This window comes from Eulemur rufifrons, chromosome 16, assembly GCF_041146395.1.
Source record: "Eulemur rufifrons isolate Redbay chromosome 16, OSU_ERuf_1, whole genome shotgun sequence".
Classification (NCBI taxonomy): Eukaryota; Metazoa; Chordata; class Mammalia; order Primates; family Lemuridae; genus Eulemur; species Eulemur rufifrons.
This window is the reverse complement of record NC_090998.1, coordinates 41,654,823-41,722,111: the sequence shown is the minus strand read 5'-3', so window position 1 is coordinate 41,722,111 and position 67,289 is coordinate 41,654,823. Positions and strand designations below refer to the sequence as shown.

The 67,289-nt window shown below is 50.7% G+C and overlaps 5 protein-coding genes and 1 pseudogene across 7 annotated transcripts; 3 read left to right on the top strand and 3 right to left on the bottom strand.

The window, feature by feature from the left end:
* Positions 1-9,888: 9,888 nt before the first annotated feature.
* Positions 9,889-16,275, top strand: SP7 (Sp7 transcription factor). The gene is made up of 2 exons (XM_069491459.1): positions 9,889-9,909; positions 15,001-16,275. The coding sequence occupies exons 1-2, from the start codon at positions 9,889-9,891 to the stop codon at positions 16,273-16,275; spliced, it is 1,296 nt and encodes a 431-aa protein (XP_069347560.1).
* Positions 16,276-21,904: 5,629 nt separating this feature from the next.
* On the top strand, positions 21,905-31,668 carry AAAS (aladin WD repeat nucleoporin). 2 transcript variants are annotated; one of them, XM_069489711.1, is made up of 16 exons: positions 21,931-22,173; positions 22,843-22,970; positions 25,221-25,276; positions 25,560-25,651; positions 25,809-25,855; positions 26,119-26,217; positions 26,531-26,674; positions 29,090-29,210; positions 29,887-30,011; positions 30,147-30,207; positions 30,350-30,440; positions 30,636-30,729; positions 30,817-30,884; positions 31,034-31,115; positions 31,210-31,294; positions 31,421-31,655. In XM_069489711.1, the coding sequence occupies exons 1-16, from the start codon at positions 22,051-22,053 to the stop codon at positions 31,646-31,648; spliced, it is 1,644 nt and encodes a 547-aa protein (XP_069345812.1). In that variant the 5' UTR covers positions 21,931-22,050; the 3' UTR covers positions 31,649-31,655. The 2 variants fall into 2 exon arrangements, with proteins under 2 accessions (XP_069345811.1, XP_069345812.1); XM_069489710.1 differs by lacking the exon at positions 26,119-26,217 and having other exon boundaries at positions 21,905-22,173; positions 31,421-31,668.
* A 621-nt stretch (positions 31,669-32,289) lies between these two features.
* On the bottom strand, positions 32,290-37,762 carry MYG1 (MYG1 exonuclease). Its single transcript, XM_069489366.1, has 7 exons — positions 37,490-37,762; positions 37,187-37,299; positions 34,764-34,923; positions 33,197-33,349; positions 32,948-33,070; positions 32,647-32,828; positions 32,290-32,519 (listed from the first exon to the last, which is right to left on the bottom strand). The coding sequence occupies exons 1-7, from the start codon at positions 37,697-37,699 to the stop codon at positions 32,336-32,338; spliced, it is 1,125 nt and encodes a 374-aa protein (XP_069345467.1). The 5' UTR covers positions 37,700-37,762; the 3' UTR covers positions 32,290-32,335.
* A 209-nt stretch (positions 37,763-37,971) lies between these two features.
* On the bottom strand, positions 37,972-41,356 carry PFDN5 (prefoldin subunit 5). Of its 2 annotated transcripts, XM_069489367.1 has the most exons (6): positions 41,255-41,356; positions 40,953-41,055; positions 40,621-40,652; positions 39,295-39,369; positions 39,062-39,167; positions 37,978-38,186 (listed from the first exon to the last, which is right to left on the bottom strand). In XM_069489367.1, the coding sequence occupies exons 1-6, from the start codon at positions 41,324-41,326 to the stop codon at positions 38,110-38,112; spliced, it is 465 nt and encodes a 154-aa protein (XP_069345468.1). In that variant the 5' UTR covers positions 41,327-41,356; the 3' UTR covers positions 37,978-38,109. The 2 variants fall into 2 exon arrangements, with proteins under 2 accessions (XP_069345469.1, XP_069345468.1); XM_069489368.1 differs by lacking the exons at positions 40,621-40,652; positions 40,953-41,055 and having other exon boundaries at positions 37,972-38,186.
* Positions 41,357-42,874: 1,518 nt separating this feature from the next.
* Positions 42,875-64,343, bottom strand: ESPL1 (extra spindle pole bodies like 1, separase). The gene is made up of 30 exons (XM_069490782.1): positions 64,263-64,343; positions 63,014-64,075; positions 62,265-62,369; positions 61,966-62,086; positions 59,362-59,498; positions 58,124-58,317; positions 56,867-57,106; positions 56,503-56,647; positions 56,254-56,392; positions 55,919-56,058; positions 54,503-54,637; positions 53,338-53,457; positions 52,384-52,555; positions 51,869-51,997; positions 51,583-51,739; positions 50,955-51,064; positions 49,101-50,089; positions 48,277-48,649; positions 47,919-48,080; positions 47,298-47,511; positions 47,009-47,199; positions 46,323-46,450; positions 46,067-46,189; positions 45,263-45,418; positions 44,988-45,158; positions 44,760-44,864; positions 44,476-44,591; positions 43,889-43,972; positions 43,587-43,751; positions 42,875-43,076 (listed from the first exon to the last, which is right to left on the bottom strand). Exons 1-30 carry the CDS (start codon positions 64,341-64,343, stop codon positions 42,875-42,877), a joined length of 6,366 nt encoding a protein of 2,121 aa, XP_069346883.1.
* Positions 64,344-66,724: 2,381 nt separating this feature from the next.
* Positions 66,725-66,835, top strand: LOC138397803 (small nucleolar RNA U13; annotated as a pseudogene).
* Positions 66,836-67,289: the final 454 nt, after the last annotated feature.

Sequence of the window (67,289 nt, the reverse complement as noted above, 5' to 3'; positions counted from 1 at the left end):
GGCAGAAGAGGATAAGGTTAAAGAATGGGCTGCCCTGGGGGCACAATCCCCACCCTCTTCTTCTCAGTCACCAGGGCTGAGAAAGAAGAGACCAGGAGAAGCATTGGTGGGGGGTAGGATATCACTGGTGTGGCCACAAATCCCCAGGCTCCCAGGCTCCCTCTCTGCCCCCAGGAGTTACTCTGGTGTTTTTCTTCCTCCCCTGAGTTCCCAGACCTCCCTGCAGCTGCACGTTCTTGCCCTTTCTTTGTTCCTTGGTTACCATGAGTGAGTCCACTGGACACCATATGCTTCTTCCTCAGAATTTGGAAGCAACTAGAAAGTGCTTTGAGGGTAGCACCTGAGGGGAAGCACCCCAGACTTCCTCTACCCCACTTCCCAGGATCCTGAAGAGAGGGGTCAGGCCTAAGAGCCATCCAGAAGTGGAATGGGGTGGTAGGTGTTGTCTGGTAGGGCACATTAGATGTCTCAGTCTGTCCCCTCTGCTAACCAAAGCTTTCCTGCTGTCCTACCCCAATATTCTTGGATTCCTAAAGTCTCTTTATTTGGCAAGGAAGACCCAGGGCCCAAGGACACTTTAGAGGGGTAAGGGGCTGGGTGGAGAGTGAGCGTAATCATCTATGAGTATGTTGACTTTGTATGTCTCCTTCTAAGACCTGGCCCCTGTGGTTCCTGTGTCGCCATGAATGCCCATGGGTGTATGACTGTGGCATGTGGTGTGTGCCTGTGTCAGCCTTTGTGTATCAGGGCAGGGGCTCTTGTGGTGTGCATATGTATTGGGAGGGGGTGATGGTGAGAGCCTGGCTCCCTCTCCTTCCTCCTCCATCCCTGCTCCCATCTGGCCTTGATCAGCTGGTCCCTGGGGAGGGAGCCGCGGTTTCAGATACAGGAAAATGTTCCAGGAAGCGGCCACTGTGCTGGGCCCTGCTCTGGCTCCCCCAGCGGAAATTGTTTAAGGAGGGAGGGAGGAAGGGAGTGTTGAGATAGGATTAGGGGTGGAGGGGGGTGGCTCTCAGCTCCCCTCTCCACAGGGTAAGGCAAGATAAGTTGATGGGAACCTAGATGCTGCTATCTAAATCATTTAATGCAGAAAAGTTGAGAGCCAACTTCCCTTCCCTATCTGGTTCTCTTTTCAATGAATTTTAAGGATTGGGATCTGGGTGGCTTCTGAGGGTCCCTCTTCTGGCGCTATCATGTGCACAAGCTGGGGACCAGGACACCTGGGTCTTGTCTGAAAGTGGTGTGGCTTGGTGGGGGGCAGGAGGCATAGGATTCAGCTCCCTCTTCTCCCCACTGAGGGGGCTTTGAAGCTTAGATCCAGGACTGGGAGGGCTGCCTAATTGGGATAATGGAGGTTAATGGGGCGCCCGGAGGGGGTGGCCGCGCTCCTAGATCAAAGAGGCCAGCTCTTCCCAACCACCGCAGCTGGAGGTCACAGCTGGAGGGGGAGGGGCAGGGGCTTTGGGCCAGCCAGCAGGGGGTGCTCTGGCCCCGGTAAGCCGGGTCTCTCGCGCCTCTGACGCGTTCTTCGCTTGGAACTGCTTCTACCTAGAGAGTGCTTCTGGGGAACTGAGGATACGAGAATGGGGGAGCCCTGAGATTCAGACCTCTGTTTGTGTGGGGTGAAGGAGAAGAGAAAGGGCATGAGAGACTGGCGGCCTGGGGTCAACCGGATGTCAGCACCATCGGGACCTCGGGCACTGCAGGGTCCAGAGGAGGAAGCCTGAGATTCAGTCTCGAGAAAGCCTGGGCTGAGGTGGCAGGACTCCTCTCCTAGGTTAAGGCCGTTGAGAAAGGACTGGGCAGGGCAGCTGGGGGCGCTGGCTGGGGCGGAGGCGAAAGGGGCACCCGGCGCTCCCCCGCCGCCTCCCCCCTTCCCCGGGCTGGCGCTCCCTCTCGGGCTCTAATCGGCGCGGCGGCCGCAGCGGGCAGAGTCAGCGCCGCCAGTCTCCGGGACGCGACTCCCAGCAATTGTGGTCGGGACCGCAGATATGCAGCTGCCTTCTGCCCGGGCGCCTGGCCCGGCCGGCCCCGCCCGCGCCCCGCCCCCAGGCCGGCCCGCCCCTGGCCCGCACTGGGACACTGAGGCACCGCAGGCAGGCGAGATCCCCGGCGGCCCTGAGTACAGCCTAGGCCACCAGAGACCGCCCAGCGTCCCCACACCTCAAGACCTGTCCGAATGACCCAGGGCACCTAGCTGGGCGCTGAGACCCCCAATCCTGCCTTAGCTTTAAGCGTGCACTTTGCCTCGAACCTCCACGCTATAAACAGACTGCTTTGAAATCTAAAGGGGGGTGTCCGATTGAGGGTGCCTGGGGAGGAGGTGGTGGTGGTGGTGGTGGTGGCTGAGTTCCAAGGACTCGCATTAACCCAGGCAGTGGGAAAAGGGAGGATGGGGAAGGGTGGCCTAGGCTGGCACAGAACTTATAGGGGATTCCATTGTTGGGGGGACGGGAGACAGAGGGGGCAGAGGCAGAAATGGGTGAAAAAGGAGAAGGGAAATAGTTCAGGAAGGATGGGGGGTCCTTCTGGTGTTCTGAGGGTCTGGGGGCCAGTTGCTCAGTCACTGCACTGGCCCTTCACTCTTGACCATATCCAGTGACTGTCAAGGGCCACCCTCAGAACTGAACAGATACCTCTAAAATGCCTGCATGTTCTGTGTGCAAGTGCACACACAAACACACACATCAAGGGAAGTCATCTGTGGCTGCTCACCCCTCACACCCTACGAGGCACCAAGTCCCCTCTACGCCACCTCCTAAATATCGTCCCTCTGTTTCCCTTCATTTACTTCTCATCCCCTCTGCTGTGAACCACATCTTCCCACCTCTTCCCTGGACTGCTGCAACAGACTCCTTGCCTCGGATTACGCTTCCTCCAAACTGTGACAATACTAATAGGCACCATTTATGGAGCAACTACTAAGTGCCAGACACTGTGCTAAGAATGCCACACGTGTTATTTCTAGTCCTTATAACAACCCTGGGAGGTTGTCGTATTATGTTTCCCCTTTCTACAGCAATCTTTGGCATCAGAGGTTAAATGGCCTGCTCAAGCTTGCATCGTAGTAAATGGCTGATTTGCCCAGAACTGCCTGGCTCTAAGCCCCTATTTGATTCTCTTTGCTGCAGCCAGCCTGGTCTTTCTAATATACAAATATTCCCAGGTGTTGCCCTTAGAATCAAGTCCAGACCCCTTGCACAGCTGATTAGACCTTCTCCATCAACCTCTACTCTCTGTACTCCAGTCCCACTCAATTTTCAGCATCTCAAAAGTGCTGTTAATCCCGCATACCTCTGGGCCTTTGCACATACTCTTTCCCCCTGCCTAAAACACTCTTCCTCTCTTCACCTAGCTAACTCCTATTCATCTTTCAGTTTCTTTCTTTCTTTCTTTCTTTTCTTTTTTTTTTTTTTTGAGACAGAGTCTCACTCTGTTGCCCAGGCTAGAGTGCCGTGATATCAGCCTAGCTCACAGCAACCTCAAACTCCTGGGCTCAGGCAATCCTCCTGCCTCGGCCTCCCAGAGTGCTAGTGTTACAGGCATGAGCCACCTCACCCGGCCCATCTTTCAGTTTCTTTAGCTATTTCTTCTTCCAGGAAGCTTTCCTTGAGTGCCCCAACACTGGCTTAGATTCTTTTTTTCTTTTTTTTTTTTTTTTTTGAGTCAGAGTCTCACTTTGTTGCCTGGGCTAGAGTGCCCTGGCGTCAGCCTAGCTCACGGCAACCTCAAACTCCTGGGCTCAAGCAATCTTCCTGCCTCAGCCTCCCGAGTAGCTGGGACTACAGGCATGTGCCACCATGCCCGGCTAATTTTTTCTATATATTTTTAGTTGTCCAGCTAATTTCTTTCTATTTTTTAGTAGAGACGGGGTCTCGCCCTTGCTCAGTCTGGTCTCAAACTCCTGACCTCGAGCGATCCTCCTGCCTCGGCCTCCCAGAGTGCTCAGGATTACAGGTGTGAGCCACCATGCCCGGCCAGATTCACTCTTTTGTCTCCTATAATATACAGGGCTTACTGTAGCAAGGTTTTTATGTGAGTTGCCGGTTGGTTTGTGAGGCAAAGGACTGGGTCTGTCTTGTTCATGGTTGCATGCCCAAGCCTAGCTCTCTGTGCTTGGCACAAAGTAGGCACTCTCTGAGCTTTTGTTGAGTGAAAGAATGTTCTATAGGTTCATTCCACATCTCAAAAATCTGTCTCCCAAGAAGAATGGGAGCAGTTCAGAAAAAGCAGGAGAGGTGTTTATTTAGGATTTTGAAAGACCATTCCCTGTGATATTCAGCCCCATTTCTAGGGATAGAATATGTGATCAGGACCCCAACACCTGAAGTTCTCCTTGTTAAAGATGCTTGTATATTTCATGGACCAGATTCCAAGGTATCTTCTTTTTTTTTTTTTTAACAAAGGGTCATTCTCTAGAGATGACCAGGGTCATAATTCAATGTTGACCCGTGAGAGACACCCACCGAGGGCAGGTTACCTTAGTCCAGGATCAGACCTCAGTCTTTTCCTTCCATTTTCCTCTTGGTCCACTGACATCCTGGTTCCTTCCTCCTCCTTCCATAGCATTTCTCTTTCTGATTCTGATCTGCCTCCCCTAGAACTGCTGTAGAGAAGAGGGAAGCCAGGGCTAGGACCAGGAGTCCTGCTTTGTAGCCATGGTGCTAGAAGAGGGGATGGGGATCGGGAGACCCTGGCAGAAAGGGAGTGAGGTTGAGATATGCCTGCACCTATAAGTGTGCATACATATTTGTTGGGGTAGGAAGCTCCTTTTCCGAGCTGTCCTGTTCAAAGGTTGCCAGCCACTTGAAAGCTTCCCTTCTTCCCTAACTGCATCCTCAGCTTCGCCTCCTAAAATTGTGTCCTTTTCCCCAAGCACCCTGAGCCTAGGCTCAAAATGCTGGGTCAAGGCACTGGGCAGTCTCCAAATCCTGAGGCCACGAGTAGGATGTTCCCTCAACCCAAGGAGCAAGTTTCCCTCATCACTAACCCCATTGCTCTTGGAAGACCCTACCAGATTAGCAGCTGTCCCTCAGTGTCTCTTATCTGTATCCCTACCATCTGTTTGCCCATATCTCCCTTTGTCTTTCTGTTTCCCTGTCTCTGGGTGGCTTCTTCTTTCCTGTCCCCTCTATGTCCTCTGTCACTGAAGTATCCACAGGAGATGAGGGATGGGCCTGGGTGCATGGGGCGGGGGGGTAGTGGCCAGACCAGGGGCCCGGGACGTGAGCGCAACTTTCCAAGCTTCTCTTCCAGGCCCCTGTGGTTGGGGAGCTCCACAGAGGGAGAGATGAGTCAGCAGCCTGCAGAGCAGTGGGGGCCTGGGTGGGGGTGGAGATGCCGGGGTTCCCCAGGGCCTGGGAGTTTGCTGGGGCCATCTGGGTTTGAACTCTGCTGGGTATGGGGAGTAAAGGATCAAAGGTACCCAAATGTACACTGGAGGTTCCTACACTAGTAAGAGCTGGAGATAGCAATTTGTAGGACTGCCAGTGCCCCCCATTTGACCCTTATCCCCAGGTTCTTGTAGGGAGAGGGCTTCCTAGGTGCCCTCTGGGAGACCTCAGGAATCTCCAGAGCTGTAAAGTTGTGATGATAGCCCTGTGTGTATGTATATGACATTTGCTGTAGATGTGTGTATTGATGTGAGTCTGTGTGAATCTATGTGGGGAGTATTGTAGGTCACTGTGAGTCTGTATGCATGTATACATACTGGTGTGTGCCCTTTTAGGACTGGGAGTTAGGATGTCTTGGGGTTAGCATTATCTGTGTAGTGTATGTGTCAGTGTGTGTCAATGTGGGTGCCTGCACAGTACGTGTATGTGTATGAATTACGTATGCAAGTGTGTGTACCTGAATGTGTGTCACACATCAGGTATATATTAGAGTATATGTCAATCTCTGTATTTCAGGGGCTCTATTTGCTACTCACTGGTGACTCTCTCTCTGATAGTCAAACCTTCTATAACAGCAATAATGACGGGTTAGGAGTCCCTTTGAATCAGGACTCTGAGAGATCCCGGCCTAGAAGGCTGGGTACAGGGCAGTGTGTGGAAGGAGGTATCCTCCCTCAGAAGTAGGGGGTAGAGGTCTCCCATTCTCCCCAGTTTTTACTCTCTTTTCACCCCCACTGATCTTTCCAAAAAGATCCAAAATCATTAGAGAGAACTGAGGCAGGTTCCAGATTTAACCCTGTCCAACCTAGAAAGCCCACCCTGATTCTCCTAGGGGAGGGAGGGAAGGGAGTAGTCCCTGTGGTTCAGCTCAGTGCTGGCATTGGGAGATCAGAAAGGCACCATCCCACCCCTTCCTTCAGGGGCATCCATCTCTAGGAGCTCAGCGTCTGGGTGGCCATGGGTGGAGGCAGAGGGGCCCCCAGGGGGGTGGGGGGTGGTGGATAGAAACCAGATGCCTAGGGGGTTTATACTGGAAGGACCAGAGCCGCAGCCTCTACCCGCCCCTGCCACATGGCGCCTCTGCCTGGGCTGCCCCACCCCCTCGGAGGCTGGGCTGAGGGAGGCCTGCGAGGGTGGAGGTAGGTCCTTGGTCAGGCTTCCAGTTGCTGCCCCCAGCCCATGAGGGCACTGGGAAGGGAGTGGGGAGCTGGACCTGGGAATACCAGGGCCTCAGCTGGGTTGCAGGACTACCTTTAAAAAGCATGGGATACTCTGGTTTCTCTTCAGATCGTATAAATAGCGTGGGGAAGAAGGCAGAACCCAGGGTCCTGAGGGCAGCCCCTCTGCCTGTCTTTGGCACAGACCTCTGATGAGGGGTGGGGCTCTGTGTCCAGGGGCTTTCCTACTAGGGCTGATACCTGGGGGAATTGGGGAGCTGGCCCATAAAACCTTTTGGGACGCTGCTTCTCCTTTTTCCTTCCCTAGGACTCTTTGGACCTGAGTACTTCTGCCCCTTCCCAGGTAGGATTAGGAATTAAAGCCTACAAGGGGAGTAGAGAAGGTTGACCCTTCCCTCAACTCCTCATCCCAACCCTGTCCCTCCTTTCATTTCTTCATCCTTCCTATTTTTCCTTTTCGGTCAATTTTCCCTTTCTTCCCCAATTTAGCTTGAGTCCCAACCCCCTCCTCACCTGCTCTTTCCTAGAGTCTAGGCTTTTCTGCTCTGCCTCAGTTTCCTGCCTGATCTAACTCATCTTGGGCTTTTCTGCTGGGCAATATAGGAATTTTTGTAAAGCCTCCCATCCTTCCTCGCAGCTTCTGAGTTGGGGGCCTCAGAAATCCATGTGGCACCTCAGGCTCAGACTCCTCCGCACCAGGGGGAGACTACAAGGTCACAGGGACACCCCACCACGGGCACTTCCTCTTGGGCAGACGGGTGGGGTGGCCCGTGTAATCATCGGACACAATTATGTGCTATTTATACTCCATCCCCGCCCCCCACCTGCCTGGCCGCTTAACCCTGCACCTCCTCCAGACCTGGCCATGCCTCAGGCTATTTTCCCTGTCCTTCGAAGCCATTGTCTCCCCATCTTTGTTCCTCTGGGCCAGTTTCTTTACTTTTTCAATTTTTTCCTGCTCTCTCTCTCTCTCTTTTTTTTTTTTTAAAGACACACCTCTGTTCTTCTGTTTTCTTCTTCCCTGTCTCTTTTTTAAACCCATAAAGTCTCTTCTGATTCTCTTGGGCTGTTCCATCTGCTCTGTGCATCTCCTGGTCATTCTGTGTTGCTTCTTTTGCTTCTTTCCATTTGTCTACCAGCCACTTGGTTCCCTGATCCATTCCCCCAAAGTTGGGCTCACAGGGTTGGTTCCTTGGGGGAAATCAAATCATGGGACTGGAATCTGGAACTCCTGGGTCCTACCTTGACATTTGCTCCTGCCTGCTGGTTAAACTGCTGTGTAACCCTCCCTGGACCTCCACCTGCCCTTCCAGCTCCCAATCTTTTCACTGGAGAGCTGGGAGAGCAAAAGGAGCAACGAAATGGGCACTCGGAAAGAGAAAGTGCGAGGACTGTTTTGGGAAGTCAGGGGGGTGGAAAGGACAGGGCTTTATTCCTCTGATGGGCAGAGCTCGGAGGGGAGAGGTATGTGCTAGGAAATAACTTGCAAAAGAACCCCAGAAGGCTGGGCCCGCCCCTCTGTGGGCCACTTGGTGGCCCAGTCTTCTCTCTCTCATCAGCTTACCCTGGGGCCCAGGTTTCAGTCAATAGACTTTCTGGGCTTCCCTCTCCCAATCTGGTTGACATTCCTTCTCTTCTTTCCCATTGTGATAGGAAGTCAAAGTTGGGAAGTCCTTATTCAGCTCTAACTTCAATTCTTTCTGCTGCAGAGGGAATTGATGCGCGGCAATGAGAAAGGGAACCAGGAGCTCCCAGGAAAGTATGATCACTCATGAGAAGAACTTTCTGTCAAAGGATGGAGATGAATCTCGTGGCCAAGAGGGGCCATGGGATGATTACTGGCAAGGAATGATGGAGGCTAGGGCATTTCTTTTTTGGGAGGTTAATCCAAAGGGGCTAGGTGTAGGCATGGATGAGTTGATCCATCTATGAAGTTGACCCTTCAACCCCTACCCTCACTCCTACCTGCTTTAAATTTTCTGATTATTGGAAGATCCATATTCTGCCCCACAAAGTGAGGTGGCCTAGGTATCACTTCCAAGCAGTGAAACTGAGGCATTGGGAGGAAGACTGAGGGACCCGCAAGCCTGTGTCAAGCCCACCCCCATTCTCCACCCCTTCCTCCAGGCCTTGCTCTGGAAACTACCTCAGTGACTTTAAAAGTTTAGGCAGCAGAAGCCTCCATCCCAGAGCACACCCCCCTCCCTCTCCACACAACACACACACACACACACACACACACACTGCTCTCCCGATCTAGAAGTGGTGGGTGATTGGAGAAGCAAGCATCTCCATGGTCAGCTGGGGGTGTGTGTGTGGTGTGTGTGCTGCCAGTGTGTTACCGTGTTCATTTGTGTGTGTTTGTCTGTGTTCATTCATGACAGTGGCTGCACCCGTGTGAGTAGTACTGTGTGTGTGTGCATGTGCATGCATCATCCCTGTATTTGTCCATGAGTGTGTATGTCAGTGTGTTCCAGTCTCTCTGTGTGAGTGTCGTCCCCAGCCCCCCATCCCCCCCCTGGATCTCTAATTAGTGGTTTGGGGTTTGTTCCTTTTCCCTCCTGTTCCTTCCCTCAGCAGCGGCGGGCGGCAGCAGCCTCAGCAGCAGCAGTGGAAGAAGCAGCAGCGCCCGAGCAGCAGCAAGGATTCTGGAGTCAGAGTAGGATTGTAGGATCAGAGCCTGAGTGGCAAGAGGAGCAGAGCTGGCCTGAGAGACGAGTGGATCCCTCCCAGCACCCTCAGGCCATCCATTGCCTGCACTCTCCCTGCCAGACCTCCAGAGAGGAGAGACCCCGGACAGCCAGCCCCAGGTTCCCCCAGGTACATGATACTGGGGAGCTCTGGGAGGGGTGCCCACAGATGCCTATGGGATTGCTGTGGGTGTGTAGGACACCTGGGTCCATTACCCCTTTAACCTTTCCCCTCAGCAGCTCCCAAGGAAGCCCTGACAACTTGCCCATGTTCCTATCCCCTCTTCCTGCTTCCCACCCCTTCCCTGGGTGCCCCTTTTTCTCCTCTCCCTCCCAGATCCCTTCTTTGGGAAGCTCAGCAAATGGAGCAGGAAATTTGGACCCTCTGCCTCCCTCTCTCGCCCTCCTCATTGGATCCGGAGCCTTCTCCGCTGGGAAAGCTGTAATTAGAGGGTGGATCCCTACAGACAGAGAGCAGCCCCCCCACCCCCCACCCCCCAGTCCCTTCTAACTTTAGATCTCTTCTCTCCCATTCTCCCATTCTCCCTCCCTCTCCCCTCTCCCTCTCTCTCCGGCTCGGCTCTCTCCATCTGCCTGGCTCCTTGGGACCCGTTCCCCAGCCTCAGGATGGCGTCCTCCCTGCTCGAGGTAACGGCCCCCTCCTCCCTTCAGGAAACCAGCCACAATCTTCATGGTCCTAATCCCTACCCCCCCAACTCACATAGACAGTAGCTGTGGTGCTTGTCACTTCCAGGGGTCCTTCTGATGAAGAGAGAAGAGTGGGGATCCGAGAAGTAGAGGCAGAGGGCAGGAGCAAAGGGAGGGGAGAATAGGGCAGGGGTCAGAGGGCAGTGCAAGGACGGGGAGAAGGGACTAGGTCAGAAGAAGGCTGGACCCCAGGGTCAGCGAAGCACACTGACTGTGAGGAGTGGAAAGGGATGGAGAAAGGAGGAGGGGGAGTGGAGGAGAGGGCTGGGAAGCAGATATACTGGCAGCAGAGACAGAGGCAGAGAGGACTGGCCACATGGGCATAGAGTAGCAATTGGGTACAGTTCTTTGGGGGGTCCCATCTCTCTCCTGGGACTCCTAGCCTCAGCAGGCTCTTGTCTGGTTTGCGTGGGAGACGAGGTAGGCTACAGCGAAGGGAGGAGGGCATGTGCATGTGGGGGGGCTGACCAGGGGAACTGAGCCCAGGCCTGAGAGGGAACCAAGGAGGAGGGACAGGGTCTGAGGCCGCCTGCCCAGCTCACAAATATTTAGCTTTCAGCCAAAGACAAACTCAGCTCTATTTTGGGAGTGGGAGGCTCCAGGGCGGACTGGGCCACTTCCCCTCCAGGCTGGGACCCCAGTATCCCTTGCCTCTGGCACTGGGGATGAAGGGAACTAGGGTACCATGGGGGTCAGGATTTGGGGTCTGGAGAAATCGCTGATTCTACCAGGGCTTCTGGGGGACCCACGGCATATAGTTGGAAAAGGAGGACTCGTAGCCACTCAGAGCCTGAGTTCTCCCTGCTTCTGTGGCTCTGACCCTGTTTCTCTGTTACCATCTCTGTCCTGCTTTCTGGGTCTCTCCACAGGGATTTGGGGTCAGAGAGCCCACCCTGAAGGTCAACCCTTTTCAGTAGCCTTGACTCTTCCCTATTCTTGGGTCCCCCAAAAGCCTCTACCTCTGTTCATGGTCCCGGGGTGATGAGACAAACAGAAAGCCAACTCATTCCACCTGTAGGAGAGGTGTGTGTGCGACAGAGCAGGAGTCTCCTAACACTTGTGTTCATTGGCCTATGTGTTAGGGTGCAGTCGAGTGTGCCTGCGAGCTGCCAGCTTTGTGAGAGTACAGGTGCGTGTGCGTGAGCTGGGCCATCCGAGAGCTGTTAGTGCAAGTGAGGAATGCTGTGAGTAGGGTCCTGAGGTAGTCGGTCTGTGGCTGAGTTTGAGGGAATGGCATGCCAGCCAATGGGATGTACTCCATGCCTCTTGTCACACTCTGTATCCAGCCAGGGGTCTCCAGGTATTGTACTCTACCTCCCCGCCGCAGTGGGGGCAGACTGTCATCCTGTCATCTCCCCAGGAGACTATTTTGAGCCATCCTTGGAACACTGTGGTCTTGAGGAAGCTGGAGGAACAAGATGCATGGAAATCCTGGGTCCACCCAGGGCAGGGGCAGTGTCAGTGGGCGTGGGCATCATGCCAGCATTGCCAGCGTGGCGCCGGTGCCTGCGGAGGGGCTGGCCCAGAGGCCTGCTAGAAAGACATGAGATTGGGGTAGTGCATGGCAAGAGGAGTGTGTCATAGAAGTGAGGCTTTCATGGCCCCCTCACTCCCTGTGAGCTGGAGATGCCCTCAACACAAAGGCAGTCCAGTTCCTCCAGTCCCTCCATCTCTTTACCTAGTTTTGGGGTACCTGGGCCCTCAACCTCCTCCCCACCTCCCCAGGAAACCCTCTGCTTGGTATGGCTGGGTCCTCTAAAAGTGGGAAGAACTTGGGGTTTGGAGAGGGAAGCTGCTGCTGTTTGAGGGGAGGCTCACCTGGGCCAAGTGAGGTGCAGGGGGACCAGCAGGAGGGAGGAGTGGTGGGGACAAGGTGGGAATGGAGTAGCGGGAAGCTGGGAGACCTAAGAGATGGGAGAAGGCTGGGAAAGTTGAGAATTGGAAACTGGGCCCTCGGTGTCAGATCTTAAGGCCAGTGAGCCCTCAGGTGTATGGCGGGCATCTCACTGGGAGGTCAGGGTAGGCATTGCACTGTGAGCTCCCTGGAAAGAGGGGATCCCCTTCCCCTGCTCTGCATCTGGGTGGGAGAGCTGGGACAGCTCCTATCTTGTTCTTTCCCTAAAGACTCCCCTTTAATACTTTAAGCCTGTGTCTTTTTTCTCTTTTTTATTTTTAAGGATGGTGGGTAGAGGTGGTGGTGGTGGGGGAAACAACTGGAAGGTGGGACTCGTGGGCCCTGGAAAGGTAATACATTTGGTCAGGGATGGGGGCACATACTTAACCAGGGCCCGCTCTCCCAGGTCTCAGGAGAGGGCAATCAGCAAGGGAGGAAACTGAGGCTGCGGTGAAACTTAGCCGTGTGGTGTGCCTAGCTCTTGGCCTCCAGAACGGTCTGAGTGGGTCTGGTGCCTGGCTTCTCCTTCCCTGCCCTCAGGGGCCCTGTGGACCTCCACTCCCCAGGGCTGGGGTCTCCTGTTGGCCTGGGGCTGGCTGCCTTCTTTCACCCCTCCTTCCCTCTCCACAGCTGGGTGGGGTCCCTGGGCTTGGCTGAGGCCCCTGTGGCCACAGTGTGAGGGCCGGGCGGGGGACAGCGTCGGCGTTTTTAAAAATAAACCGACCGCAGGGAAACCATCGGAGCCGGCTGGGCAGAGGGGGAGGGGGTGGTCAGGGGGGAGGAGAAGGGAGGAGTGGCCTGGTCTGGGGGTTTTCTGGGGCCCAGCACCACGGTGGTTTTCTCTTAGGTAGAAAGTCTTTCTTCTTCCTCCTCCTCTCCCTTCCCCCCTTTCCTCTCTGTTTTCCTTTGCTCTCCTAGCCCGGTCTCTTTTCCATCACCTCTCCTTCTTTGTTTATTCTGCTTTCCTCTCTCTCCCTCCCTTTTGTCTTTTCACCTTTCTGCTCCTTTGGGTCCCTGCCCATTTCTGCTTCTTAGTGCCAATTTTTCCTCTCTGGTCCTCCTTTCCTTGTTCCTATATGGGGCTTTCATGTCAATTCCTCAGGCCATGCAGGTCTTTTGTGCCCCTTGTCTCTGGGTGTCTGCCTCTTTCCTTCAAACTCCATGTTTCTACGCCTCCTTTCTGCCTCATTGGCTATCCTCCCTTCGCCCACCCTCTGCTTGGAAGATTGAGGCTCCAGAGAAATCCTGACTAGGAGGAAGCCTGGGTGTTTACTGTGGCCAGTTTGGAGAAAGCTTTTAGTGGGAGCTAAAAGCTCCCAATTTGGGAGCCATGGGTCAACAGGACCTTAGAGAGAGGTAACTGGGCAGGAGGAGTAACAGATTTTCACTAGGGGCGCAGTGCAGGAGTGGTGACTGCACACGCTCCTTGCCGCAACCTTAAGGCCCCAGACCTACCTCTAGGATTGGTATCACACACACACACCATGTGCTAGGAGCTACCAGGCAGGTCTGAGAACCCTGGATTCTTGGGTTGTTTTCTCAGCTTTGCTGGGAAAGCAGCAGGCATATCAGCTTTTGAGGACCCCAAATCAGGGAACTAGACAGGGTCAGCTTTTGAGGGCATCATTTTTTGGTGAGATTCTCAGTAATGAATGCATATCAATGCCAGCCAAGGATGCTGGAGGGCATCTTTTTTTTGGAGGTCCTGAGCCCAACCCAGGGAGGGATATCATGAGCTCCTGAGGGGTGGAGAACTTGAGGGTGGTTGGCCTGGTAGCAGCAGCATGGTGGGCATTAAGGAGACACCTTTGCATTTCTTTTTTTTAATTTTTTTTTGAGACAGAGTCTCACTCTGTTGCCCTGGCTAGAGTGCCGTGGCATCAGCCTAGCTCACAGCAATCTCAAACTCCTGGGCTCAAGCAATCCTCCTGCCTCAGCCTCCCGAGTGGCTGGGACTACAGGCATGTGCCACCATGCCTGGCTAATTTTTTATATGTATATTTTTAGTTGTCCAGCTAATTTCTTTCTATTTTTTTAGTAGAGATGGGGTCTATACTCTTGCTGAGGCTGGTCTCAAGCTCCTGAGCTCAAACGATCCCCCCCCCCGCCCCCGTCCCTTGGCCTCCCAGAGTGCTAGGATTATAGGCATGAGCCACCACGCCAGCTGACCTTTGCATTTCTAAAAGACCGCCATGCCCTACATCCCTATGTCTTCCTTCACTCACTGTGCTAGAAGAGTGAAGAGAGGCCAGCTAGGTGGGCTACATGGTGGGGACACTAAGGCATGGATGGGTGTGGCTGTAGCCAGTATCTTAGCCACCCTAATTCCCTGCCTTGTTGGGCTCTTCCAGCCCTCCCAAAGGGGTACGAGTTGGCACCACAAAGCAGGAGGTGCCCACTGCCCGCTTGAAAGACATTCTTGCCTCAGCCACAGTTCTGGCTTGGCGGCAGCCCTGTTCCCTCTCAATGTCCCAGTGTCTCCACGTCGCTTCCTCTTGCTCCCCAGCCCCAGAGTCCCTGCCAAGTGATTCCTCACCAGGGACGTGAGGACTTGACCTCAGGGAGACCAGGCCACTGCTTTAGGAGCTGAAGCAAAGACAAGAAGCAGAATATGGGGTGAAGCCAGGAAAATCTGGAATGGGGGCAAATACTGTCCTTAGTACTTTGCCTTCTGCCTATGCTGCTCTTTGAGCCTCATGTTTCCTCTCCAAGTCCCTGACCATGGCCTCTGTTTGCTCCAAACTCACTTTCAGGGGTCAGGATCCCTAATTCTCACCTCACCCCACTGCTGCGTCTGTCTCTTGCTCTTCAGCCGTTTAAAAAGAGCCTCCGGTTCCTTGGAGGCCCTTTGCACACCCTGAGGAACTCCACAGTGAGCTCCGCTTCCTGCCTCTGGGTTCAAGTATTAGGCTGCATTCCTGGTCCTCTGCTCTCCTTCCATGATTTCACCTTAGCTCTGCCCTGACGCCCAGTCCCCACTGGCCCACCTCTTTTACCTCTAATTCCCCATCCTCTTCAACTATTGCCTGACCACTCTGTTCCATTCTTGACGTCTCTAGGTCTCAGTCCTAGAATTTTGCCCTTCGTTCTGCACCTCTCCTCCTCTCTCCCTAAGCAGTGCTTCCCTCTCTCCACAGGAGGAAGTCCACTATGGCTCCAGTCCCCTGGCCATGCTGACAGCAGCGTGCAGCAAATTCGGTGGCTCCAGCCCTCTTCGGGACTCAACAACACTGGGCAAAGCAGGCACAAAGAAGCCATACTCTGTAGGCAGTGACCTTTCTGCCCCCAAAACCATGGGGGATGCCTACCCAGCCCCTTTTTCAAGCACCAATGGCCTCCTCTCACCTGCAGGCAGTCCTCCAGCACCCACCTCAGGCTATGCCAATGACTACCCTCCTTTTTCCCACTCATTTCCTGGACCCACGGGCACCCAGGACCCTGGGCTACTAGTGCCCAAGGGGCACAGCTCTTCTGACTGCCTGCCCAGTGTCTATACTTCTCTGGACATGGCACACCCCTACGGCTCCTGGTACAAGGCGGGCATCCATGCAGGCATTTCACCAGGCCCAGGCAATGCTCCTACTCCTTGGTGGGACATGCACCCTGGAGGCAACTGGCTAGGTGGTGGGCAGGGCCAGGGTGATGGGCTGCAAGGGACACTGCCCACAGGCCCTGCTCAGCCTCCACTGAACCCCCAGCTGCCTACCTACCCGTCCGACTTTGCTCCCCTTAATCCAGCCCCCTACCCAGCTCCCCACCTCCTGCAACCAGGGCCCCAGCATGTTCTGCCCCAAGATGTCTATAAACCCAAGGCAGTGGGCAATAGTGGGCAGCTGGAGGGGAGTGGTGGAGCCAAACCCCCACGGGGCACAGGCACTGGGGGCAGTGGTGGATATGGGGGCAGTGGGGCAGGGCGCTCCTCCTGCGACTGCCCCAATTGCCAGGAGCTGGAGCGACTGGGGGCAGCAGCGGCTGGGCTGCGGAAGAAGCCCATCCACAGCTGCCACATCCCTGGTTGCGGCAAGGTGTACGGCAAGGCCTCACACTTGAAGGCCCACTTGCGATGGCACACGGGTGAGAGGCCCTTCGTCTGCAACTGGCTCTTCTGCGGCAAGAGGTTCACTCGTTCCGACGAGCTGGAGCGCCACGTGCGCACTCACACCCGGGAGAAGAAGTTCACCTGCCTGCTCTGCTCCAAGCGCTTTACCCGAAGTGACCACCTGAGCAAACACCAGCGCACCCACGGAGAGCCAGGCCCTGGCCCCCCTCCCAGTGGCCCCAAGGAGCTGGGGGAGGGCCGCAGCGCGGGGGAAGAGGAGGCTAGTCAGACACCCCGTCCATCAGCCTCACCGGCACCCCCAGAGAAAGCCCCTGGAGGCAGCCCTGAGCAGAGCAACCTGCTGGAGATCTGAGTTGGGTGGAGGGTCTCCAGCCCCAGGGCTGCCTTGCTATCCTCTCTTGGCTCCGTGGACCACTGCTTGCCCCTCACTCCCTCTCCCCCATGCATGCTGTCCTTTGGGGCACGCTCCATCTCTCCCCTGGCCAGTCTGGGTCTGGATATCTCCTTGTATGCCTCCTCAGCTCACCTCTTCCCTTCACCATGGGCTTGGCTATCTGCAAACTGTCATCTCAGGCCCTCAACCGGTCCTGATGCCTGTACTCTGGCTTCCTAAGCTCTTTCCTGACCCCTGCTCACAGCTTGTCTCTGCCCGGCTTTTGCCACACCAACTTGCCTTCCTTCCATTTGGGTTCCCAATACTATTTCTACATCTCACTAACTCCTTACTTGCCAGGTGCCCTTTCTCCTTTCCAAGCGTATTTACTGCTATCCCTCAGCTTCCAGGCTCCAGTCTTCCCAACTCTTACTCCACTGCTTTCCATTCTCCAGAGCTTTTTTCCTTTATTCAAACACAGTGATGATGATGATGATGATGATGATAATTTATTGCCCCCTGGTGGCCTCTTCGTTAGAGACCAGAGTTAGGGGGAGATTGGGGTTAATGACCTGGCCAGGAGCAGGGTGCCAAGAGGGGGGCAGACCAGTGGGGATCTGATCCCAAAAATGGGGTGACCCCAGGGTCAGGGAGGCTGCCCCCAGGCCTCTATATTTAACTCCTATGTACTAGGAGTAATGAATAGTAATAATAATAATTCTATTTATCTAAGTTATGATGATGGGTCAGGTAGAGTGAGCTGGGGAGGGAAGGGGATCCATTTCTGCTAAGGAAATTCTAGCCTAATGCATCTCTGTATAGACAAAGTATTAGTGGAGATCTTGTTAATAGACTTTCTATTATCAGGGTCTCAGTTAATGGCGTTTCTCTTTTAATAGAGTTTCTATAAGTTGGGTTAGTTAACTAGATCTCTGTTAAAGAGTTGAGGGGGTATCTCTCAATTAGGGGATCCCTAATATCCCCAGCCCAAGCCAGAAGCTGTGAAACCTCAAGTCCTATGGAGGGGAGAAGGACTGGAATGTACACCAGCTCCCTTGACCCCAGAGCAGGTTCTTCCACTGCCCCTTCCCTCAGATACCATGACCCCATCAGGCTAATCCCCTGTTGCCATGGTTATGGAGAGCTTACAGCTGCCATCTTAGACATGCTTTTTGGGGAAGCCCACCTAACAGGAGGACACTGGTTTGGAGGTGCCCCTCCTGAAGAATGGGTCTGGAAGACTTTCTCTGGGATCAGATTGAAATAAATCAAGTATTTATTGAGTGCCTACTCTGTGCAAGGCACTGTACTAGGCCTGGTGCCTAGAAGCCATGAGAAAGAAGAATTTATAGAGCTAGGAGGACACCCCATGCTGATTTGGAGGGGCATCCATAGTCCCAACCTGGGACTTCCGATGCTCCCAACTCCACCTTCAGTGACTTTTAAAGCCGCTTAGTGCCTTTGAATGCCTTTCCTGTGACTTTGGATCCTCCTTTTCTGTCCCCTGCTCCCTCAAGGCCCCAAGTTAAAGGGTTAAAGCCGCTGGAGCTTGGGGAGAGGGTAACGTTGTGGAAGGGAAGGGATCATGCCCTTGTGGAGTCTTTTTTTTTTTAATTTAATAAATAAAAGTTTGATTTGAAAATTTGTTCTGGTGAGAAAAGGGGAAGAGAAAGGGCGAAGGGTGGGCCACAGGATTTTTCCTTAGCAAACTGAGGACTCTCCACGGACGAAAATTCTATTGTGCATGCACGTTTGCAAATTATGCTGGCGGTAAAGTACTTTGTTGGCCATGCTCTCCCGTGGCAAAGCCCTCAGGCGGAGTTCAGGTTTTGACCGTCCAGTGCTTTCTATAGACCTCGGAAGACGCAGTGGTTTTTTTCCCTGGCCCCTTCTCAGACTTTGCACCACCCAATCTCGCTCAGGGCAGGGACTCGGCCAGAGCGCGGGCACCGCGGTTGCAGAGCCGACTACTGCGGTGGCCCCAGCCGGGCCGTGCTGCGGCTCCCGGCGGGCGGACCCCGTCTGGCACGTAACCCGCCCCCTGCCCCGGGCCTGCAATCAGTCGTGCCCGCCACGGAGTTAGCGGAGGAACAAAAGCCACTCTGTGGCAGCCATCCTCAAGCCACAATAAGGCTTTGTGCGGCCCCGGCCCCCCAGGGCTCCCCCGCTGGGCTCAGGGGGCGCACAGGGGGCGCACAAGCCGCACCCCCAGGCCTGGGCCCGATTCCTGGCTGCGCCCTACGTCGGACGGGCCACCTCGCCGGGTTGGAAGAGGCGCTGGAGGCGCTGGAACGGGTGGGAGGGGATCCCGGGCAGCGAGCAGGCCGGACTCGGGTTACGAGCCCTCTCCCCAACCAGCCGCTACTCCCGCCCCCGCCAGGTGCGAAATATCCTGCCCTCTGGCTGGGCGCGCTGCTTCAAAGGCGCTTTGAAGAAATCCGAGTTCCCAGGACTTCTTTAGTGGGCTGGGGGCTGTGGCGGAAGAGACTGGGGAAGAGGCTGGGGAGGATGAGGGGCGGCAGGGTGGGGGGGCCCGGAGCTGCTCTGAGCGAGAAGGCGGCCCGGAGTGGACCCCCAGGATCTCGTCCCCACCCTGCTAGGAGGCTGCTCGGGACCCCCCAGGGTCTAGCCCTCTCGCCTCCGGGTCTCCGCCTGTCCGGTGCCAGCTCCCGCCCGCCGCAGCCTCGCGGTCCTCCCCTCCCCAGCCCCTCGGCCTCTTTCATCTTCTGTAGACTCCGCTTGGGGTTTTGCTGGTTTCTGGGAGATAAAAACCGCCTCAAATAGCGGCGGCGCGCTGCCAGGACAAACAGGGCCGGGCGGGCCATGTGCGCCTGGTTACCGGCCCCGGGCCTGGGCGCCGGGCTTCGGCGGGCCGAGCTCCAGGCACCTAGGCTCCGGCGATGACTCCCAGGGCGGCAGCGGGAGGGCGAGGTGCTTTTAGAAGTCTGAGGCAGCGGCCTGCGCGCTGCCCGGGTTCCCGACCCAGGTCGCAGGGAGCGGCCCTGCGGAGACTGCCCGCTCAGTGTTCGGCTCAGAGCCCTCTGTGCGGTGGGTCACAGTCACTGTGTGTCCAGGCCGCCGCGCCCCCTGGTGAAGTTGTTCGGGGAGCCTGCGAGGCCTGGACTTGGGCCTCCCCAGACCCCGCAAATTGTGAAAACCATTCAACAAACGTTAACTAAGCAGTATGGGGGAGAGGGGCAGTACTTGTGCCTGGCCAGGGCGGAGCAAGGGGCAGAATAGCACTGTTCCTTTTCTCCAGTTCATATTACAGGGTAAGAGGCAAGAACCTACCCTATAATTATAACGTAACCTGTTGGTAAAAATCGAGGCTTCATCGAAGGGTGATGGAAGTTGCAGGCAGGAGTGATTTCTTGGAGGTTATCCGGGGCTGGCTATTGTTACGACCAAAGTTCAAAAACACTTTGACATTGGGTCCTCAGTGCTGTCCACCAATCTGTCAGTCACTGACTCCCTCTTCTTTAAACCTGCCTGACTCCTCTACTCAGGGAGAACTTCCTCAACCAGATGCCCCAAACTATCCCTAGTTCATAATTTATGCTCTTTAAGCTTTCTGCAACTTCCCAGGTGACAGTGAACTAATCTAGCAAATTAAACTAGGCTATGAGAAAGGGTTAGTTTAGACCCTTGCTACTTAAAATGTGATCTGCGCAGTATCAACTGGGGGGTTCTTTGGAAATATGGCCTCTGAGTTCCACCCCAGCATCTTCATTTTTAACAAAATCCTCAGGTGATTCCTATGTCCCTGAACATTTGAGAAGCACTAGATTGGAGTAGATCTACCTACCTTCTCACGTGAGGGGCTTTTTCAGAAGACTTTCTGGAGCCCTTTGTTTTCTGACCTGGGAATAACTCTCTTGGGAGGAACTTTTCAGGTAAAAAGGAGAGGGGTACACACAGAATCCAAGAGTGCTAGAACTAGAATGCCTCCTGGATTCTTCAATGAGACTGGCAGCTCTTGGGAGTGGGAACTGCCTTATGCAGCTTCGAATTGAATTGCTTAACATTTGTTAAATGAATGGCCAGACTCATCATGCCTGTAATCCCAGCTCGTTGGGAGCCTGAGGAGGTGGGAGGATCCCTTGAGGCTGGGAGTTTGAGACCAGCCTGGGCAACATAAGGAGACCCCTGTCTCTACAAAAAATTTTAAAAAATTAGCCAGGCATGCTAGTGTGTGCCTGTAGTTCTAGTTACCTGGGAGGATCACTTGAGCCCAGGAGTTTGAGGCTGCAACAGAGATGACAGAGCTAGGCTGACAGAGCTAGACTCTATCTCTTAAAAAAAGAAAAAGTTGGTTAAATGAACAAACCAATGACCAAGACCACCTAGCTGATAGCAGAGTTATGTAATAACCTCTGACAGTTGTTTAGCACTTAATTTATTAAATAGTTTTACTTCCATTATTTTACATGCAAAATGTGAACTAATTAGGACACTTTACAAGTGAAGAAACAGGCTCATAGAATTCAATGGCTTTTTCAAAGTCACGCATCTGCAAGAAAAGAAGGCCCCCATTCTACCTTAGACTCCAATTCTAGTTCCATACTTTGGAGTTAGAATAAGATCAATCTCGGCTGGGTGCGATGGCTCACACCTGTAATCCTAGCACTCTGGGAGGCCGAGGCAGGAGTATCACTCGAGGTCAGGAGTTCCAGACCAGCCTGAGCAAGAGCAAGACCCCATTTCTACTAAAAAGAGAAAGAAATTAGCTGGACAACTAAAAATATATAGAGAAAAAAATAAGCCAGGCATGGTGGCACATGCCTGTAGTCCCAGCTACTCGGGAGGCTGAGGCAGGAGGATTGCTTAAGTCCAGGAGTTTGAGGTTGCTGTGAGCTAGGCTGACGCCACGACACTCTAGCCTGGGGAACACAGTGAGACTCTGTCTCAAAAAAAAAAAAAAAAGATCAATCTCACTTTTATTCCTAAGTCAGAATGCCTGGTGTGAGTATATCTAGGTCCAACCTCTCTGTGCCTCACTTTCCTCGTGGTGATATAACAGTACCCAGCTCATGAGGTTGTTAAAAAGATTACATAAGCGCTTATTGTAACAAGTGCTCAGGAAATGTTACCCCTTTCCAACTGTCCCCACCTCCCCTTCCAGGACACTTAACCCTGTAGGCCCGGGATTCCTGCCGGCATAGTCCTGCCCCTCCTGAGGTCTCCCCCCTGCCTTTTCTCCTCCCAGAGATTTTTCATCAGCTTTCCAGCCAGCTGCTATGACACAGCCTGTATTTTCCTCTGGAGGATTCACAGGCCTTGGGGGGGGTTAATTAGGTACTTCCCTGAATGTGGCTTATTTTGGCCTTTCCGAGAGCTGAGAGAGTGAGTGGGAGAAGGTGTTGGGGAATTCGGAGCCGGGAAAAACCGTAGTCTCACAGAAAAAACAAAACACAACACAACACAACACAACACAACACACACAACCCTCTCCGGCCAGCCCTTAACCAAAGGTTGGTCCCGCGGATGTGTCCGCGCTGCTCCCCCTCCGGCCGCCAGGAGGCGCGCGAGGAAGCTCCGGAAGTCTGTCCCGGGACTGCGTACGCGTCCTTCTTCCTCCTTAGTCTTCGCCTCACTAATTCTTCGCTTCACTTCCGTTCAGCTTCGCGTCGCCATTTGTCCCTTGCGGCTACCCGTCCGCATACGAATCTAGCCCGGGAACTAAGAGTCGCAGTGGGATCTGTGCTGTCACCGGCGAGGAGTTTGCTGACTTTAGACGTGCTCCGGACCAGCAAGATGTGCTCCCTGGCGTTGTTCCCTCCGCCACCGCCCAGGGGTCAAGTCACCCTATATGAGCACAATAATGAGCTGGTGACGGGCAACAGCTATGAGAGCCCGCCTCCCGACTTCCGGGGCCAGGTGGCGGGGGCGTGGAGGGAGGGGGACCTGCAGGCATGGCGGAGTCGTCAGGGAAAACTGGGGAAAGGAGGCTGCGTGGTGGGGGCGGGGTCGCAGTCTGGCGGACTGGAAACTGCGTGGCCAGGACAGCGAATATCAGGGCTGGAACGTATTGTACCGCTGGAATTGGAGTACAAGAGATGCTGAGGAGCTCTGGGGCGGGCCTAGAGAGGATGGAGAGAATGAGGGCGAATCTAGGGAGTGTGAGGCTGCAGGAGAACTATTAAAAAGTTGCGGGGAGAGAATGAGGGCGAATCTAGGGAGTGTGAGGCTGCAGGAGAACTATTAAAAAGTTGCGGTCAGTATCTGGGAGAACTGGGAAGGCACAATTCGGAACTTTTTTAGTGGTTTTCCTGGGAAGGAAAAGGAAGGCAATTGAGCATTTGCTGTGTAAGGAGACTCGGGTGCATTCTAAAAATGTTTTATTGTTTAACAATCACAGCAACCCTATGAAATACTGTTCTGGTTTTACAGATAAGGGACCTAAGACTTGTTTCCCATACTCACAAGTGCTACTTTGTGGAAAAGGGAAACAGGCTTCTGGAGTCATGGGTTGGAGGTGGCAGGAGTTCAGTAAGGATCTGTGGAGGAGACTGACTTACTGTCACACCCCTCACATCTTTTCTGCAGTGGATCAATCTTCCTGTCCTACACCTGACCAAGGATCCCCTAAAGACCGCTGGGAGGCTGGACCATGGCACAAGGACTGCCTTCATCCATCACCGGGAGCAAGTGTGGAAGAGGTGCATCAACATTTGGTGAGGCATAGCAAAGGATTTCCTGGTCCATGGTCTGCAGATCCTGGAGAAAATGAGGTCACCACCCCTCTGCCTTGGGCTGCTCTTCAAAAGGCTGGGTTTTTTTTCAGGTTCTGTCTTCATCAGAGGTGTATATCATAAATCGTTTCAAATTATCAGTCCTCACTGTGGAACTGAAGGTGTGCCACAGTAGTTCCATTTAATCTTTCTTGCCTTGCCTTCTGGTTTGAGTATGTGAACTTGCTCCCTGCCCCCACCTCATCATATCCTTACCACTTCTGAGCTTTTACCTGAAGCTTGGCAAGATTAGTTATAAGATGGCATTGAATAATCTCATACATAAGCCATTCACTTTTGCACCTGTAGGAGTGGAACCACACGACCAGGGTTCATTTTCTGGCTATGCCACTTTTTAGCTATGTGACTTTGGGCAAGTTACTTAATCACTCTGTCCCTCAGTTTCCTCAACTGTAATATGGAACCTATCTTACAAGGTTGTAGTGATGATTAAATGAGTTAATAGATGTAAAGTACTTAGAGAACAGTGCTTGGCACATACTAATCCCTTCAACGGTTAGCTACTATTATTTTTATTTTTGTTATTACCATTATCATCTGTAAGATCAATTCCTGGGAAGTAAGTCGCTGGGTTCAAAGGGTATATTCATCTGTAATTTGGGGAGCTGTTGCCAAAATAGTCCTTTGTTGAAATTGTACGTATGTATGGTCCCAACAGCAGTGTATGAGTGCCTGTTTCCCAACACATGTGCTATCAAACTTTGATATTTAGTATTGCAGTACACTTTAATTAGCATGTCTCTGTGTGAGAGTGAAGTTGAACATCAATTCATTGTCTGAAAAGGCCTTCATTCCCGGGCTCTTTCTTGCCTCCTACCTCTCCAGCTGCTGCTTCTCAGCCTTTATGGTGACTCCTCTTCCTGATGTTCCTTGAATGTTGGTGTTCCTGGGGTTGCATTTCCAACTGATGCACCAGACCTGGGTGTTCACTTGTTTGACAAGTACTCCTGCTTGGATATTCCACAGACTTCACACATTCAGCATGTTCAAATCTAATCTCTTCATTTCCCTTTCCAAACCTGCTTTTCCCCTGTTTTTCATTTCAAGGAATGATTGTATTTTTTATTCAGGAGTGAGTGGTTTTAGTGTAGGCTCTGGGGTAGATAGACAGTTGAATCCTGACTTTGCTACTTTCTACTTAGGTCACCTTGTTCATATTAATTAACCTCTTCACACCTCTGTTCTCTCATCTAAAAATGCAATGATAACAATACCTATTTTGTAGGGTTGTGATAATGGGTTAATTAGATTATATGAAGCACCTAGCCCAGGGCCTGGCACATTGTAAGCATATTAGCTGATACAACCTAGATGAGTTCAACATAGGTACTACAAAAAAAAAAAAAGGAAAAAATTATCACCTAGATGTTCTTTTGATACTACTCTTTTTCTTACTAATGTCTAGTTAGTCCTCAAACCTTGTTCTTGCTACTTCCTAAGTCTCTCAAATCTGTCTCCTTTTCTCCAACCCCACTGGTTCAGACCACATTCATCATTTTCTAGATTCCTGCAGTAACCTCTTAACTGATTTCTTTCTCTCTATTCTTGTCCTCCTCTAATCTACAGGCAGACTGATCTTTCTTTCCTTTTTTTTTTAATTGAGACAGGGTCTCACTCTGTTGCCCAGGCTGGAGTGTAGTAGCATGATCACAGTTCACTGCAACCCCAACATCTGGCTAATTTTTAAAAAAATTTTTTGTAGATACAGGGTCTTGCTTGTTGCCCAGGCTGGCCTCGAGCTCCTGGCCTCAAGCTGTTCTCTGGCCTTGGCCTCCCGAAGTGCTGGGATTATAGATGTGAGCCACCACACCGGGCCCAGATTGATCTTTCTAAAATACTAATGTGATCAGCTTATTCCTTTGCTTAAAACCCTTCCATGGCTTTTTATTTATTGTCTTAGAGCAAGTCCTGACTCCTTGACCTGCTCACAAAGCCCCAGAAGATTTCTGAGGCTTAGTTGACTCATCTGTAAATGGACAGAATGCCATTCAGAAGATTAGTATGATAAGTAAATGAAAGGGCAATAGATACATAGCGCACCTGGTACGTAGTTGGCACTTAAGAAATGTGAGTGCCTACATTTTTAATACATGTATATTTGAATGAATGAATGAAACTTATAGTGACTGAGTTATCAGAGTAATCTGACTCACAGCTTCCTGTCCTTGTCAGGCGTGATATGGGCGTTTTTGGGGTGCTGAATGAAATTGCAAACTCAGAGGAGGAAGGTAAGTATTTTCCCCTCATGCCTTCTCTAGTGGTTGGATCTCTCCTCCATAGTCTCCGTGAACTCACCTCAACACCTATTTGGCCCAGCCTCTTTCCCTTTAGCACTGTTTTTCCTGTCATCTTCTCTTCTCCCCTTCTACTTACCCAAATAACTCAGTGCGGGCGTCTTGCTGGGCAGAAGGACCTGGGGAGTGCTTGTCCTTGCTTGTCTTTCACCTAAGAGGGTGCCCAGTAAGAGCCCTGTGAAGGGTTTAATTGAGAGCTGCTTCCTCTACCTCACAGTGTTTGAGTGGGTGAAGACGGCATCCAGCTGGGCCCTGGCACTCTGTCGATGGGCCTCCTCCCTCCATGGGTCCCTGTTCCCCCATCTGTCTGTAAGTTTGGCCTTCTCCGTTGCCCCACTTACCCCTTCAGGGCAGGGTTGGGTGTGCTGACTGCATGGGGTGGGAGTGGTTCACTTCCTCTGAGGGAACATTGAGGGGATGCGCTCCCTGTGTCCAAGTGTGTCCTCTATCCACTTTGTTCTTACAGCTCAGGAGTGAAGATCTGATTGCTGAATTTGCCCAAGTCACAAATTGGTGAGTGCATAAGCTCTGGGGCTTTGTGGGAAGGCAGGCCTGACCTTGAAACAACTTCTGGGGAAAGATGTCAAAGCGGAAACTCCTCCTGCTCCTTTCCTGACTGCTCACCACATTCTTATTCCTCCTGCCCCACCCCACCCCCAAAAGGAATACAAGAAAAAGTAGAAAACAACTATCTCCTCAGGGGGAAGGAATCTGAGCCTCTGGGCTGGGGTATGGGTAGGTACAGGTTCTGAAGTTTCATGCTCACTCTGCCTTAGGTCCAGCTGCTGCTTGCGTGCCTTCGTGTGGCACCCCCACACCAACAAGTTTGCAGTAGCCCTGCTAGATGACTCAATCCGCGTGTACAATGCCAACAGGTGTGTGTGGGTGTACCAGGTGGGCTCTGACTTGTCAATCTCCCCTTCCCTCTCCAGCCTTGGTCCCGAGAGAGTCTTGCAGTTCCTGAGCCTGGTCCACAGGGCTTCTTCCAGAACTGGGGTCAGGCAAGCTCCGTAACTGGATATGTCCTCTTTCTGGACCTAATCTTTATCCTCTCCTTCTGTCCCATAATGTCCCTGAGCCCTGGATGGATCCGCTTTCTTCTCTGTGGCTTTCCATCCTTAACTGCTCTGTGGTCCCCTGAGCTTTAGTGTCCTGGCTTTGACTCAGTCCCCTACCCTTTCACTTCAGCACTATCGTACCCTCCCTGAAGCACCGGCTGCAGCGAAATGTGGCGGCTCTGGCCTGGAAGCCCCTCAGTGCCTCTGTCTTGGCTGTGGCCTGCCAGAGCTGCATTCTCATCTGGACCCTGGACCCTACCTCCTTATCTACCCGGTGAGTCCTGCCAGCCTGTCTTCCCTTGGCCTGAGGGTTGTAGCCATGCTGGCGTTAGTGGGTGGTGAGAATGTCTGGAAAGAGAAGTTCTTTGTCCTCATGAAACTTCCCAGGGCTATGGGAGAAGCTAATCTAAGGTCAAGGTGGGTTGCTGAGAATGCTGTCATCTAGAGAAAGGGACAGAATTTGGGGCTTTGGGGATTGTGGTGAGAATATACCTATGGATCATGGGGTGGAAAGATTGTCTTTTTCAGAAGATTGTCTAATAGAGTAAAGGAAGGGTGAAGGGAATGAGTCCACAAAAGATTAGAAACCAATGAAATTGGAAAAAGAACCCCATGAGAACTAACTAAAAATAAAACCAGAAACTTGTTCTTTAAATTATGAATAAAGGCCAGGTGTAGTGTCTCATGCCTGTAATCCTAGCACTTCGGGAGGCAAGGCAGAAGGATAACTTGAGGCCAGGAGTTCAAGACCAGCCTGAGCAACATAGCGAGACCCTCTCTCTACAAAAAATAGAAAAATTAGCCGGGCTTGGTGGTGTGCGCCTGTAGTCCCAGCTACTCGGGAGGCTGAGGCAGGAGCATTGCGTGAGCCTAGGAGTTTGGGGTTACAGTGAGCTATGATGAAGCCACTGCACTCTTGCCTGGATGACAGAGCGAGACCCTGTCTCAAAAGAAAAAAAAAAAAATTATGAATAAAGAAGAAAATCTTTGGGGCAGCCTAATTAAGGAAAAAAAGAAAACCAAAGTTTTTCAGAATTGGAAAGGAATAACCACAGATATGGAAGAAAACAGAATAATTAGAAAAGTAACACATTTAGGCCAGCAAATTTGAAAATCTAAAGGAAATATTTGATTTTCTAGCAAAATATAAGTTATCAAAGTGGATTATTGTAGAAATTGAAAAGTGTGAGCTCTACCATTAAAAAAAGATGCCAGGCTGAGATGGTTTTATGAGAGTTCAATCTAATTGTCAAAGAATAGATCTTTGACACAATAATAATGATAACATCTCTGTATTATTTGAACTATTCCAGATCATTGAAAAATTTGGAAAGCCTTCTGATTTTGTTCCTTTTAATAAAGTTTTTATTTTGGAATTTTAAATTTGTAGAAAAGTTCAAAGACAGTACAGAGTTTCAGTATATCCTTTACCGTTTCTTCCATTGTTAGCATCTTATATTATTACCATGTAATATTTGTAAAAACGAAGAAACTGACTTTGTACATTGTTACCAACTAAATTCCAGACTTAATTTAGATTTCACCAGTTCTTCTGTTAATGTCCTTCTTTCTGTTGCAGGATCCATCCTGATTTATTTTTATAAAGCTAATGTAACCATAATACCTAAACCTGACAACAGCTAGTACAAGAAGATATATGAACATAGATTTAAAAACCCTGAATAAAATATTAGTAGAGTCCAAAAACATTAAAAACAATCTGCCAGCTGGGTGCAGTGGCTCACTCCTGTAATCCTAGCACTCTGGGAGGCCGAAGTGGGAGGATCACTTGAGCTCAGGACTTCGAGACCACCCTGAGCAAGAGCGAGACCCCCATTTCTACTAAAAATAGAAAAAATTAGCCAGGCATGGTGGTACACGCCTATAGTCCCAGCTACTCGGGAGGCTGAAGCAGGAGGATCGCTTGGGCTCAGGAGTTTATTGTAAAGTTGGAAAGAATAAGTTGTACATCAGTGACCTAAGACCTCCTTAGAGCTAAAAGTGGTTATATTATAGTTAGGTGGAAAGGGGAGAGGGTGGCATTATTTCAGGTAGTAGCCTGTACCTACTGTAAGGCCATGTTTGTGGCTCTGGAAATGCAAAGCTGAAGAAGACACAGGAGGTGCTCTCAGGCGGTTCCCACCTAGCGATGGAGGTCAGTCCATGTGTGGCATCTTCATGATAAGCAGCAAAAAGTGTGGAGCACAGAGGTGGGAGACATTCTGACGAGGAAGGGCAGAAAGGCAGTTGTGGAGGGTAGGGAGTTCTGGGAGTGCTAGATAACTCAGAGGTTGGAAACTTGAAGTAAGGCCGTAGATTATCCCTGGATGGATGGCCGGGCTGGACGGCTTGTGGGGAGAGGGCATGACATCTTCCCAGCATACCACCTTCTAGCTTGACTGGTCTTCTTGAGGCCTGCAGTGAAAGCTTACTCCCTTTCACTCTGGCCTCGAGACTGCACGTGACCTGTTCTCTGTAGACCTGCTGCTAGTGACTTTACCCTTTCTTCTTTCACTTTTTTTCCCCTCTTTAACTTCCATGATCCTTATTCGTTTTCCTCCACCTGGATTTGGGCTCAGAGGGGCATTGGGATTGGAAAGTTTAGGCAGGGCAGGAGGAGGCAGGGAAATAGAATCATGGGGCTTTCTTGTCGTTTTCTGACTCCTTACCTTCCGTTTCTCCTTGGCAGACCCTCTTCTGGCTGTGCCCAAGTGCTGTCTCACCCTGGGCACACACCTGTCACCAGCTTGGCCTGGGCCCCCAGTGGGGGGCGGCTGCTCTCAGCTTCACCTGTGGATGCTGCCATCCTAGTGAGTTGGCCCCCACCCCTCAGCCTCGAGAAAAGCACATTCTTCAACTCATGGTGGAAGATATGGGGGAAGGAGAGTGATCACCGTCCATTTAGTCTTGAACCTATCCAGGAAAGGAGCTTTACCATCCAGACTACTCAGATTTAAAATTCTGCCTGCTGCAGTTGTAAACATAAACATAAACCATGCCCTCATGTTTTGTTTTGTTTTTTTTTTCTTTTAGACTTTATTTATTTAGTTTTTTGAGACAAAGTCTCGCTCTGTTGCCCTGGCTAGAGTACAGTGGTGCAATCATAGCTCACTGCAACCTCAAACTCTTGGGCTCAAGCGATCCTCCTGCCTCAGCCTCCCCAGTAGCTGGGACTACAGACATGCACTATCACGCCCAGCAAATTTTTCTGTTTTTTGTGTAGACAAGGTCTTGCTTTTGCTCAAGCTGGTCTCAAAGTCCTGAGCTCAAGTGATCATCCCACCTTGGTTTCCCAGAGGGCTAGGATCACGGCAGCCTGCCTCTTTTAGACTTTTAAAAACAGAACCAATGTACCTTTATTCTCAACCGTCCTGTTCCTGCTTTCTCTCCTTTTTGGTTTTTTGTATGTTAAAGAGGGCAGCCCACTGGTGAGATGATAGGATGCTTGAGTTTTCTGTCTCACACTCCTGCCCCGAACTCTCCTAGGTGTGGGATGTCTCAACAGAGACCTGTGTTCCCCTTCCCTGGTTTCGAGGAGGTGGGGTTACCAACCTGCTCTGGTCCCCAGATGGCAGCAAAGTTCTGGCTACCACTCCTTCAGCTGTCTTTCGGTGAGTGGGAGAAGGGTAGAGGGAGTCCGGCCCTAGAGAAAGGCACTTGGCTCCTGGAACCTCTGCCAAGGGGAGGTAGGTCCAAGTTTTGGAACCTAGAGGCCCTAAGCTGTCATTTGCTTCTCTCTGGCTCAGAGTCTGGGAGGCCCAGATGTGGACTTGTGAAAGATGGCCTACTCTGTCAGGGCGCTGTCAGGTAAGAGGGAACTGTGACTCACAGAAGCTGGGGAGATGATTCCAAGGGGCCCCTGATCCCTCAAGCCTGCCACCTCTACTTCTTTCCCTCCTACATTCCCCTATAGACCTCCCTTCTTCTGCCTTTTGCTCCTTGACCTCAGACTGGCTGCTGGAGCCCAGATGGAAACAGACTGCTGTTCACTGTTTTGGGGGAGCCACTGATTTACTCCTTGTCATTCCCAGAACGTTGTGGTGAGTTAGGGCAACACTTTAGGATGCAGACTATCTGGGGTGGTCAGAGCGGGGCAGCAGCCTTCTGTAAGATGCTACTCTGAGGGATAAGTATAGATGTTTAGACTTCAAGAGTGTTGATGCCTGTGATGAGCTGGTCAGGGACTAGTGAGAGGCCCACTTGCTGCACATGAGAATGTCTGCTCTTATCCACAGGTGAGGGAAAGGGGTGTGTTGGAGGTGCGAAGTCAGCAACAATTGTGGCAGATCTGTCTGAGACAACAGTACAGACACCAGATGGTGAGAAGAGGTGAGCTGAGTGGTTGAGGGAGCAGCAGTGAATGGAAGAGGGGAGGAACTACACTCAACTCTCCTAACCTCCTGTCCTCACCCACAGACTTGGGGGAGAGGCCCACTCCATGGTCTGGGACCCCAGCGGGGAACGTCTGGCTGTGCTCATGAAAGGTAAGAGGCAAGGATGAAGGGCTTTGTTCAGGCCACAGCCATCAGCCACGTTACTCAATTGCATGCCCTGGCCTGGAGTTAGTTCTCTGTCCCTGCCCTGGAACTCTGCCTTCCGAATATTTTCCTATTCCGGGAGCTGTTTCTTACAGGAAATCCAAGGGTACAGGATGGTAAACCAGTCATTCTCCTTTTCCGCACTCGAAACAGCCCTGTGTTTGAGCTTCTTCCTTGGTAAGTGCCGGGCAGGGCCCTAGAAGGTCTGGGCTCGTCACCAGCCTCCCTGTACCAAACCCACATCTACTACACTCACATTTTTTTCTCCTAGTGGCATTATCCAGGGGGAGCCAGGAGCCCAGGCCCAGCTCATCACTTTCCATCCTTCCTTCAACAAAGGGGCCCTGCTGAGTGTGGTGAGTATGCCAGGCTGCTGAATTTTGGGGGGTGGGGTGGGGAAGCTGAGGGTCTGGGCTTCTGTGTGGTTCTGCCAAGTGGCCTTTGGTCCCAGGCTCTGATACTTTTCTTTCCCCTCTCTGTAGTGCTGGTCCACAGGCCGAATTGCTCACATCCCTCTGTACTTTGTTAATGCCCAGTTTCCACGTTTTAGCCCAGTGCTTGGCCGGGCTCAAGAGCCCCCAGCTGGGGGTGGAAGCTCTACTCATGACCTGCCCCTCTTTACTGAGACATCCCTAACCTCTGCCCCTTGGGACTCTCTCCCAGGGCCCCCACCTGCTCGGCCCCATTCCTCTCATCCCCATACCCAATAATAAAAATGTCTTGTTTTCCACTCAATTACCATACTCTGACTTTTCCAAGGAGTTGCACTGGGGCATGGTTGGGGGGCAGCATAGACTTTGGGCTAAGGTCCTACTCTGTTACTTTTTAGCTACTTCTGTGAATTTGGTCAAGTTATATAACCCTAAGGACATGGATGGTTTTCAATGATTTGGAAAGCAAAGCTGAGAAGTTAGTGTGAAGGAAGGTAATACCTAGCATTGGGTTATACACTATTCCCAAGTTTGAGCCAGTTCTCAGAATGGTGTAGGGCAGTGGTCCCCAACCTTTTTGGCACCAAGGACCTTTTTTTTTTTTTTTTTGAGACAGAGTCTCACTCTGTTGCCTGGGCAAGTGCCGTGGAGGCTGGTCTCCAACTCCTGAGCTCAAGCTATCCTTCTGCCTTGGTCTCCCAGAGCACTAGGATTATAGGCATGAGCCATCGAACCCAGCCAAGGACCATTTTCATGGAAGATAAGTTTTCCATACATGGGGGCGGGGGGTGGGGGGATGGTTTCAGGATGATTCAAACAGATTACATTTATCGTGTACTATATTCTTATTACATTGTAATATATACTTAAATAATTATACAACTCACTATAGGTTGGGGACCCCTGGTGTAGGGCAATAATGGGTCAAACACTAGGTCAGTATGAGATGGAAGAAATTTTACTGGACTAGGGGGTTTGTGGGAGGTGTGGGCGCTGGGCCAAGGTAGCACGGGCCATGTTCAAGGCACCCTCTCGGGTGTGGTGCCCACCAATGAAGCCGCTGGCATGGACGAAGATGCAGCCAGGGATCCCACTGACCTGGTCCAGGGCCTTGTCCCGAAAACCTCGCCAGGGCTCTGGCAAAGGCAGCCTACAAATGAGCAGAAAGAGGGAGTTGGTGGGAGCAAATGGAGGCCTAAGGAGCCAAGAGAAAGGGGGAGCAGAGTAGAGGTCAAGGTTAGCAGCCTTCTCTAACAGTCTTCTCCTTGGGGCCTCACCGGCTTTGGAATGAGTGGGGCTCCTTGGGCACACACTGTACCCGCCACTGTCCAGCCTGGTCAGTGTAGATAACAAAGGTGATGGCAACCGGGGGAGACAGCCCAGATTCCAAGTGGTAGAGGTGCTCCTTCCAGGGACATCCTCCTTTTGCCAGTTCCACTATCTCCCCACTTGGATCCACCTGAAAAGGAAGTGGAGCACAGCTAGAAGGTTTAGGGTAGAAGCAGGAGCCCCTGTTTCCCAGCAGCCTGTCAGCAGTCACTGATCCCCAAGCCACAATGCCTCCTCCTAGGCCTGTACCTGAAATCGCTGGGCCAGGGCCTCTTCCACCAAGGCCCGTGCTGGCAGCCAGCTATGTTGGTAGAAATCCAGTCTCTGCAGAAACTCCTCTTTAACCAGATCCATTGCACGCTTGAACCCTGCCTGGGAATGGCAGGAATCAGAACTATGGTGCTGGCCCAAACTTTGAATTTGCTAGGGCTTAGGAGGAACAAACACTCCCAAGGTTCTTACACGTCTCAGCGTCTCTTTCCCAGGGGCCCCCCTTACCTCAGTGTCTTGATCAGGCTGGTTCCAGGTAGGATTAAGCCGAGCAACCCGGGCACTCAAGGTAGTGGTCAGTGCATATCGAGGCTCCCCCTCCTCCCACTGAGAGATCCCATTGTCCACTGCGTCCACCTCCTCCACAAAGTTCTCGTACATCTAAGGCAGGGGAAATGCTCTTGAGGCTACCTGCCATTTGTGTAGTCTTACAGGTTTCAAAGTATGTTTGTACACTCTTTCATTTAATCTTCACAATAGCCGTGTGAGGATCGCAACATTAATAGGTTGAGGAAAGGAAGAATTGGGAGTTCAGTGGCTTGTTCAAGGTTAGAGAACTAATAGTGCTGGGACTGGAATTCAAATCACTTGATTTCTAATCCAGTGCTCACTCTAGTGCACAAAGCCAAGGCCAACATGTGGGGGCTACTGACTTTTGAACAAGGAAGGTCTCCAGTTGCTAGGGGGGCTCTGTGGGAGTGGATCCTGATGGGGAGTGGGGTGGGTAAATCTCCAGGTGGGCTGAGTAGTCTATTCAGTGACATCGTTAAGGAGGCACAGGAGGGCCTGGTCAAGCACAAAAGTCAAGTGCTGGACTAGACCTCAAGAGCTGGACGTGGGGTTATGGGTTCCAGGGAAGCCTGTAATGTGCCACATGACATCAGCAGTTGCTGCATCTCCTGAGCCTGAAGAAGTGGGAAGATAATGCCTCAGGACTCTCAGGGCAGAAATAATATGGGATGTGTTTTATGCAAAACTGCCCTATAAAATAGGGCTCCATAGGGATACACCTGTGGTATGTAAAAAAGTGCTACTCAGGGAGAGCTGAAAAAGTTGGGTCTGGGTGCCAACCTTATGCATCCAGAGTCAGTTGCTTAGAAACCCTTCAGCAGTGGAAGGGAAAATTGACCCAGGCAGTTGAAAAACCTTCCAAAAACTTTAGTCATGGCAGCATTAGATGGATAAGCTAAAACAGACCTGAACTCAATAGCCTACAAGCAGGAAATACAGCTGCCTAATCAGGTGTGACCTGTGCAGTGCACAGGAGAAGGGTTAAGTACGTGTCCTTTGATCTGATATGCATGCCAGGGTTATTAGTCTGTTCCCTCCCTAGTAGCAAGAAGCTGCTTGCAGAGGACCCTGCTGGAACCTGAAGATATTTTCATAATAAAACTCTTCCTAGCTGAGCTTCCCAACTCTTGGGCCACCAGTGAATTACCGTGGTCCCTAAGATATGCTCCCCTTAACCTTCAGGGCAGCCAGAAACTCTCAGCTCTGTTTCCCTAAAAGTGCTAAACAATCATATGTGTATCAAAAAGATTAGGAAATGCTGCTTTTATGGTTTTCAAAGCCCTTCCCCACATATTATGTCATCACTTCTCACAACCACCCCAGGATACAGGCAGGGAAGAGACCACCAATCCCTTCTGAGCCTGACTGAGGGAGAGGATGAGTGTTGGGCCCACTATAGGCCAGGAACCCTGATCTGAGGCCCAGTTCTCCGAGTGGCATGAGTGCCACTCCCAGCTGGCCTGGTGGAGACATACGTGAGACATCTCTGTCCTCAGGTCCCCACCTTATCATAGAGGGTGCCCACCATGCTGTCCTCTTCACTAGTGCCCAGCAACTGGGCCAGCAGCTTGTGCCCGAAGTGCAGATAGATGAGTCCCGCACTGCTCAGCTTGGTCTGCCACGGCTTCCCAGGGGACAGGGAGCTCATGGTCTCTGTGAAAGACCTGAGGAGCAGAGGGAGGCAGGGCTGAGGAGGAGGAGCTGGCCCAGTTAACCCACAGTGTGTGTGTACATATATGTGCATGTGTAGACCCTAGTGGAGGGGGGCAGGATGGGGAATATTGCCAGAGTTGGGAGGAGAAAGCCTGGCTGGGAAGGTTTTTGCTTTTCCTTGGGTCAACATGGCCCTCGACTAGAGCCTCCATTCATGCATTCATTCAACAGTGGTTAACTCATTTATCAGACATTAGGGATAAAAAAACCAAGAGCCTGTCCTTGTATTCAAATTCATCTGCTGGAGGCAGACAAACCACTACCAAGTAAGCGAGTACTCCAGCTAGGTATATAAGGAAAAGGAGGGAGGGGATGAGGCAAGGGTTCAAAAGGAGACCCTTCACACCAGTCCTGAGAGATGAATTAGTGGGTGTTCATCACACAAAGCATGAAGGAGCAAAAGCCTTCTGAGTAGAGGGAACAACATGTATGATGGCTAATAGACAAGTCTATTCGTGGAACTGCAAGAAAGGCAGCTCAGGTGTGGGGAGTGAGTGGCTAAAGATAAGGCTGGAAGGGCAGGCAGGCGCCAGACATGGCAGGTCTCATATGCCCTCCTTTAGAGTTAGGATTTTATCTGTAGGTACGGGGGGGGGGGGGGGGGGGGTGCGGAATTTTAAGCAGGCAGGTGCATGTCAAACACTGCACCAGCCAGCAAAGACAACAGATGCAAAAAGATTACCTGCAATGATCCAGGTGAGTTAAGAAGGCAGGAATTTGAGCAGTGGGACAGAAAATAGGAAAAGGTATGATAAATGTTAGAAGTTGAAACTACAGCCGTGATTTAAGTATTAAGTAAATATGAGTGTTTATAAAATATTCACAAGTTATAAAGACAAATGATATAGTAACCCCTCCAAAGTTCAAAAAGAAGCAAAACTAAATATACTGTTGATGGAAACAAATGTGCTAAACTATACATAAGAACAAGGGTATGATGAACACAAAAATTTAGGGTACTGCTTACTTCTGAGGAGAGGTAGGGGACAGGATAGGGAAGAAGCACACAGGTATAGATGCAACGGTAATGGCAGTGTTCAAGTTCTTAGGCTGGGAGATTGGTTCATGGGTATTCACTTTATGTTTGATATTGTAGAAATGTTATAGTCTTATGTTTCAAATAAGGTATAATTTTTAAGTGTATATAAATAAAACAATCTGAAAAAAGGAGTGGTCAGTAAAGCCAAGTCCCACAAAGAGGTTAAGGTGAGAGACGCTATGCCAGCTCCCTGGTTTGGTGCTGAGGATGCTGGTGCCTGAGCAGTTCCGGGGGAGTTTGGGAAAGAGTGGGCTGGAGGGGAATGAACTGGAAGGGAAGAGGTGGAGCCAGGGTCAGCTATTTTTTGAAAAGTAGCTGAGTCCTGAGGAGGAGAGATTAGGCTATAAATATTAGGAGAGTTTCCTCCTGATAACATTTACAAAGGTAACCTGTACACTTAAAAAAAAAAAAGAAACACAGACTTAAAACATAATCCCTCAGAGGTAATTACTTTTAATTGTGTAGTATAATTGAGGGTTTTGTTTTTTATTCACTCCTTTGTTTCTTTTCAAGATGGAAGATGCCTGAGCAGGGTTTTAAGCTGTAGAGAAGGAGAAGTAGAAACACTGGTGGTAGGATTGTGACACGAAGTTCCAAAGAAAAAAGTAATAGATTGGCTAAAAGGCAGAAGATTAACCTCCAACAGAAGGAAACAACTTTTCCTGAATTGGTAGGAGGAAGCTGAGAATGTCTGGGGGTGGGAAACTGAGGAAATACATGCAGGAAAAGCTCAATTTCCTTTAGGAGGAGGCAGGGATTTCTCAATGGAAGGGTGTAAATGAAGTAGACGACTACATACATTATAACTGTCACCGAGTGCCACAGTCACGTGGGCCCAGTGGTCAGGTGAGGCATTCATGAGGCACATGAATGGATTAATCCCAAATGGGCTAATAAGCCCATTAGCTGGGGTGATGACAGTGCTGGTGGGGGTAAAAACCTAAGCCAAGGAAAGAAGTGAGTCAGGAGGAGCCTGAGGGATGCACTGGGAATCAAGGGAAGTCCAAGGCCAGAGAGATGGGCGAGGAGCACACAGAGCTGAAAGGATGGCTGTAGTCCCAATGGGACACAGGAGTTTGATTTCAATGATGAGGCCCTTCGCTGACAGTGACCACGGCTGTGGATGGCTGAACTGGAGCACAGAGAAAGCTAAAGAAATAGTATCTGGAACTCACCTCTGGTGATGGTCATATCGGTGTCTCTGAGGGTCGTACTCGCCGCCCACATCCACCACGATGTCACACGAAGCCAGTTTTTCGGGATCCCGGGTCCGAACAATCTCTGCATCCTGTGGGGGCCATAGGTGACGCGTCTGCCAGGGGCCTGGCGGGTAGGGGATTAATGTTGGGTTTCCAGGGGATGCAGGGTGGGCAGGAGGGGTGCTCGGGCTGCGTCAGCTACCAGAGGAAGCCCGTTAAAGGAAGGCGGCCCGCCCCGGAGGCCCGCAGCCAGTCCCAGAGCCAGTTTCGCGGACGTACCCGGTACTCTGGGAGGAGGCGAAGCAATGCGCATGCCAGCGCCTCGTCGCAGTGGAAGGTGCCGTTGTGCGTCCCGATCCGGAGCGGTGCCATGAGGTTGCTGCGGGGTCGTTTGGGGGGCACGACGAACTCTGGGTTAAGCATGCGGTGCCACGTTCGGGGTAGCGGCGGCGGCGGCGTTAAAAGACAGCGAAAGCGGCAGCATCCCATGCAGCCCGCTCGTGGGAAGGCGGAAGCACCAACCCGGAAGGAGAAGCGCGCAGGCGACCGCACTTCCGCTTGTCCACCGTTCCCATGGCAACCGGCTCCGCAGACAGAGCACGCAGCCCCGCGCAGGATTTCTCCCCGGCTAACCAAATGGCTCCGGGGTGGAGCCTTCAAGAAGATCGGGCATCTCCTCTTGCTGATCAGGCTCTGGGGAGGGACCCAAACTCTCGACTACCCCTATCCCATTTCATCACCAGGCCCTTGCTTAAAGCAAGAAAACACCAATATTCTGCCCAGCTTGCATATTTATTGGCATTACAAGACCCTTCCCTTCCCCGACGCCAGGAAGGCACGCCCACAGAGTCCCAGGCCCCTGAAGCAGAGTTCCTCTGCCCCATTTCTGCAACAAACTCTCAGGCCTTAGCAGTAGTCTGAGCTGCCCCCAGGGCTGTGAGCTGCTGAATCTTCTGGCTCATCATTTCCATGACAGCTGTTGGTGGGGGGGGAAAAAAAAGACTCAGATACTGGTTAGAAGCTAACTGGAGAACCTAGAGTTAAGGAAAAGTGAAAGAGAAGTTTAAGGATAGGCAGACAACCAACTCCAGATTGCTAATAAAACTTAGCACAGTGATCCACTGTGGTGGTCACACACTAACACAAATTTAGAGTCCACAATGTGTGGGTCAATACGCTAACCACTGGGATATAAAAATGAACACAATATGGTATTAAATGAGTCAGACATAACCAGAAAATTACAACGTGGAAAGGTTTTTGCCTTTAGAACAGTGGTTCCCAACCCTGACTGTAACAGAATCATGTGGGGAGCTTTTTAAAAAACATTGACCCCATTCAAAGCAAGCCAAGGAGTAAAAGCAAAAAAAAAAAAAAAAAAGTAAAAAAATAAAAATAATTAACACTGACCTCTAAGACCACTCCCCTTCTCCCCACTTCGAGGTTGATTTAGTTGGTCTGAAGTGCAGCCAAACTTTCTTTCTAAACTTCCTGAGTGATTCTAATATGCAGTGAAGGTTGTAATTGCTAGCTAGTATTTAGTTAGTAGTATGTTTCCTTCCTGTGTGTTCATTTACACGCATCTCATTCCCCGTTCCATCCCCATTAAATAGGAGTTCCACACAAGCACAAAGACAGATTTCCTTCCTCTAAATTTCTCAAACACCCAACCCAGGAATCTACAAAGAGTGGGTATGCAATACACAGATTTTGGAGAATAACACATCAAGATGCCAAAGGAAACAAAGACACAGTTTTAATCCAGCAAAGCGGATCCCCCCATGTTTCACACTGGAGTGCATGTTATTATGGAGACAGATGCAGTCAAAAGGTCCCCCAAGCAGAGCTTACCCTGTTTCATGGCGTGCTTTTCCTGGAGAGCTGGCTGGATTTTCTCCATCTGCTTGGTTAGGAAGTCTATTTTCCTCTTGAAGAAGTCCTTGGCATCCTCAGCGGTCTGCAAGATCAGAGGCAAATGAGGAGCTAAATGGAGACACCTCACCCCCACCCCCATGCACTTTAGATCTTCCCCTAAATTCCCCTTCTCTGTTCAGAGGGGCATCCACATGCTTCCTCCCACTCACCTTCTCTACATAGTAGCCAGTTCCCACATCAATGAGCACGTGTTCTACATCATGTAGCTTCCCAGGGACATACATCTGAGAAGCAAGGATTAAGGGAAAAACTAGCAAGCATGAGCCACGATTCCCTGTCACCTAGGCTGCTTGGCCTCGTAAGACCCTCCTTTTCCTAAAAAGCTATAACGCACGAGGACTGAATAATCTGGAGGCCTTAGAACTATACCTCTAACTCCAAATGGAGAGAGACAGAAAAGTTGGTTCCTTATGTAGAAAATGATATATGCTGGAATCTTGTTTTGTCCTGATCCCATCTCCCATCCTCCAAGCCGTTCTTGCAGTTCTTCCCATTAGCCTCTCCAGAATGCCTAGAAATAACGTTTTCCTATTGCTCTAGAGTAGTACAAGTGCAAAGCCAGCCTCAATTCCCCTCAACACCCTCAATCATGAACTAGCTAATTCCTGATGGATTTAATATTTAGTCTTTAACCATTCCCTACTACAATGTTATTCCTGTGTTTCTTTCAGCCTGTCACTTCTCAGACTACAGATTAAAGGTGCCCTATTGCCATAACTTGCTCATTCAAGTAAAACATTCAATAGGTAGACACAATCCAGGTTTCTTAATGACAGCACTTTAGGAATGAGCCACAATTAAGCTGAAATCAAGGATTAATAAACAGGCCAGGCAGGCTGGCTCACGCCTGTAACCCTAGCACTCTGGGAGGCCAAGACAGGAGGATCGCTTGAGGTCAGGAGTTCAAGACACCTAAGCAAGAGCAAGATCCCGTCTCTACTAAAAACAGAAAAAATTAGCTGGGCGTGGTGGCATGCGCCTGTAGTCCTAGCTACTCAGGAGGCTGAGGCAGAAGGATTGCTTGAACCCAGGAGTTTGAGGTTGCTGTGAGCTAGGCTGATGCCACACTCTAGCCTGGCAACAGACAACAGAGTGAGACTCTGTATAAAAAAAAAAAAAAAAAAATTAATAAAGCCAACCTCCCTGTTTCATACTCTCCTATTCTTCTATTGCCTGTCTTCTAAGTTATTAGCAAAAGTATAAACTAGCAGCTTTACCTTCATATTAAATAACCTCAAATAGCAAAGGGAAATACCACACCTCAACTTTACATACTCGTTGGCATTAGCTAGATGTTGATCTGAAGTCAGATAAGAGAGGTGTATACAAGCGTGTATATTACTCTTATTAGAGTATTCTCAAAATCGTGGGAGATACTCTGGAGTAATCAAAACTACCCCCCCCCATTTTTTTGTGGGGAGTGTGAGGGAGAAAGGGAGAAGGCAGCCCGGTAGCAGTTACTGTGGAAAGGATACAGAACTCGTCAGTGGGACGAGTAATTCTTTCCCTGTGAAAGCAATGAAGACAAACACCTGGACAAGGTTGGGAGCTCCAACGTTAAGACGTTAAAGGGAGTTCCAACAGGGCACAGTGCCCACAGACAGTGTGAAAAGAATGGCAACAGGGGCAGAGAAATGTCCTGTACATTTCAAATCTGGTAGGCAACATGCAATGGGCTCATGAAGCGGTACACAATACGTAATGGGTTGTTCTCTCATCTCAGGTAAAGAAAGCTGGATTAGGAAGGGGGACGAGAGAAACAGGCTCACCACATTCCCCAGGTTACCCTCACCCCTCTACCCCATACCCTCGTTGCTCTTGTTCAGCACGTTCAGACAGTCCTTGGCTTCCACATACTTGGTCTGTACCACCTTGAGCTGGGCAATGGACGTGGACAAGAACTCCACTTCCTACAAAGAACGGGAAACAGGATCAAGGTGGGGACAGAGGAGAGAAGAGCACGCCGAAGAGGGGGCGGGTCCTGGGACCGGAGAGGGTTTTCGCCAGGAAAAGGAAGCCTCCCAAACTGGGAAGGAATGGGGGGTGAGGGAGTATGCGTGGGCAGTGGGATGTGTGGCGGGAAAGAGGTGCCTCTGGGGCCTTCCCTACCTGGTCTAGCTGATTCTTTAGCATTTCTAGCTGCGGCAGATTCAGCTCCGTGATGTTAATCGACTGCGCCATGTTGGGAAGGAGGACTAAAGAAGAGGAAGCCGGCTGGCGAGCAACGCTCTAGCCGTCATCTGCGCATCTCGATGGCTGCGCCCGGGGGCCTAGCTGCGCCAGACATCTCTATGATCCTCCCTCCCGGAAGAGAATGAGGGGCTGGAACCTCTCAGAGACTCACTTTTGATTGGAGGAGATATCGGCGCACTGTTTGCATAAAATATCCTAAGCCTAGCACTGTCAAGTTGTAACAAACAGGACGCCTGCCATCAAGGAACTTAAAAATCTTAAAAAGTCCTCAGGACACAACCACAATATTGCAAAGTAGTGTATGCTAGTCCACGTGGGTGGTATCAGCCTAGAGACGAACAGGCCGGGAGGAATCGTGTTCTTTGGTCCAGGGAGTAGCACCGTGAAAGTGGTGCTTTGAGCAGATGAAGCCGAAGAAAGCTCGAAGGTGAAGAGAACAAAAAGGAGGCACCATTGCCAACCAAGTACAGCACAAGATTTATTTATTTACATTTATTATTTATTTATTTTGAGACAGTGTCACTCTGTTGCCCGGGCTAGAGTGCTGTGGCATCAGTCTAGCTCACAGCAACCTCAAACTGCTGGGCCTAAGTGATCCTCCTGCCTCAGCCTCCCCAGTAGCTGGGACTGCAGGTGCGCCCCACCACACCGGACTAATTTTTTCTATTTTTAGTAGAGAAGGGGGTCTGGCTCTTGCTCAGGCTTGTCTTGAACTCCTGACCTCAAAGGATCCTCCTGCCTCAGCCTCCCGGAGTGCTAGGATTATAGGCGTGAGCCACTGTGCCCAGCCCCAGCACAAGATTTATTAATCAGTAAAATGTTTTATCATGTGCTAGAGTGAAGGGTACACGACAGAGTAAGATACGTGCTTCGGAGGAGCTTATTTAGTTGGAGAGACAAACACCATACACGAGTAGCAGAAGCCCACAGAATCTGCTACTAAAATACATGGCACTGAGAAGTGTAACAGCTGTACACGGGAAGAGACAGCAGCTTCTAGCATCCACTTAGGTGGGCGGCAAGGCAACTGAGGCATTAAAGCTAGTGCCCTTCCCAGTATACCTGAGGCAGGAAGACAGGGGAGACAGGATGGTACCTGGCCAAAACACTTTCAACAGGCCTAATAGTACCCTTTCTTTGGGCCTGTCTCCACTTAGCATTGGAGTGCTAAGTGAAATTGGAACAACTCACTTTTGAATGATGCCCCTCTCTCCTGCTTTGTCTGCTGAGGCCCAGCCAGGCCCAGCTTTATCCTGTGGCCTTGCTTTTCTTCCTAAGGCTCTCAAACTTGAACTCTAACTGCCTATAGTACCACATAGTGGGGAGGGGGCAGTCGTCTTGTCTTTAAATGTTCTCAGATATACTACACAAAACAGGGTTTAAGTGATGTATCTTTATTATATTAAGTCAAAAGGAAATGTTTCATTTAAAACACTGGGGAAAATCATTTTAAAATATTTATCCTAAGGATTAAATCTAACTTTGGAGGTAGAACAGTCACATGGCTTCTATGAGCAATAAGACAGTTCCAAAAGGTTACCGAAGAGAGACAGGTAAGCCATAGGCTACAGGTGCAGCCCCAATTAGATACTTGAGTCGGGGAGCCTGGCGGGCCTGGCTGACATAGTAGAGAAGGGGTGCCCCTGGGCCTGCTCCAAGCCAGCCCTGCAACAGAGCCTCCGTGTAGCGGTCAATGTCACGGTCAGTCACATCCCAGAGATTACCCAGAAACAAGGGGCTGGGAAAAGAGAAGGAAGAAATACTAAGTAAGGGCCCTAAAACAGAATGCACAGGAAAATACGATTAGTGGTGGTGGCGGGTAAGTGGAAAGGATTGAGCCAATGAGAATTAGGGTTGGGGTTAGCCCTTTGTTCCAGGAGGAAGATAGAAGGGTACTAAAGCAGTGGGTCCCCAACCTTTTTGACACCAGGTACTGTTTTCATGGAAGACAATTTTTTCCATGGACTGGGACGGGGGGGATGGTTTTGGGATGATTCAAGCACATTACATTTATTGTGTACTTTATTTCTATTATTATTACATTGTAATATATACTCAAATAATTATACAACTCACCATAGGTTGGGGACCCCTGAGCTAAGGGTTAAAGGCCTAGGCATACCAGGGAACCAGGATGGGAGGAAGGTGGGGCACAAGAGGAAGGATTCAGGATTCAGAGCTGGGAAAGGACCTGGGGTAGGGGCAGAGTCTTAGTGTCCCAGGATGGATCCTGTCCCGTGAGACTCACCAGCCAGCCATGATGTACTTGAGCACGATGCCAGCCCCCTCCAGGTTTCCATGCACAGCCAGGGCCGCACTGCTGCAGCCAAACAGCAGAGCCACTGCCCGGCAGCTCAGCCGCAGGATGGCCTGCCCATCGAGGAAGCGGGCACCAGCCCCGTGCCCTGCATAGCTAAGGCAGAAGGAGGTGAGATGAGCCTTGACCTAGCAGTACCAGGCCTCTGCCTGTGTGTCCAGAGGCTCTAAAGTCCCCAAACAACCCATGGTGATACCATCCCCTCTCCCCACATCCCTGCCCTAAGCACTCACATATATAAGTCATGCTCTGTCAGGGCTGCCTGCACCTGTTCAGGGCTTGGCACCTCCCCAATCACCCCTCTCCAGCCAGCTTCACTGCAGGGAAAAGGCAGAAGTAAGAATAAGGGCCAGGCATGGTGGCTTACGCCTATAATCCCAGCACTTTGGGAGGCCGAGGCAGGAGGACTGCTTGAGGCCAGGAGTTTGGGATCAGCCTAGGTAACATAAGTGAGACCCCCCCGTCTCTACAACAAATAAGAAAAATTAGCTGTGTAGCTGGGCACGGTGGCACTCGCCTGTAGTCCCAGCTAATTGGGAGGCTGAGGTGGGAAGATCACTTGAGCCCAGCAGTTCAAGGCTGTAGTTAGCTGTGACCACACCACTGCACTCCAGCCTGGATGGCAGAGTGAGACCCTCATCTTAAGAAAAATAAAGAATAGGGAACTGCAAAGCATGGGTCATGTGGCAAAGGGGGTGTAGCGAACATTATTAGATGGAAGGTGGGCTGCAACAACTGATTCTGGAGCAAAGGCAGAATGTGGCCACTATATGTTGTCTCTACCTTTCCCTGTCCCCCTTCTTGCCCTCACCCCACTGACCTGCTAAAATTGGCTCGAAATTGTTCCTCTGTGCTTGTCAGGTTCTTGTGAGGGTTCAGGACATAGAAGGTACTTCTCGGATCCACTCCTTGGCTCAGCACTGATGAGGCCCCAGACTGAGAAGGAGACATTGGTGGTTTGGACCCACCAGGAGGCCCAAGTTCCAACAAACTCAGCTCCTTTGCACATCTGACCCATTCCTATCTTCCCAGGTCTCTCTGCCTCTTTCTTCAGGTCTTCCCAAACCACCAATCATCCTCAGATACCAGCCCCTGAACCCCCACCTCTTTGATGATGGAGTAGCTGAGTAGGAAGCGGAAGGAGGGCATCCGGGTGACAGGTAGCGCCCGGAGGCTGGGCATGCTTTCCCATGGCAGCTTCTGCAGGTCCTGGGCAAAAAGCACTCAGAGGTTACTGTCCCCAGCCAGGTATATGCAGGAGTCACAAGGGACATAGGGTTGAGTTCGTGCCCATTACCCACTAGACACTGCCCCTCTGCCCCAGCTCTTTACCTTGTCTAGCACCAGGATGAGGTGCTTATTGCTTGGTGCCGTCTGGCCCTTTAGACGTCCTACTGCCTCATTCAGGAGCTCGAGGGCTTGTTCTGGCTGGGCTGGGCACAGCCCATAGGCCAGGGCCTGAGTGTCCTGAGGGGTGAGGGTCCCGGCACCACTGAGCATGACCTGCAGGAGAATGGTGGTCGGTGAGCACCATAACTCCCATCTCTACTCACAATGGCTAGTGGGGAGAATTTAGTTTCTTCCCCTTGCCTGCTTTCTTAACTCACTTTCAGCAGAGTGGGGTCAGGATATTTCCAGCCACATTCCTGCAGCAACTCTTGGAGGCGGGAGGCCTCCTGGGCAGGGCCAGGCTTCTCACTGCATGGCAGCAGCAGCCCCCTCCAGCAGCCCAACACAGACTTCTCCAGGGAAGTGATGAGAGCCTGAAAGCAGAGGGCAGAGCCTTTAGTCAGAGGAAGCTGAGTCTCTTCCGCACAGGCGCTGACATTTTGGAGGCGAGGAAATGGGTTTTCCAACATGTGTATTTGCCTTACATCTTTCTGCCAGTCATAGAAGGCAAGAATGTAAGAACTTTTTTTCCATTTTCCAAAACTCTGGAGAGTATATACTACTATATATCTCTATGTTGTAACAAATAGGACAGGTGGGCAGTGAAGCCAGGAAACTGATATTTGAGCTTAAGTCCTTTTTCTTGGCTGGGTGCAGTGGCTCACACCTATAGTCCCAGCACTTTGGGAGGATCACTTGAGCCCAGTTCATGGCTGTAGCGAACTAGAATCCAGCCTGGATAACAGAGTGAGACCCCCATCTCAAAAAAAAAAATAAATAAATAAAATAAAATAAAATCCCTTTTCTCCTGTGCATCCTTAAATATTCCATTGCCATACCCACTTCAATTTTTGACCCTTATGTAAAGTCTTCCCCAAGTGACATAATTTTCTAGTTAGGCCTACTCTTCTAGAAATGGAAGTAGCTCAGCACTGACCCAGGATATCTGATGGAGAAGACACTGGCATCCCTGGGGTCACTTCTAGAGCAGGCCTGACCCCACCCACCCTGGCAGCACACACCTCCATCCTATGGTCCAGTTCTAGCCGCCCCGTCCACCATTCCCGCTTGTCAGTGCAGCTGCTGTTCTCTTTCTGTTCCTTCTGGATGGCATCAAACTCATTCAGGGCCGAACTGAGAGAAAGCTGTGGGACGGGGGCTGTGAGACCTCTGCTTGTGCATGTGATCGCTGTCTCTCCATCCCCCAGCCACAAAATATAAGCAGCCTGACCAAAGCCCACCCCAGCCGGACTCTGCTCCATGGCCCAGGAATCTTACCTTGTTCTGGGCAGTGGGGATCTGCACAGTGACTGGGGGACTGTCCTTTTCCAGCCGGGTCAGCAGGAGGGTGTTGCCCACAGTTCCAGGCTGGAGGGTGGCCAGGGCCAACACACATACAGTCACCCCTAACAACAGGACACACCCAGGATCATTTCAGCTGTTACAAGGAAGTCCCTTCCCTGTCTTTGGCGCTCAATACCTGTCCCTCACTCAAGACAACTCCAGGAAGTCTTCCCTGGAAACTGGAGTTCAAGGTGCTCTCTCTTGCCCTAATACCACCGTCTGGACAGAGACCATGTCTTGTACTTCTTTGTGTCCCTCACAGCAACTAACAAAGGGCCTTGCACAGAGCAAGGCACTCAAATCATCAAATCATCTGTTAACATGTTTCACATGTTCACATGTCTGAGACATCTGAACTCACCCCTGAAGACACTGAATTTGCTGATAAATCATAGTTGAGGTTAAAAAAAAAAAGAATCAACTTTCTGATTTATTTATTTATTTTTTTCTCCCACCCCTCAACTTTCTGATTTAGAGTTTGAGGAGAGAAACAAAATGGCCAACAGGTGAAAAGGCATGACCTAACTCTATGTAAAGTGGCCTGTGCACTCCTTCACCCAGCTCCTTAGTAAAAAGATGCCTAAGAGGACAGAGAGCCAGCCAGAAGCCTGCCAGCATACCCCTGGGGATCAGAGCCAGGTGCCCCTGGAAACTCTCCTTCTCAGGCTGGGGGAAGGGGCCCGATCCTGAAGTCCTGAAGGAAAAGAGGTGCTGGATGCGGGCCAGGGGGACATCTCTAGGCCTCTCCTGAAGGCTCAGCCGCTGGAGCTGATCTGCCATTTCAAGCGATCCTTGGTGCTTCTGGATCTTGCTGCAGGCAACACAGGTAGGGTGAGTGCCCCTCCTTCATAGTCTGGACCCTCCTTCCAGTCTGCCCCAGCAGGGACCTTGGGCACAGTGGGCACCCACCTGAGCTGCCTGTGGAGGTGGGCGAGTAGCTGGTGGCGACAGGTGATGGAGACAGACTCGGTGACAAGGAAGGCAGTGGCATAGGGATCTCGGTCGCCCAGGCACAAGGCCAGGAAGCGGCAGAGGTGGGCATAGAGCTCACTGGGAGGACAGTGACTGATGCCCCGGAAAGCAATGCTCAGTGAGTCACAGATGGAATCCAGGGTAGAAAGACCTAGAGGAAGGTCAAGATACTTGATATAGATGAATCCCTTATTTCCTAGTTGATAGGAACTTTCAAGAAGGAATCCCTGTCTCATCTCCCACATGGAAAACAGCAGCTACTATTAATGAGGGGACATGTGCCAAGTAGGGTGCTATGCAACTTACAGGCATCAACTCACTCCATCCTCCCCAAATCCCATTTTACAGTAAAGGAAATAGAAGCTCAGAGAGGTGAAGTGACTTGCACACAGCTAGTAGACAGAGTGCTGGGATTCAAACCCAGGTTCCAAGGCTACTGGATCCAGATGGGAATCCAAAGCCAGAACCACTGACAGACTGGAAAGACACAGGGATCAAGAGACCTGGAGGCTCAGCCCTCTCCAGGTTACCAGACATCACAGGAGTCAGCATATTCACCAAGGGCTACAGGGCCCACGGGGAGCTGGAGCTGAGAACCGAGGTCCCTGTCACTGTCCTTGTCTGGGCACAGGATGGGCAGCTCCTCCTTGCTGGAATCCCGTCTCAACAGCTCCCATTCTCCTATGGCTGTATCAGGGCCTGAAGCTGGAGCCGTGCTACCTGGGGAGAGAGCATGACTTTTTCATAGCACTCCCTCTTGCCATCCCTTTTGTTCTTCCTTCTATGATCTGGTCCCTTGGAGCCAGCAAAAGAACTTTTTTCCTGCACTCCGTTGGCATCAGTTATTTCTTGTGCATTGGCCCCAGGGCACTGCCCGCAAACACGCATCTTCTGCCTCTCACCCTTGCCTTCTTACCGGACACCGAGTCTTCCCCGTCAGAGGCCCTGAGGATCTCAAAGCTCATTTCCATCTGGTTTTCCATCAGTTCCTCCTCAGGGACGGTCCTCATGATCTCAGGGCCAAGTCTGGCCTGGCCAGAAACGGCCCTCTGGGGTACCTGCTCCTCACAATGTCTTGATGCCACCTTCTTGGCCCTTCTGCTCCTGCCACTCAGGCCAGGGGGCCCAGGAGCAACCACTGCATCAGTCTTCGCATTAGTCTTCGAGCTCAGGCCCTTTCTAGCCCTGCCCCGGCCCCGAGAAGCAGAGCCCTTTCTTTTAGGTTCCTCTGCCAGCCGTGCCTCAGCTGAGACAGGGTCTTCTAAGTCACTGTCATCACTGAAGTTCACCTACGATCAGAGGGAAAGAGAGAAGGGCCAAGGGGCCTTCAGTGACAAGACACCTTCTGACAGCAGGTGGCGCTGCGGAGGCACCAGCAGGCACTGAGGGCTTGGGAAGTTTAAGAATTAACTTTCACATGACACCCACCACTCTCAATCAGAGACAGCAACTCTTGGGTGTGGAAAGAAGGAGGGGAGGGAACAGAAGATAAGGAGGAAGGATGAAAAGGAAAAGGAATCTTGGAGTTCAGGAAAGTGCCTTCTATCTGAAACAAAGGGAGACCTGGATCGAGGTCTTGCTGTGGAAGATGTAGGGGTCCGGCAGATAGCAGGAGAGATTAAGCTTGCACTTGGCCCTAAGGAGGGGAAGCTGTCCCACAGGGACACCTGCTTTGCAGAACACTCTTCTCCAGGGCCACCTCCCCTTTGCCAATACCACCTGGGGACAGTCCCATCTCACCTTGAGGCGTGTCTGGACCCTCTGTTGTACCCTGGGGGCTTGGGGAACTTCAGGCTTCAGCTTTGTAGGGTAGTTTTCCTCAAACACGGTGAAGGGGACACGAGGGCCGGCCGGCCTGGCCCGGCCTGGGGGCTTAGGTGTACAGGGTGGTCCTCCACCTTCCAGACTTTTCTGACAGGTATTATGGAGAGGCAGGGGGGCAGAGGCAACCTGCTTGTGCCCTTGTCCAGAACGTTTTTGGCTCCGAGTCTTAGAGGGCTCTGAGCCTGCAGGGCTTTTTATTAATGGTGGCTGCCAGCCCCAGGAGCTTGCAAAAAGCTGGGCAGTGCAGCAGCTCAGGCCAGCCAGCTTTGCAAGGGTCCGAATCAGGAGCAGGCTGGCTCGCCAGGGCTCCAGGTGGGGTATCCGTGCTGCTACAAACTTCAGCCCCGACTCCAGGACCTTCTGCAGGTTCTTGTTTGATGGCTGGCTCAGGCCCTCCAGTGCCAGCCGTGTGTATGCCTGCGCCAAGATCTCATCCAGGAGGCTTGGGACTGGGGACGGGGATGTTTTATGATTCAGGGAATCTTGGAGACCTTGGGTGAGGCGCTTAGTGGCTGCAGGGCAACCCTTCACCACGACCTGCAGCAGATCCAGACCCTGGGCCTGATGACCCATGGCCAGACTCACCCCTGCTGTGACCAACACCCAGCGCAGACAGACTGCTGAGAGGACAGGGCTGGCACAGAGCGAGCAGTCACAGGTGGGTGAATGGGACAGGAAGCCGGGGCTGGGCTGGGGCTTGGTTTTCAGTAGCGGGGAGGAGTTTGTAGAAGGTGCTATGGGGCCAGGCTCCTTGGCCACAGTGGCTACTAGTTCCAGAGCAGGGCCTCTTAGGAAGAGCTCCTCTTCCGGAAGCTGTGGAGGACAGGGCACCTGGGCCTGCTGCTTCCCCTTCTGCAGGTGGACCTTCTTCACGGGGTGCAGGTGCTGGGCCACCCCATTGAACTCTGGGGAGAGGGCAGAACAAGAATTACAAAACTGGTTCCTATGTGAGGGAGACGTTAAAAAAAAAAACTGGGAGAAATGGTATCAACCACTTCTTGAGCTACCTCAGGGCCCAACTCCCTAATATATGTGTTATATACTTATAAATTACTCACATATATTACGGTTACAGTGAGCTATGATGGCACCACGGTACTCCAGCCTGGGCACAGAACAAGACCCTGTCTCTAAATAAATGAGCAAGACCCTGTCTCTAAATAAATAAATAGATAAATAAATAAAGCCAACAGAGTGAGACCCTGTCTCTAAGTAAATAAATAAATAAATTTCTTTGTTTTGTTTTTGGTTTTTTTTGAGACAGAGTCTCACTCTGTTGCCCTGAGTAGAGTGCTGTGCCATCAGCCTAGCTCACAGCAACCTCAAACTCTTGGACTCAAGCAATCCTACTGCCTCAGCCTCCCGGGTAGCTGGGACCACAGATGCATGCCACGATGCCTGGTTAATTTTTATATTTTTAGTAGAGATGGAGTCTAATTCTTGCTCAGGCTGGTCTTGAACTCGTGACCTCAAGTGATCCTCCCGCCTCGGCCTCCCAGTGCTAGGATTACAGGTGTGAGCCACCGTGCCCAGCCAAATAAATAAACTTAAATAGCCAAAATGTATTGGGCCAAGCTGAAAACTAGAATCAGGGTGGGTTAGCTTGGATAGGTTATCTGAAGGAAGGAGACCAATGGTTTGAAGTCAAGGGAGTATTGCCCGGGGACCAGAAGTCAGTGTCTGATTTAGAAGGGAAGCAAACCTCTATGTATAGACATGTTGTAGTATGTAGTTTCACCACCACCCGGGCACGGGGGTACGGCTGCTCACCTGTGCAAGACTCGAGCAAGAACAGAACCTGCTGCAGGTCTGACTGACAGAGGTCGATGTCATTGCGGGCCAGCTCCAGCTCACTCTTTAGCACCAGGAACAGGGCACACCTTGTTGGGAGAGGGGAGAACCAATCAGAGGAATCTTTTCTTCCCCGGGAGCCTTTCTCTTTGCTCCTTTCCCAAGCAGAGCCATCACCATCTTGCCTTGCCTCCAAAAGGCCTTCACTCCCCAAAGCTGACTTAAAGGCTCCGTACGGAAAACCCTTTACACTTCTCTCTCATCCCAACTCATCTCTGTGCATAGGACAGAATTTCCCAAAACTGCATTCCTCAAAAAAAGGATCCTGTAGGCAAATAAATGTAGGGAAACACTGTACACTAGATCTCCCTTTTGGACATTTACAATACATATGAGCATACTGTAGGACATGGAGAGTCTTATAGGAAATAAAAATATCTAACCTTGATTAATTCAGCATTTCCCACTTAATTAGCTACAGAATGTGTTTCTTCCACAAATCCTTCTAAACATAACATGTGATCTGTGGAATGGTTTGGGAATCCATGGTCAAGGGTGCGTGGCACTCAGGTGCCAGAATCGGCATCCTCTTGGGCCCTGTACTCACTGGCGTGGTATCTGCAGCTTCGTAGTGAGTTTCAGGGCCTCCAAGCAAAAGGCCTTGGCTTCACTCACACTACCCAGGTAGCCCAGGCGGCAGACTAGCTTCTCTGAGCAGCTCAGCACCTCTGTAAGAACCTGCCATTTTTGTACCAGGTTTTCACCTGTAGCAACGGAGAGAGATAAGACCATTATCACTCAGCACCAGTCCAGATCCTCTGGCGACAAAACTACCAACCCCGCCATACAGCCTGTCCATTGCCACAGGGGCCTGCTCTCCTCCTTAGACTCACCATAGTCCAGAAATTGCGTCTCCACAGCTGCTTTTTGAATTGAAAGTACATCACCGCCCATCAGCAAGAGGATGATGCTTCGAAGGAGCTTATGGGAGTCCATGAGTGCTATCTCAGGTGTCTGCCAGCCTGTGGGAGGTGGGGCAGAGAAAGAAGGGAGAAGATGCAGCCAGAACTTGTGCTACCTTCAACTACTAAGACAGTGGATACGACGCATGCCGCCCACTCTTCCTTCTGCACCTAAGGCAGAGAGAGCTAATCAATCACAGAACTCTTTCTCTCTGAGATCCCATGGGGTCACAGAATCCTTTCAGCCTAGTATTCCAGTCACTAATTAATTGATTAGTGATAGCAGGCCAACTGAAACCCATTTGCTATCCCAGGCCTACCGTATGCATGTTCTAGGTAGGCCAGTCCACACAGTTGGACAGCAGAGCGGACAAGGGCTACAAAGAGCTGATGGCAGACAAACTGTGCACATCATCCAAGGAGGACCATCCACCCTATTCTTTCACCTTGGGCACAGAGCTGCTCCCACAGGGAACCTGCGAGGCTGTTTGATGAGAGGCTAAGGTAGACTGCCGCCAGCTGCAGGGCCTGAACACGCAGCAAGTACCAAGCCTTGGATGACTTCTGGAGAGCAGGATCCCGAAGGACAGACAGCAACAAGGAGACACCCTCAGTCACCTGAGAGAGAGAAGGGGCCGGAGGACATCAGTAAGTGAAGTCAGACAAGGATGTCAGAGCTTGAAATGGCCCTGGATACCTGGCCCAATCCCCTGCTTGTAAGAATGATAAAAGATATGGAGAAAAAACCAGAGCCCGGAGGGCACAGGACTTGACCAAGTCACACAGCTAGTTTGGGAGAAACTCAGGTCTTTTGGATCCTACTGGATTTATAGTCTAGAGCTCCTGTGCCTTCCCAGGATCACTCTTGTCCCAGTTTTTAGTCACAGGACAGACTTCTTCCCTCCTACCCTTGAGGAAACTGGAAAAGAATGAGGGATAGTATCTGTACCAGAGGAGGATTGGCAAACAAGTCATTGGTAAGGAAATATTACTACTTCTCAGGGTCAGGATCATTCTGTCTAGCTCCAGAAAAATATCGAGAATATTCTAAATTCTAAAATCTTTTTTTTTGAGACAGAGTCTTGCTCTGTCACCCCAGCTGGAGTGCAGTGGTGTCATCGTAGCTCACTGCAACCTCAAACTCTTAGGTTCAAGTGAGCCTTCTGCCTCAGATCTCCTGAGTGGCTAGGATTACAGGTGTGCATCACCATGCCTAAGTTTTCTATGTTTTGTACAGACGGGGTCTCGCTTTTGCTCAGGCTGGTCTTGAACTCCTGAGCTCAAGCAATCCTTCTGCCTCAGCCTCCCAGATTGCTGGGATCACAGGTTTGAGCCACTGCGCCTGGCCTAAAAGCTTTCTAATACCCAGGACCTTCGGGGATTAAGAAAGTGAGAAATACCTTCTGGTGAGTCCAGTACAGTTGACTTCGAAGTAGAACACAGGTCAGGGAAAGGAGCAGGTATGTGTCAGTGGTCTGATCGAGATGCTTCAGGCTGAATTCAGCCTCTTCCAGGTATAACTAAGGAAGCAATCAGAGGGCACATGAGGACAGGCAGCCAGACTCTTCAAATTCAAGTGGAGTACAGCATTCACAAGCAATATGCCCAACATGTTCAATTAAATATTAAATTATTTCAACTCTTATAACCTACATAGGAGTTATTCATTCACTAAATAAAATGCTCATTTAACACTTTCAGTTAACCACCATGCTACAAAGGCAAAGCTGAATGAGTAAGCAGGACCTTCTGTCATATATCTTACAAGGCAGTGGGGACACGGGCATACATATGCAATCATGACACAGTGCCGTGAGTACTACCCAGTGGCATGGGGACCCAGGGAAAGCAACTGATTCTGCCCTTGAAGAAGAGGATGTAGAAAATGCTTCATGAAGGAGGCGACAATGGAGCTAGGCTTTGAAAAGGAAGTACAGGTTTACTGAGGGAAATAAAAGGGGGGAGTGGTACGTTTTGGGTGGAGGGACTAACAACCAAAGACAGAGAGGCACACATAGGGACTACAAAGTAACTGGTCTGATCTGGCGTAAGGTTCATGGGAGGAAGTGGCAGAGAAAGCATGAACTGGAATATAAAAGATGTGCAATATAGAATCTGGAAAGTATCTCTTAGATAATGGAGAAGCCACTGAAATCTTTGAAGTGGGAGAGATCAGATCAGACCTGAGCCTACTAGAGGTAGTTAGAAGACAAAGAAGAAAAGGGGAAACCTGGAGACAAGGAGACCAACTGGGAGACACTGTGATAGTCCTGTGTGAGTGATGAAGCAACAACGAAGGCAGCAGAAGCAGTGGGAAGTACAGGATTAGCAGTAATGGGCCTGGAGCAGAATCCGTAAGACTCAATGAACTGGTTTTGCAGTGAGGAGACTCCTCCTCTTCTCACAGCTGCCTCTAACACTCCACACCTTACAACACTCCAGCCAAATGTGGTGGGACAAGGCAGAGAAGCTGTGCCTTCAGTGTCCTGTCTTCTCAGAGAAAAGATGAGCCTCTAAAACCACAGGCCCCATGCTTCTCCCAGGCTAGGGTGGCTGGCCACTCACCTGGGCATAGCTGGGACAGCCAAGGGTCAGGAGGAGCTGGGTGATGTGGCACGAGGAGCCAGCTGCCTTCACATGATCCTCCAGTCTCTCAGATACGATCCGCAGAAGTAGGAGGACCTCCAGAGCCTGCAGGGGCTGGTCGGCCGGGAGCAGCAAGTTTAGCCCACTCCTGCTCAAGCCTCCATTTGTACCCTCTGCTCCCCAGCCCTTTGGGACCCTGGACTGTGGTCTGACCTCAGGGTCTGGATGGAATGTGGTTATATGGACAGAGCAACCATCAGACATCCTCAGGGAGCCCAAAATGAGAGCGGCAAGGGAGGCTACAAACCACCCCATCTTCTGTTTTAAAGCCTGGATGCCAATCACCATCAATAGCCAGGATTTACCGAGCGCTCACTATGCATCAGGCATTGTGCCAAGAGGTCTGCACGCACCAACTCATTTAATCTTTATGGCAATTCTAATCCCAATTTTATGGCAGAGGAAACTAAAACCCATATAAGTTAAGTTGCTCGCCTACGTTCACTAGAACCAAGACTCAAATCTAGGGCTGAGGTACTTCCCAGGCTCCTTATGTGACAAATATGGTCTAATGGCTCATAGTAACAGTATGTGCAACATTTTGATTTTTTTGTTTGTTTGTTTGTTTTTAGTTTTTTCATGTGGGGTCCAGGGAAGAGCTTCAGAGTGCCTTTGAAACCCCCTGAGATTGCATGTAAGAAAGTAAAATTGCATCTATAGGAATCTATGTATTTTTCTGAGTATATAGGTCTCAAATTAATAACAATTAAAGCTAACATCTGAGCATTCCATTTACACAAAACATCTTCCATACATCATCATATAGAATGATGATAACGCCATGAAGTAGTATTATTGTCCCTATGTTAGAGATAAGGAAACTTGGACTGAGATGGTTAAGCAACTTGCCTGAGGCCATACACTAATAAATAGTGGAGCTTGGATTTAAACTCAGGGGACTGATGATAGAGCCTATGCTTTTTTTTTTTTTGAGACAATTTTGCTCTGTCATCCTGGGTAGAGTGCAGTGGCATCATGGTAGCTCACTGCAACATCCAACTCCTGGGCTCAAGCAATCCTCCTGCCTCAGCCTCCCAAGTAGCTAGGACTACAGATGCATACCATGATGCCTGGTTAATTTGTCTATTTTTAGTAGAGATGGGGTCTCGCTCTTGCTCAGGCTGGTCTCAAACTCCTGGGTTCAAGCAGTCCTCCTGCCTCGGCTTCCCAGAGTGCTAGGATTATGGACGTGAGCCACTGTGCCTGGCCAAGCCTATGCTCTTTGTCACTGAGTTCTGTGCTTCTCAGCAGGTTCACAGGTCAAAGAAGACAAAGGAGCGCAGTTTCTGATTCAGCCCATTTGTATGTGTCCACATCAATTCCCTGCCCCATTACCTTTGCCAGGAGCTGATAGAGGGCTGCTAGGATCTGCAGTGACGCTGCTGTCTGCTGGAGACACCGCACAGCTGGAGCCTGCTCCTTTGAAAGCACCTCCTTCCACAGGGCCAGAGCTTGGTCCAGGCATTTGGACTGAGCTGTAAGTCAGAAGAAAGTGACTGCTTTCTTAGCACGGGCCATCTGGAGAGAACCTGGCTTTCTCCATAACATCTCTGCACTTTGTGCCAACCTCCACCATACAAGGCCAGCTTCTCCCACACTCGGGGTCCCTGTTGTGCTCTTAGGAAGCCATGGAGGAGACACCCATGCCACGCTACATTTACTGCACTCACCAGCATCTGCAGCCAGGTTGAAGGCAATGTTACTATATAGGAAACGATCTTCCTGGAGTTTTTCTTCATAGTTCAGGTCATTAACTTCAAATTCCTCCAGGTTACTAGGGGCCTGGGCTCTCCGATCTCGCTCGATACCCTGGGTGGGGAGATCAGGATGTAAAACAGGTTGGGTACAAACTTACCTGGTGGCCCAGGAAAATAATTCCTACACCCAGTTCTGCTCAGCCCCACAGCAGCCACACTCACTTCCTGCATTTTGGCTTCCAGGGTACAGATGTAGAGCCATAGCAAGGCCTGTGCTTTATCGTCCAGAAGCCGATCCCTGGCCTGGGCTTCGGGCCTCACAGACTCCAGAAGCTGCAGGGCTTCCTGGATAGCATCCAAGGCCGAGCTGTAGGGAGAGGACGCACTTAATCTGGGCCTACTATGAGTACCTGCCACAGCGCCCTGGGAGGGGCCTGCTGCAGAACAGCTGGCCTCACCCTTTGAGCTTCCATGGCCACAAAATGAAGGGGGCACTCTGGGATGTAGAGAGGGAAACTGGCTCTGAAAAGAGTGAGAAGACCTAGGGCAAGGAGCAAGAGTGGCCTCCCCAGCTATCCCTCCTCACCAGTCAGTCTGCTGGGCAAAGTCGTGGTAGCAGAGCACCTGAGCAAGTTCCACCAGGTGGGTGGCTCGTGCCCATGCCCCAGCTGGTGTCTCCTCGGGGCTCAGCTCCAGCAGGTCACAGATGATGTTGAAGCGTTCCTGTCCAGTGTCAGCCCGCACCGCCTTATAGGCTTGCAGCTCCTCCCTCAGCAGGATGGCCAGGGTCTCCGGGTCCCAGCCACTCAGGCTGTCTCGCAGAGTCCTGAGAGAGGGCAGGCTCAGCACCAGGGCAGAGCCCATGAGGCACAAAGCCTCTGCCCCATCCAAGGAGCCTCAGCCTTGGCTCGCTGAGAGTTCAGTAGGTTTCCCATTATGGCTTTAAAAGTTTAAATCAGATCATACAGTTCCTTTGTTTAAAACACTGCAGTGGACTGCCACTAGGAATCATATCCAAATCCCTTCCATGGCCTATAAGGCCTCGTGTGACCTGGCCTCTGCCCACCTTGACCCCCTCATTCCATGTGTCTCCCTACCCTACACCCCATTCCACTCCCTTCCAGTGTGCTGGCTTTCTCAACATCTTCACAACCTTATTCCTACCTTGGAGCCTTTGTATTTACTCTTCTATTATACTATTCCTGCTGTAAGGAATTCTCTTCCCAGAAATCTATTTTTATTTTTTTAAAAGAGTCTTGCTCTGTCACCCATGCTGGATGCAGCAGCACAATCACAGCTTACTGCAGCCTCAAACTCCTGGGTTCAAGCGATCCTCCTGCTTCAGCCTCTGGAGTAGCTAGGACGACAGGTGCACACCACCATGCCTGGCTAATCTTTAAATTTTTTGTAGAGACAGGGTCTCACCGTGTATTCCAGGCTGGTCACTTCCCTAAGAACTTTAAAGGGTGGATTCCTCCACATTCTCTGGTCTCATCTCATATATTACTTCTTCAAAAAGGGCTTCCCTAAATAGCCCATCTAAAGTTGCTCCCTTTTTTAGCAAATCACCCTGTTTAATTATCCTCATAGAACATATATGAAATGTACTTGTTTTTTGTATCTCCCCAAGTGGCATATAAGCTCCAAAAAAGCAAGAGCATTGCCTGTCATCACTATACCCCCAGTACGTAGCACAGTGGCTGGCATATAGTAGGCATTCATTGAATAACTAATGAATGAATCACTGCCTTTTTCAAACATAGGATGGAAGGACATGACTATGAGTACAAAAGGCCACCCTATCCATGGGGCAAATGTGATTGTCCCTTCCCCACCAACTCACTTTAGCTGTAGCTCCTTGTCTCCAGCCCTGGCTGCATCCATTTTGACCCGAACCCAGAAAGTGACTGGCTCAGTCATGTGTTTGGGGCCACGGGGCTGCAGCGCTGCCAGCCACAAAGTCACCATCTTGCAGCCCTGGGCTTGTTTACCCAGTTTCTTCAAACTCTCTACCTGTAGCCGGAAGCACCTGTGCAACTGATCAGAGAAAGGGAACACACAAACGGGAGAGAGGAAGCAATGAGTGTGCACAGTGGGAGGGTATGTGCCTGCACAAGTATATACACCATATGGGGCTGGGGGGATCGGCAGGTGGCCCTCCTGCCGCTCCCCCACCCCAACACAGGCGACAACTAAGAACTAAATACTCTGGATGCTCTCAACCTCAAAGGCTCCATCCAGCCCACCACCATATTCATCATCTACACCCTTGAAAACCTGCTCCTCCTCCTGCAGTCGTTCTCTCAGCAGATGGCACTGCCTTCTCCTGAGTCAGAAAGGCGACTCTCCCTTCTCTTGCTCTCCCTCCCTCCCTCCCAGCCAGTTACTTACCAGGCTAATCCTTGGCCTCTCGCACCCATCCACTTCTCTCCATCCCTCGTGCAGCTTCTTCAGTTCAGCTCACCCTTCCCTGCCTAGGCTACTGCAGCATCCTGATTACCCAGTCTTGTCTCTTGCACTACGTTCATCACAGTGATGCCAGAGAACTTCAGAGCACCCATCTGATGTCGTGACTCCACTCACAACCTTTAGAGGCTCACCACCTCGGTCAAGATGAAACCCAAGGCCCTCTACAACCCACCTTGCTTGCCAATCCAGCCAACCAATCCTTTCACAGGTATTCTTAAGAACATTGATTGGTTCTCACTCTGGTTGCCCAAAGGACCATCTGGGGGAACTTTTAAAATATTCAGATGCCTGTGCTCCAGCGCTAGGGATCCTGATGCAATTAACTAGGGACAGGTATTAGAATTTTTATAAAGTTCACTCAGGTGATTCTAATGAGCAGCTAGGTTGAGAACCACAGGCTTAGGATAAGGCAAAATGTAAAAAGTAAGTCAATCTAAAGAAAAATATTAAGTAAATAACAATACAGGTGAGGTATGGGAAGTCTCGCCCCAGGTACTAGTGTCAACATGCTGCTCCTAACGCCCTACTCCAAGGCAAGGTCCTGGCTAAGCCCTTTCCTGCTACTCCACTACCACATGACTTTCCTTCCGTGCCCTTCTCCTTCCCTCGTACCTTCTCAGGAGGCACCTCAGGGTAAGTGCCTGGCTTCTCCAAGCCCAAGTGCTGACAGAGTGGCTCAGAGATGGCACAGGCCTCGGCATAGAGCTTGTGACTGTAGAAGCTGTAGGCCAAGTTACTGGTGTAAGAGGCTGCAGGGGAGAGAAAGGGCAAGTGACCATAGGCATGGTTCCCACTGCCCTCTCCTGCTGGAGAGCCAGCAGAGAGAAGCTCAACCTGTAGCCAGCTGAGCAGCTTCCAGATCAGATGGGAACTCCTATCTTTAGGCAATGGGGAAGGGGTGGCTCTCCCCTTCCTGCTCCAAGTTGACCTATGCCCTCCACTCCAATAGGGTGAACCCACGCCACACAGTTTTACAAGGCTGAGTCCACATTCCAACACAGGCCCATCTCTCCTCACAATCCAATCTCTTTGTTGTGCTTCAAAAGTCAGCATTTTAGGGGAGATGCTCTGGCCTGTCTCTCACCTCCCTCTCCTTCCCTCAGTCCATCGAAGCCACACTAGCTCCTTGCTATTCTTCAAACGTACCAGACCCTCTCCTGTCTTCGGGCCCTGACACTGTTTCCTTGCCAGAGATGTTCTTTCCCAGGTATCCACAGGGTAACTCCCTCACTTACTCCAAGTCTTTGCTCTCACCACCCTCTCAATGAGACCGACCCTGATCATCTGATTTAAGATGGTATCTTGCCCCCTCACCCACCCCGGACTCCTAAAATTCCCTGTCTTATCTTTTCCTGCTCTACTTTTCCTTTTCCTCCATATTTCTTGTCACTTTCTAACACGTTGATAATTCACTGACTTATTGAGTCCGTTGTTTATTCCCCACCCCCACCCCGAATTAGAATGTGGCTCCCTGAGAGTGGGGATGTTTGTTTTGTTTACTAACACATCTAAGTGCACAAAATAGAGCTTTGCTGACAGTAGGTATTGAACAAATATCTGTTGAATAAATAAATTCTAATAACTAATTTATGCAGCTTCTTGGCTATCAATAGAGGGCTGTAAGAAAATAAAGTCAGTCTTCAGTACTCTGTGGGAAGAATGTTCATCCTAATAATTTTTTTTTTTTTTTTTGAGACAGCGTCTCACTCTGTTGCTCGGGCTAGAGTGCCATGGCATCAGCCTTGCTCACAGCAACCTCAAACTCCTGGGCTCAAGCGATCCTCCTGCCTCAGCCTCCCGAGTAGCTGGGACTACAGGCATGCGCCACCATGCCCGTTTAATTTTTTCTGTATATATTTTTAGTTGTCCATATAATTTCTTTCTATTTTTAGTAGAGACGGGGTCTCGCTCTTGCTCAGGCTGGTCTTGAACTCCTGACCTCGAGCGATCCACCCGCCTTGGCCTCCCAGAGTGCTAGGATTACAGGCGTGAGCCACCGCACCCGGCCCATCCTAATAATTTTTGATAATATTTTTATCTCTCTTTTATCTCAACCACTTGAGAATACGAAAAGTCCTCCAGAACCTTCCCATAACTGAAATCCTTGGGATAATATGATTTAAACTAAAGGGCCATGCTTTTTGTAAAATGAGAGGGAAATGTATTATGAAGGACAAAAATAAGCAAAGCTATTAGGATAGTGGTTGTTGGCGAGGGGGTGCTGAGTGGAAGGAGACACAAAAAGGGGTTTTCTGGGATATACTCTGTCATACTCTGTCAACTTGACCTAGACGTTGATTACAAAGTGTGTTCACTTTGTAAAAATCCATGAAACTGCACACTTATGATCTACGCACTCTTTCTATCCATGTGTATATATTATAATTAAAAAGGATGAGGAGACTAGGCACGGTGGCTCAGGCCTGTAATCCCAGCACTTTGGGAGGCCAAGGCAGGAGGATGGCTTAAGGCCAAGAGTTCAAGACCAGTCTGGGCAACATAGTGAGACCCTGTCTCTACAAAAAGTGTTTAAAAATAGCTGGGTGTGGTGGCTTGCACCAGTAGTCCTAGCTACTTGGGAGGCTGAGGTAGGATTGCTTGAGCCCAAGAGTTCAAGGCTATAGTGAGCTATGATTGCACCACTACACTCTAGCCTGGGTGACAGTGTCTCTAAAAAACAAACAGAAAAAGGGTGGGGAGAAGTATATATGCATATTGGTTTATATATACATAGAATATCTCCAGAAGGATATACAACACGTTGATATTAGTTGCCTCTGCAAAGGGGAACGTGGGTGATGAGGATTAGGAGTGGGAGAGGGACTTTACATTGTATGTCCCTTTGTACAACTTGAATTTTGAACCATGTGGATGTTTTACCTGATTTTTAAAAATTTAAGTTATAAATGTTCTTTAAGATTTAAATATATAGAAAAGTCATAAAGTTGCATATCAGGTACAAATGTTTGCATGAAACAAATACCAAATCAGATTTCAAAGTCAAAGAGGAAAAAAATTAGTGTCTCTTAAGTTAGCTTCATCACTTCTCTACTGGTGTTAAATATAGAATAACTGATGTATAAACATCTCTTTCACTGACTCCTTGAACCATTAGGAGCCCCCACTGTGATCAGAACCATTCATCAAGTACTATTCATCTGCCTGATGAGTGATGACCCTCCCAATAACCCTGTATCTGGGCCCCACAGCACTAACCAGTCATCCCCATGTAGTCAGTCAGCTCTCGGCCTGACAGGCCCTCTAAGGCCTCCAGCATCCACACAACAATAGATTTGCAACTCTCCACTAGCTGGGCCAGATCAGCCAAATCAGCTACCTGAAAGGACAAGAAGGGCTTGCAGGTGAGAATTCATGCTAGGCCCAAAGTGACCTCCACCCCACCCCATACCCAAAGCCAAAGCACTGCCAAAGCAACCCCAAAGCTCTCCCGAGGGCAGTGGAATAACCCCAGACCCTAGGATCCTAGTCCAAGTTCCTCGATTCCCAGATGGTACCTGACAGCTTTGGGCAAAGTCATAAACCACGACAGCGTAGAGGTGAAGTGCCTGAAAGTGCATCTGACGCAGAGACTGCTGCTGTTTGGAGGAGACCCCACAGACCTGAGGAAGGAAATGGAAGGTTGGTTTGAGGAATAGAGATAGAGTGAGCTCCCGGCCAGGCGTGGTGGCTCACACCTATAATCCCAGCACTCTGGGAGGCCAAGGCGGGCGGATTGTTTGAGCTCAGGAGTTCGAGACCAGCCTGAGCAAGATTGAGACCCCCGTCTCTACTAAAAATAGAAAGAAATTATATGGACAGCTAAAAATATATATAGAATAAATTAGCCGGGCATGGTGGCACATGCCTGTAGTCCCAGCTACTCGGGAGGCTGAGGCAGGATTGCTTGAATTCAGGAGTTTGAGGTTGCTGTGAGCTAGGCTGACACCACAACACTCACTCTAGCCTGGGCAACAGAATGAGACTCTGTCTCAAAAAAAAAAAAAGAAAAAAAAGAGTGAGCTCCCAGCTGAAGACTGGCCCAGAGTCCTGGAGAGCTGGTGCAGCCCAGGGGGAGGAAGATGGACATCAGGAGGGGCCTTTGCCGCCTCAGGGTAGACTAGGCTGCTTGCTGGCTGGCTGGGCCTAGTCCAGAAAGCAGCTTATCAAGGAGGGAGCCAGGGCTTCCAGATCTTACCAAAGATCCTAGGCTGGTAGTGAGTTCACAGAACCACATCCCCACCCTACCTCCAGGTCCTTAACTCACACTATCATCACGCAGCTGCTGGATAAGGGTGAAGTACCCTCGAAGAAAAGTGAAGAGGCTCAGAATAGCATCAGGTCCATAGTGCCTCTTGGTACCTCGTTCCAGACCTGAAAGGAAGAACTGGCAGGTGTCATACAATGCCCGAAGTGGGGCTGATGGTGCCTTCATACTATTGTTCAGAACAGCTGATGCGTTTGTCAAAAGCTTGGCCACTGCCTGGGATCCTTCCTCCCCAACCTGTAGCAGCTCAACTCCCAGCTGGCATAGCTGGAGGCTGGGGGTTAGATTGGTGTTCTTTAGATAATCATGAGCCTTCTCCACCATGCTGATGGCTTTGTTGTAGTGACAGCTCCAGCAGAAGCGACGGCAGTGTTCCACAGTGAGCTCCAAGAGGCAGAGGGCCCTCTGGGGGGAAAGAGGACCAGGACAGCCCTTTTCCTCACTCACTAAGGCTCTGATCACATGCCTGGAGAGCAGGTCATCTAAGAAATCCACATCTGCTTCATTCAGACCATGTCCACTGGCATCAAATAGCTGATGGGCAGCTACCACTCGACAGGCTGTTGGAGAAGCAAAGTGAGGAACCTCACAAGGAGTACTTTCATCCTCCAAGAGTACTAGGAAGCTCAAGGCCTTCAGCCGAGTTGAGAGTGCAGCTCGAGGCTCCGACAGGGCTTCTGCCCCTTTCCAAAGAAGAGAAAAGCTGCCTCGAGCTATGGCCTCATAGTCCTGGAGAGCAGCTTGGTGAGAGCACTGCATCAAGCAGGCATGGAGGGGCTGAGCGAGGCGGAGCATGGCCTCTGGGCTTCCTTGTGAGGCAACATTCCGCAATAAGATGAAGAGAATTCGTTCCAGGTAGAGAAGAGGGCGCTGGGGAGTGGACCCCAAGTAGCCATCACAGGCCAACTCTGCCAACTCCAGCAGGCTCCCCAGGTGCCCAGGGCAAGCTAGCTTGGCAGTCAGCTGCTGGTTGCAAGCCCTCAGGATGGCATCACAAGTTTGTCTTCTCTCAGCATCAGATCGGCAGCTGGAAAAACCAGCTGGAGTCTTGGACAGGAACTCCTAGAAGGAAAAAATATGATTGGGTTGGGCCTAGCAAAACAGGGAAAGAGGTAGGGATAGTAACAAGAAATAGAGTTGATCAAGAGAGAGTCCCCTACTTATCTGTCTCTTCCAAATAAGGCAAAACACAAATAAAACAGTTCAGTTTGGAAAACCAGGTGTATCCAGAGCCACAAAGCACCCCCACCTTCACATCAGGTAGCAACTCTTCAGCCTCCTTCTGGCTGCTTAGCAGAGTCCCAAAGTTGACTCCTTTGAAGATCCTCATGATGCCGGAGAGCTAGGGCAAAGGAGACAAATTAGAGAAGGTGGAGAAGATTCGTAATGGAGCTAATTGGAGGAAGGAAGAAGGGTCTGAAGGCCTCAGAAGGAGGCGGCAATGCATCCCATCTGAAATCCTACTCATGGAGGAAAAAAATCCCTGCCAGGACGCCGGGCTCCCGTTATAAACTGACGACGCTTCTGCTCTTCCTTCCTCCCAGCCCATCCCCGCCCTCACTACTACCCCACCAGTCCTCCACTCCACCCTGGGGGACTCCGCCAAGCTCTTCAGCGCCCACCCGGACGTCCCAAGATATCCCGACCCACTCTAGCAGAGCTGCCTCCAGCTCTCCTCCAAGTCAGCGTAGGGCACTCCATTCGCCTCAGCGCGAACACATGCTCAAGAGTCTTTCCCAGCCTTACCGCCCCAGAAATCGCCCTCCTTCCCACATCCAGGACCTACCCGCCACACTGAGTACCCCGTAAGGATCGAAAACGTAACCTTCGTTTTCCGCGCCAGCCCCTCCTTTCAAATATCCCCAGCGGCCAATCAGCGAGGGCTGCGAAACGCCTGCGTGCCGCGCGGCGCGCTGGGAGTTGTAGTTCACCCGACGCCCGGCGTCGCCTCGTTACACCGCAACCCCGCCCTAGGTCCTGCAGCTCTGGGCGTTGAGGCCTCTTCGGGGCGCAGGGCTCACCCTCCCCTCCCCAACCCCCCCCAGTCAGCTGAGTTCTTAGCCACTCACTGTTGGCTTTAGTCGCTATCGGCAAGGCCAGCCTTTTTCCTCCTTCTCCCCTTTATCTTCAGAGCTGAGGCAAGAGTTTAAATTTCAAGAGAAGAGAAATAGGCCGGGCGCGGTGGCTCACGCCTGTAATCCTAGCACTCTGGGAGGCCGAGGTGGGCGGATCGTTTGAGCTCAGGAGTTCGAGACCAGCCTGAGCAAGAGCGAGACCCCATCTCTACTAAAAATAGAAAGAAATTATATGGACAGCTAAAAATATATATAGAAAAAATTAGCCGGGCATGGTGGTGCATGCCTGTAGTCCCAGCTACTCGGGAGGCTGAGACAGGAGGATCGCTTGAGCCCAGGAGTTTGAGTTGAGGTTGCTGTGAGCTAGGCTGACGCCACGGCACTCACTCTAGCCTGGGCAACAGAGTGAGACTCTGTCTCAAAAAAAAAAAAAAAAAAAAAAAAAGAGAAATAGACTAGACAACAGAACGAACTTACTTGGAAACTCACGCGGTTTGTGTTACTAGGAATAAAGGGCGTAGCCTTCTATGAAATGCTTTTAAAATATAGTTTTCTGAGGGCACTGAAATGAGTATCCATGGCGACCTCCAACTCTTTGCCATCCAGCCTTGCTCCTTCCATGGGTTGTATCAGGAAGACAGAATCTAGCGCTCTTTGATGGGAGAGAGGGGTGGAGTGAGGGCTGTAAGTGACGGAAGAACTACGAAAATTAATTTCCTGGGATCCTTCACAGTCCTTAATGGCTTATGTTTGGTAAGTACTAAGCACTTCCCCAAACATGAAGATTCAGCTGGTTCTGCTTTTCTTTCTTTCCTCCACCAAAGAACTCAGCTCGAAACTCGTCTCCCAGTTAGCATTTCCCTGATGAACTCTACTGGATAATTCATCCTTCTCCATCATCATAGAGCTCTCTTAGGAGCTGAGAATCTAGAAGGGAAGACTATTTTTCTAAAAAGAAAAAAAAAAAAGGAAAAGAGGCTGTATGTGGCATGCCTATAATCCCAGCACTTTGGGAGGCTGTAGTTAGAGGATCGCTTGAGGCCAGGAATTCGAAATCAACTTGAGCAAGCAACATAACAAGACTTATCTATAGGCCAGGTGTGGTGGCTCACGCCTGTAATCCTAACACTCTGGGAGGCCTCTGGGAGGCCAAGGCAGGAGAATGGCTTGAGGTTGGGAGTTCGAGACCAGCCTGAACAAGAGCAAGACCACATCTCTACTAAAAATAGAAAAAAATAGCCAGTCAACTAAAAATAGAAACAAAAAAATTAGCCGCCCTGGTGGCTTGCACCTGTAGTCCCAGCTACTGGGGAGGCTGAGGCAGGAGGAGCTGCTTGAGCCCAGGAGTTTGAGGTTGCTGTGAGCTAGGCTGATGCCACAGCACTCTAGCCCAGGCAACAGAGCAAGACTCTGTCCAAAAAAACCATCTGTAAAAAAAGTAAGTGTCGTATGGCTGTAGATGGCTGTAGTCCTAGCTACCCAGGAGGCTAAGGCAGGATGATCGCTTGAGCCCAAGGAATTCAAGGTTACAGTGAGCTATGATTGGGCCACTACATTCCAGCCTGGGCAATAGAGTGAGACCCTGCCTCTAAAAAAACCAAAAAAATTATAAACAAAAAATAAAACCTTAAAGTAAGTCCTTGTGTAGTTCATAAGCATGATGATTGGGCTTTCATGTGAATGTATGAGATGTGCCAAGTGTCTCCCTCAAACCTTGTTACAACGTTGGCACATTACCCATATGATGTGAAAAAATTAATAAAATCTAAAAATTTTTTAAAAACTTTAAAGCAAATGTGAGGTATTTTTATAACATAAGATCTGATCCTAAGCATGACAAACTTTTGTTTTACAAACCTGTGGTTTCTGTAGGGAGGTGGTAGCAGAAAATAAATGGACAAGGAGGACCACAGGATTGGGGTTAGGCACAGAGCAATTGGGAGTAGAACCTAGACCCAGCTGACCATTAGCTGGGAAGAGCCCCTCCCCTCCCAGGGCAGGGGCTAGATTTCCAGGAAAAGGTCATCCTCTAGGTTTCAGAACCCACTACAGTCTGCATGCCCCAATCCTCCTGCCTCTTTGTCCATTGGCTCCTGGTTCCTTGGGATGTTTCTCTTCTCTTTTTAGCATCACTTAAAAGCTCCAGATCAAATAATCATGTGTCCAGCCAGATGGAAATTCAGAAAATCAGAAGCCTCTTA

Excerpts from the sequence above, each read along its gene's own strand:
- SP7 (XM_069491459.1), top strand. The coding sequence starts at position 9,889 with ATGGCGTCCTCCCTGCTCGAG. Across the intron at positions 9,910-15,000 it reads TGGCGTCCTCCCTGCTCGAG|GAGGAAGTCCACTATGGCTC; the intron begins GTAACGGCCCCC and ends CTCTCTCCACAG.
- AAAS (XM_069489711.1), top strand. The coding sequence starts at position 22,051 with ATGTGCTCCCTGGCGTTGTTCCCTCCGCCACCGCCCAGGGGTCAAGTC. Across the intron at positions 22,174-22,842 it reads CTCCCGACTTCCGGGGCCAG|TGGATCAATCTTCCTGTCCT; the intron begins GTGGCGGGGGCG and ends TCTTTTCTGCAG. Across the intron at positions 29,211-29,886 it reads CTGTGGATGCTGCCATCCTA|GTGTGGGATGTCTCAACAGA; the intron begins GTGAGTTGGCCC and ends GAACTCTCCTAG.
- MYG1 (XM_069489366.1), bottom strand. The coding sequence starts at position 37,699 with ATGGGATGCTGCCGCTTTCGCTGTCTTTTAACGCCGCCGCCGCCGCTA. Across the intron at positions 33,350-34,763 it reads TGGGCACCCTCTATGATAAG|ATGTACGAGAACTTTGTGGA; the intron begins GTGGGGACCTGA and ends CCCCTGCCTTAG. Across the intron at positions 32,829-32,947 it reads CCCTGGCCCAGCGATTTCAG|GTGGATCCAAGTGGGGAGAT; the intron begins GTACAGGCCTAG and ends CTTCCTTTTCAG.
- PFDN5 (XM_069489367.1), bottom strand. The coding sequence starts at position 41,326 with ATGGCGCAGTCGATTAACATCACGGAGCTGAATCTGCCGCAGCTAGAA. Across the intron at positions 39,168-39,294 it reads CTGGCTACTATGTAGAGAAG|ACCGCTGAGGATGCCAAGGA; the intron begins GTGAGTGGGAGG and ends CTGATCTTGCAG. Across the intron at positions 38,187-39,061 it reads AAAGCACGCCATGAAACAGG|CTGTCATGGAAATGATGAGC; the intron begins GTAAGCTCTGCT and ends CCCCACCAACAG.
- ESPL1 (XM_069490782.1), bottom strand. The coding sequence starts at position 64,343 with ATGAGGATCTTCAAAGGAGTCAACTTTGGGACTCTGCTAAGCAGCCAG. Across the intron at positions 52,556-53,337 it reads TGTACTGGACTCACCAGAAG|GTGACTGAGGGTGTCTCCTT; the intron begins GTATTTCTCACT and ends TCTCTCTCTCAG. Across the intron at positions 43,752-43,888 it reads ACAGAGCATGACTTATATAT|CTATGCAGGGCACGGGGCTG; the intron begins GTGAGTGCTTAG and ends CTTCTGCCTTAG.